General features: G+C 40.8%; 1 protein-coding gene across 1 annotated transcript; it reads right to left on the reverse strand.

The window, feature by feature from the left end:
* Positions 1-22,287: 22,287 nt before the first annotated feature.
* On the reverse strand, positions 22,288-51,062 carry LOC131247003 (uncharacterized). Its single transcript, XM_058247450.1, has 9 exons — positions 50,768-51,062; positions 48,146-48,351; positions 30,581-30,904; positions 30,074-30,412; positions 27,220-27,391; positions 27,013-27,137; positions 25,553-25,757; positions 25,048-25,301; positions 22,288-22,889 (listed from the first exon to the last, which is right to left on the reverse strand). Exons 2-9 carry the CDS (start codon positions 48,253-48,255, stop codon positions 22,721-22,723), a joined length of 1,698 nt encoding a protein of 565 aa, XP_058103433.1. The 5' UTR covers positions 48,256-48,351; positions 50,768-51,062; the 3' UTR covers positions 22,288-22,720.
* Between the last annotated feature and the right edge of the window lie 21,027 nt (positions 51,063-72,089).

Genomic DNA, 72,089 nt, shown 5'->3' on the forward strand with positions numbered 1-72,089 from the left:
AGAATCCTCTAAATTCTCCTTTCTTGACTTAGGATTTTAACAATCCTTCTTCATATATCTAGTTATACCAGAATTTCAACACTTCAACTTTCATTTGCCCTTACCTTTGGATTTAGACTTTGATCATGAAGATCCACTGTCCCGCTTAGAATTTTCTCCATCGTAACCAGTGCATCTGTAGAAGCACTCACATCACTATTTTTCTTTCTCATCGCCTTCAACTAAAGGGCTGAGATAATGGTCTCAACGCGAATAGTCGTTCTACCAGTGCACAATGAGTCTTTGAATGACTCATGCGATACTGGAAAGAGTTCAACAATATGTATGTCTGATCTTCATCTTTCATCATTTCATCCACATCCAATAGCTTGCAAACAAGCTCATTGAAGTTACTAATGTAGGTCTTAACGTCAGCCCCCTCCGCCATCTTCAAATTGAACAACTGTAGCTTCAAATACAAATAATTTTCAAGAAACTTCTTCGCATAAATGTTCTCTAACTTCACCATGCATCTGCTACAATCTTCTCTCTCATAACATTATAAAGAACCACATCTGTTAGATACAACTGTATAAATATATTAGCTTTTTTATCTAACTTATTTCATTCTTCTTCAGACATAGTTTTTGGACGCTTTCCAAGGAGAGCTTCGTCTAATCCTTTTTAAACTAGTATATCGTTCATCTTAATTTTCCATAGTCCAAAATTGTTTTTATCGGAATATTTTTTTTACATCGAACTCCATATTAGATGTCATTAATATCTTGCTTTCATATTCGATATGCTTCCCAATGTTAGCTCCAATACCACTTGTTAGAAACCATAAAAACACTTAGAGACAAATCAAGCAAAGCACACGCAATCGCACAACCAAGTCCAAACAAGAGCAATCCAAATTTTACATGGAAAAACCCTTACTAGAAAAAAGTTACAATACAAAACGACGAGTAATACACTATAAAGGTAGAAATTACAAGAGATGGAATCTTACCAATTCGAACAGGCCTCGAATCTCTTTTCACATACCCTAGCTATGCCCTTGAACCCTTATGAACGAATTAAAAATTCCTAATACACCTCTCTCTCTCTCTCTCCCAAATCCCAATTACACATGTTATATATATAGTGTTTCAACTGAAATTGGAACAACTTGCAGACCTACGCAATTCTGCACACATCTTTAATAAGATATTTGATGGCATCAACACCCCATCAAGGATCTGTTGATGGCATTAAACTCTTTCAATATCATTGAATAGCAACACTAAAATGTTCCAACAATCAACATAGATTTTTCAATTTTTTCCAATGGGATCGAGCGCATGCCGATGCTATCGACCTCCATTCGATGGCATTGAGTTATTGACACATTTAAGACATCAACAACGGTAACCGGGTGAGCAACTGGATGATATATATGGTCAGCTCTAAGAAGGTTTGGACCATGGACATTTCTATTCTAACTATGTGGTGTGTTGTGCCCACTAGAGTGCCGGATCTACGTGATTTTTAGACTCCTGTTTAATTTTGGTCATGTGAAAATGAGTGGATTTGTCACGGGCAGCTCCATGAGCTCCACGTATAGCTTCCGACCATAAGAACTTTTTCTTTGTTTTTGGGTGGTGATCAACGGCCTCAGTCTACGTTTTATTTCACAATGGCTAGTTTGTCCACACTTGTGTCAACGTAGCCTGTCATGTCAGCACTTCTGATGGTGAAACTTGGGCCCCACTTGTAGACATTGAATAGTAAAGTGTACGAATACTCGTGTCAAGCAGTATGTGGTACTACCCACTTTTCTTTCCATCCATATCGTACACCTTTTTTTTTTCTTTTTTTTTTTTGTCAAGTTGGAGTCTCTTTATTATTCCCCTATTTATTCCATTTCTATCGAAAATGCTCTTTTTTAAAAAAGAAAATTATTATTATGCGTTTTGAATTTGGTAAGGAAATGTCCCACTCATTAAAGATGCAACTTGCAAGTTTATTTTAGTACGTGAACCTTTTTCTACTAGAAACAAGTATGTGGACCTTTCATCTCAAAATGCCCCCTCATATTATCTCGCTAGAAAACTTTAATACTCTGGCAGAGTGTAATGGCTGATACGCAGGCACTTGCAAATTACTTAGAAATGCATGTGTGATTAAGTATAAATTCTCTAAATTATCTGTCTTATTATAATGTATCAAAACAAAAAATTGTGCTTATTTGATTATATGGACTGTTAAAAATGAATAATGTGTAACGATCTTATTTCAAGAAATTAACAAGTGTCTAGAATCAGAGATTAGGACTTTCTCAACTAATCAGAATTTAGGATTATAAGTTATCGATACTGGGACTTGTATCAATGTACAATTTCTGAGTGTCTGTGTATCAAGTGCCATATGCTATAGAATATTAAATAACTCCATTATTATATAATAAATGGTAGGTCATGGCCTGCTGTATCATTTCCCAAGGAGAAAAGCTCCAATAAAAAAATAATGATCCCACCTTATTTTGGTGCAAATTTCAACATATCGCCGAAATGGGTCCACCTATAATCACAATATAGGTGGGCCACCCACTTAAGTTCACACAGAAATTTAGACCACGACAAGAGAGAATTCATGACTTTTGTAGAGTAAAAACGCTGTTGTATTTGATGTTGATAATCTATACTTGGTGTCTTACAAAGAATTCTCACATGTGTGATTGATTGGGGATGTCCACACAATCAATGATTAACCCATAATAAATGACTAATATAAATGGTGTTACATAATAGGTTATAATTCTTTATGTGCCTAGGCAATTATTTTCACATCAATAAATATGATAAATGGCTACAAAGATATATTTCTAACTACTGACATAAAATTTTATAAATAAAAAGAAGATAAAAGAGTTCTGAGATCTTGTCAACCCAATATAACACAACTCTACAGTACAATACTGCTTATCTTAACTTATCTCTTAACTTAGCTATCAGTGTAATTTAGTATGTCTAATCTGGATTGGCTTCAGTTTAGAACTAGTGTAATCTGGTCGGTCTACGCTACTATGCTAGACAAATTTAATTTAACTCGTAGTATAATTTTCTTTGTCTACAACTAAGTTGTAGGATCAATTCAGAAAATCATAATTTTAGGGGCTCGCCATATACGTCGCAGTTGTTAAATCATTGATAATTTTCTTTTCATTTGTAAGTGTTTATCTTTAATAAATACATTTTCTTTTATTGTACTCTCATATTGTGTTAATCAATCAATTTCTATTATCATGGTGAGAAAAATTGCTGAAAAACAAAAAGATCTCATTAGAAAGACAAATCATGTCTTTCCTAAATCGCCCTATCTAATTTATTACAAGTGGCTAAATTGACGGCTGAATCACTAAAAGATCTGAGTCTCTCCGTCTATCCCAATACTTGGGTTAAAGGAATCCAGTTTGGATCAATCCGTAACAGGCTCTAGTACGCCCGGCATTTCACATACATATCAACAACCGAATTTAAACCAAACAATTTTGGGACTTAAGCAAACCCATGTAAAATTCATGGGCAAGAGTTCCATCCCAGCTCTTTCCCTTTGTTATTGCCCACTTTAGTTTTGGATTGTACTGAGTTATTGGTCGATAAAGTTTTCAAAGGGGACACATCTAATGGTAGACGGATTGAATGGTGTGTTTACATCACATGGATCCCACATCTAATCTGGTACACCATACGCGTACGGCAATATCGGCATACCACTAGGGGACGTCCCTTCCCAAAAATGCTCCCCACCCATATGATCGAAATTTGCCTTTTCTTTTCCCCTAGCTGGAAGAAAATGAATTCCCATTTGAGGTTCCAAAGAAATGAAATGAAGGGTGCTTGTGGAAAAGCATCCCTTTCAAAAGCGATAAGCAAACCTTGTTCCTATTCTCATCCCACTTACGCAACTTTTACGTGGAAAAGTGATATGAAACCATTGCTTCTTCCAAATCGTATTCATATTTGAAATTTGAAAACTTTGCAGATTGTGCAAAGAATCTCTCAGGCTCTTTGCATTTTTTTCCTTTTTCTTTCTTTCTTTTTTCTGATGTTTGCTGCTGACGTGTGCATCAATACACTTGGAGAGCTGTGCCACTTGGCTCCAGTAATGTGGAGCCATCTGCATTTAAATTTTCACTTTTTTCTACTCTCTAGGTAAAAGTAAAATCAGTGCAGGAGCACTTCGCGTACATGTAGTCAATCTGCACCGTCCAAATCACGGGAACCAAGTTGGATGGAACATGGCCCAAAAATCACAGTCACCCAATGATCCAAACCATCCAATTGATGAGTGTAAAATGGATGGTTGGAATGAAATTGGTACGGCTGCAGACAAAACTAATCAGAAAAATTTGATGGTTTAGATCGTCCAATGTCCAATCGGTGTGATTTTCATTAAACTAATGTCTAAAACTGGATTACATGCTGAGTGGTTGTATCTTATCTGGTGCGGTTTCCTGATTATGATAGCACCTGGACCCCTTTTATTTAGAAAACTGATGCGTACAAGCGACTGCATCGTTACGTCTCATGCAGGTTCATCTTTCCCGCCAAATTGCCACTCGTTTTGGATGTCCATGCCATGCACGAGTAGAGTTCATAATGAAAATCATCTGGTATAAAAAAAATTTAGGCCACTCGTTTCTATAAGTGGGCCACATGGTCAAAATCAAAAGAAACCAGCAATCTCATTGTTGTTGTTCAATCCAAACATGTGACTACATGTATAACAAACGACCCAATGTCACTTAAACATGTGTGATTAGATTATGTATTCGATTCGAATCAAACTGAGTGCTTGTAACCCCTGGCGTCGAAGTAGGACTAAATCTGTGTAAAGATTAGCCTCCGATTATCCGATCATGGGACGGTTAGTCCTTTTGAACGAGATTTTTTTTGCTTCAAGATAAGGATTTTTCTTTCAATGATGATAAATTGGATTATGTTTTTTAATAAAGCAATGAAATATAGACAAATTAAAAATAAAATTTAGATTATCGACTTTGTTAATCATAGTATCAAGGCAGTATAGTCGACAAGAAGAAAAGAAAATAAGTGGAAGAGATTACCTAGAGTGGTTTTTGCTAGCGAAAACCATCATGATCTTGATTGTGATGCGGACTTGGATGGACATGAGACGATCTTAGTATGAGCTCAAAAGGATATGCTAAAAAATATACCAAGTAAGAAATCAAAAATGTTTAAATCTAGCAACGAGATCATGAATATTTAAACTAACTTACTAGCTAGCATATTGTAGCAATGTACTAGATAGTAACAAAATTAAGCTAAAAACTAATAGTTTCGAACTTACGATAATATGGTGTTTGAACTAAGCTAAGAAGCTAAAGCTAAATTAATATGTATCCATGGATGACGAAAGAGATAAACAGCATAGAGCTAAAATGTTGTATATTTGTCTTACAATGCGATCGTAAGCTCATCTTTAATTATTGCTTTTATATGCTTCTAAGAGGCTTAAGATCTCGTTGCTTGCACATAAATCTTCCAATTACATTGCGGTTATAATCTACTTGAATCTAGAGTCCTTGTTAGGTTATGCCATTATGGATGATTTGCTTCTATTTTGGAATCGCTTTTAAGTATTTGCTCCAACTTTCTTGCGGTTTTTGAAAAAACTCAAATGATCTTACAAAGAATTTCCTTTCTAGTCAAAAACTTGGGATGACCATGTTGTGTATGCATTGGCCGCAGAGAAGCCCACAACAACAGGTCTTTAGAAACTTTCACTATACGATAAGGTTTGTGCATGCGTTGCATTTGTTGGTCACATGTCATATGAGAAATCACCGCCTTTTGGATTCTTGCCGTGCATTTGATTCCGAGTGTTTGGCTCTTTTAGCAGGATACGTGTCTTTGACAAATAGCCTCCCACGGTATCTTTTGCTACGAGTATATATCTCTCCTTTTTTGTATAAGTATGTCGACACGTGATCATTTTTTGTACGTTGGTTGATCGAAACTGTGCCAAGCTAAGTGTAACATTCACTAAACATACATATGTGGCCCATCTAATGAATTTATCAACATAATTTTAAGTGGGTGATCTTAACGGCTGGACGGCTGAGTGACGTGACATGATGTGACATGACTAGGATGGGATATGCCACCTTTCTTTTTGACAAACAATTTAAAAGAACTTCTTTTAGATATCACCTCCCACATTCTGATTCTATTTACTTCACCACTTTCGATCGTATATAAGTAATGGTTGTTAGGTTATTCTAAAATGATAAAATGCCCTAAAAGTAGTAACTGTGGGCAAAATTTTGGATCATTAAAAAGTATGTGGACAGTAATTTCAAGAATTTCAAGATGTTGGGTAGCAATCTAAACCATTCAACATTAGTTTGTTAGCCATTTGAATTGTCCAAAATATGGTCTCATCTGACTATCTGACCAGGGACTCACAGAGATGCCATTGACAAATCCACTCTGTCCATCAGTTTTGCAAGATCATAATTGGATCAGAACATAAAAATCAGAAAGATCCAAAACTCAGGTGGGCCACACCAAATAAGAAAGTGGGATCGGAAATGTTCACCATTGAAACCTTCCTAGAGCTGACTATGATGTTTATATGTCATCCAAACCGTTCATGGGGTAATTACTACTCAGATAAGCTGTAAGCACAGATATCATTCTGATACAAAACTTCTGTGGCCCCCACAAGGTTTCGGTGGTGGGCATTCAATCCCCACTGTTTGGTGCGATATGGCTCACATATTTGGATCTCCCTTATTTTAATTTGAGCTCCTGTCCTATTGTGGTCTTGCAAAACTGATGGACGAAGTGGATTTGTCACGGCCATCTCTGTGGCCCCACACAGCTTCCAATAACAGGGGCACAGGAATATCTCTTTGCCCACGAATTTAGCGGTTTCAATTCCAACAAACGAGTGGCTACTAATCAGCAGTCAAGACTGTTAAACCAATCTGATTTTGGGAGTATGACTTACTAACGGTGGGTCCCACAATTTAGCCGGTTCAGCATTAGTTAATCCACGTGTACAATATTTTGAGTGCCTGTCTATCAAGTGTCAAGCTCTGCCAGAGTATCAAATAATTCCTTTCGTAAAGCAAACTGTTGCGTCTATTCCTATTCCATACCAAAAAAGTCATAATTACAGTAAAAGCTGCAATTGCAGATTTCACTACGAGATTTGCTAAGCACACATGTGCGTACAAGTCATCGAATGCACGTGCCACTACACATGCGAGCGTGGAAAACAGATCCACTATCCAGCAATCCATTAGAAGGATACCACTATGTAGACTCTCTATTTCAAGAATCACATCCGATCACTAGTCATGTGGGACACAATTAATTAAACAAATGTACGTTTGTGAAAAAATCACCCTAAGTTTTATGACCGTCCACTTGTTTCTAATACCATGGCACACCTACTAAGTAAATAACCATTATTCTTTGGTATTATCTTTAACAATTTTAGGTCCACCTGATGGATGGTTTGGATATTTCATTTTTGTTGCCACCCTGGCATATACGGTGGCTTGTGTCTTAGCTGCTTTTACAGGCGTGTTGGTTTATGACAATCCTTAAAATTACGTGACTGCCGTAAACGAGCAGTACAAATGCAGCCTTTAAAAATTAAAAGAGAAAAACTTAGATACTCTGCTTTGTGTGATGGATGATACGCAGCTACTTATAAATCGAAAACGTTGTCACACAAGTATTCAAATTAAAATTTCCAAATTGTGGGCCTAAGTTTAGATGTATCACGAACCAAAAATCACAGTTATATGCTTATCTGACCATCTGGTTGGTAGATATTTATTGGACGGTTGAAAATGAAAAATATCCAATGATCTATTTCAAAAACACGTGTGAAGCAGTACACTTGCCAACCTGGCTGATGTGTGAGAAATCTGGACGAGTCATAAGGTGGCCCCACCATGAAAAGACCACTTGCAAAATCCAGTCTGGTTCCCTCTCCTGATCAGCGGACCGGCCTGATTTTGTCAATACTGTCATCATCACTGTGGGGCCCACCTTATGCCCTGCTGACATGTTCCACGTGCTTGCCAGGTTGGCACCTATGTTGCGTGTGGAGAGAGTCTCTGTGGGGTCTGCAAATCTGTGATTTAAAATGCACACAGGTATGCTTATAGCCTAGAGGCTCGTGTGGGGCCCTGTACATCCACAAACAAGCACGAGTGTGATCATGGCACACGTGTGTGAGATTTATAAGCTTTCCATCAACTGGGCCTCTGTATAGATCCCATGGCGTAGATTTCAGGTCATTTTACTCTTCACGTGGGCCATCATATGCCAGATCTTGATGGTCCAATAAATGATTATGAATGTTTTAATGGGAAGGTAATCCCTCTCAACTGTTTTATGTGGTGTGGCCCACCCAAGTCATGGATTGACTTGATTTTTAAGCCCATTACCCATCATGGAATGTAGCATCTGACTGATGGGATAGATGTTCGACGCACATCACGGTGGGGCCCAGACAGCTTGACCTCATGGGTAGTTCCCATGAGATCGACCTTCATGGTACCATTTCCCATGTATATATAGTCATATGTTTGGCACGTGTTGGGTCACCTAAGGAGAAAAAAGGCCTAAGTTTTTAGCCAAAAGATTCAATTAGTGTGGCCCACCTTAGGAGAAGCCAGGACTCTCCACACGTGTCCATGCAACCTTGTAGATGGACCGTTCAAATGATCAACACCACGAATGTACGGTTCTCGGATGGGAAGGATCCAAAACTATGGAATTTCCTTGTTTGGTACTTAATCTTTACATTGGATTTATAATTAGTTTATCCAAGCCATTGATCTGATGTCCCCCCGTGGATGAAACATTCCCGGAGAATCTCTCAAATTGCGAGATCCCAACCATTCCCGGAGAACCAGCTATGTGGGTGGGACCCTGACCTTAGGAAACACCTCCATTTATGCATTGTATATCCACACCGTTTATATGTTTTGCCAGATTATTTTAGGGTGTGGTCCCAAAAACGAAGAAGATATAAATTCCAGGTGGACCTCACCATAGGAAACAGCTGGCGTTGAACAGTACGTCTATCATTAAAACCTTCCTAGGGTCCACTGCACTGTTTGTTGACTATCCAACCTGTTGATAAGGTCAAACGGACCTGTACGAGAGGGGAAAACAAACATCACCTTGATCCAAAATTTGTGTGGCCCACAAAAGGTTTTTAATAGTTAATAACCACTATTTCCTGTGGCGTGGTCCAACAGAATTTTATATTTGCTCCATTTTTGGGAATACACCCTAAAATAATCTGTAAAAATAGATGGACAGCGTGGATTTGCAATTCATACTTCGAGGTGGGCCCTACAATCAGATTTGCACCCACATTGCTGGTTCCCATGTCACAATCCAAATGAAGAAAGTTTCAGGGCATGGTTCATCAATTATAGAGGCCTCACCCTTAGATATTAGGTACAAATAGGGAACAAGGCCTTAGAAAACCCAGGTCGAATCCTATGGGCAGGAAAAGCTTTAGATATGAATCCAACATCTGTTGTTTGTTTATTTTCCGCAATGGATTATTTCCATAGAAATATTGTTAGAAGGTTATTAGTCAAACTACTAGTGATGGAAGATTAAACACAGAAAAATGCGTCACTTTTAAAAATTTTAGGAACCAGAATACTCAAATGTGTAACTACACTGCAGCAATCTTTTTCATTGCACGGGAAACATATATAGAGTTGGAAGAAGCCCACCAGAAATGTAAATTCTTAACCATGAAAGAAAGTAAGACTATGTGTGCTATAGGATTTCTAAATTTGATAGACTAGAGTTTACAAGATAGCAGTGATTTGTTTAGGTTTAGAACCACCTATTAGACTAGCATACTTACAACTCTTAATCTCATAAGATGTATGACTCAAGTCACACATTGTGATTGATCAAGAATTCATTATCTATGCTATTGTCACACAGGATCCATTCCATTTATCAGTGATCTATCCTTACTACAACACATGGGCTATATGCAATCAATCATGTTGTTGTTGGAAACTGCCAAAACACTTATGAAAAAACCCTTGAAGGAATAAACTACGGCACAAAGTGACGAGTAATGTACTATGAAAGCAAAAATTACAAGAGACGGAGTCTTACCAATTCGAACAAGCCTCGAATCTACTTCGCAAGCCCTAGTTATGCCCTTAAACCGTTAGGAATGATTTAGAAAGTCCTAAAACACCTCTCTCATCTCCTAATCCTGATTACACCCGATATATATACTATCACAGCTGAAATAGGAAATAAATTTCGCACTTACACAATTTTACGCATATCTCTGATGGGACCTTTGATGACATCGATAACCCACCGAGGATCTATCAATGGCATCGAACTTACTTCGATGACATCGAGTAGCAACACTAAAACGTTCTAGCAACCAACATGAATTTTTTGAATTTTTTCGATGGCATTGAATGGTTTGTGTCGATGAAATTAACAGACCTTGTTATTGATAAATTTAAGACATCAACAATAATCTCTACCATGTCTTCAATCTTCATTCATCATAACTCTTTATTAATCACCATCTCTAATTTCACCTTCCATCGTAGCTCCATTATCGCTTCTCTTGCACACTCCGTCTCCCATTTATGCCTTCACCAAGCCCAAAGAAGTTATATATAACTTAAACTTTTCTGTGAGAACCACCTTAGTAAGCATTTCAGTCGAATTCACGCTTATGTGAATCTTCTCCAGAGTGATGCCTTCTTCTTCAAGCACTTGTCAGATAAAATGATGACGCACGTCATTATAGTTAGTACGTAAGTGATAAACAAAATTCTTAGCCAAATTAATTATATTTTACTGTCACAATTGATTGTCACAGCCTCCTATTGAAGCCCCATCTAATTTATCATTCCCCTTAACCAAATACCTTTCTTAAATGCTTCTATCACTGTCATATACTCAGCTTCAGTTTTGGAAAGAGTCACCATAAACTGAAGCTTCAACATTCAACTAATCACTCCATCCGCTAGCACAAATGAATAACCGGAAGTTGAACTTTTATTATCCACGCTTGCTTCGTAATCAGAATTCACATAGCCTACAAACTTATCTCCTGATTTTTCAAATGATAAGATGTAGTCCCTCATATTTCGAATATATCGAAGTAGCTATTTCACTGCCTCTCAGTGTTGATTGTCGGGGTTAGACATGTATCTGCTAACAACACCCACCAAATGTAAAATATCTTGTCTTGTATAGACCATGGCATACATCAAGCTATCAACTACGTTCGAATAAGGTACACAAGACATAAACTATTTTTCTTCATATGTTTTAGAACATTGTTCAAAAAAAGCTTAAAATGAGCCTCATGGGGAACGTTAACCGGCTTTGCCTTGTCCATTTCATACTTCTTCAATACCTTCTGAAGATATTCGGTCTAAGATTATCATATCCTGCTCATTTTCTTATATTTGTATATGTCAATGCCGAAAACCCTCTTTACAGCCCTCAAATTTTTCATCTCGAATGTCCCTAATAACTGAGTTTTCTATATGTCGATCTCAGACATACTATGACCGGTGATAAACATGTCATTAACATACAATACCAACATAATGAACTTCTCATCACTCAGTGTCTTGTAATAGATAGAATGATCATACTCACTCCTGGTAAACTTCTAACTTACCATGAAAGAAATTAAATTTTTTATATCACTGCTTAGGCAACTGTTTCAAGTCGTACAACAACCTCTTTAACCTGCAAATCTTGTTATCTACCCCTTGTATTTCGAAACATTCTAGTTGCTTCATGTAAATCTACTCTTCTAATTCTCCATACAGGAAAACAATCTTCACATTCGTCTGTTCTAACTCGAGATTGTATTAGGCAACCAGCACTAATACGAACTTGATAGATACTTGCTTTACTACTAGTGCGAATATCTCAGTGAAGTCCACACATTTTCTCTAAACATAAGCCTTCGCTACAAACATTGCCTTGTACGTATCATATTTCTTCTTGAAAATCCACTTGCACTCAATCGTTTTTCAGACGATGGGAAGCTCCACTAGCTCCCACTTCTCGTTCTTATACAAGGAGTTCATCTCATCATTTATTGTTGCTTCCACTTTTCGGCATCTACATCTTCAACAACCTCTTGAAAAGTAGACGGATCCCCCTCATCCGTAATGATGGCAAATACAACATTTGAGTATCCTTGTATCTCACCAGTAACATCTGATCCCTTGGTGAATTCATTCTCACAGGTAGCTACTTCACATACTCATGTACCTATATTTGTGTCTCAGTATCAGCCTGTATCTCATTTTTGTCTAACTAAACGTCCACAACTAATTTTTCTCATTTCTTGTGTTCATCCTTAGGGAACAAGGATCATTCATAGAATTTGACATCACAACTAAGGATGATTTTTTATATGACCCGATTATATAGACTGTTCACATTCACACCACTATAGCCGACAAATATGTACTTTTTAATCATTTGGTTCAGCTTATCTCTCTCAATTGACGGAGCATCACAACTAAATGCACGCAATCTCGAGTAGTCTACTTGCTGACCACTCCACACTTCCTCTAGAATTTTACAAACAATAATCATAAAAGGGGATCGATTTACCAAGCAACAAGTTATGTTAATGATTTCGATCCTCAATTTCTTGCCCAACACAGTATTACTGATCATACATCGGGCTCTCTCCAAGAGAGTCTGATTCCTCCGCTCAGCCACACCATTCTGCTCTGGTTTGTGGCGCAATGTGTTGTGCCTTACGATCCATTTATCTTTACATTACTGATTAAATTTCTCATAAGTAAATTCTCCACCGTTATTTGTCATCAACACTTTCACCATCGCCTTCCACTATTTGAAGTCGGTGAAAACCGAAGCCCCCATATCCAAAATCCATTCTTTATCGAAGTACTCAAATTTTGATATAGTTAACATGTCACTACCATTCGTTTCCTCACTGGATTTCGCGGTGTTGGCTTCTCTGAAAGAACTATGTGAATTATCATTTTCTCAACTTAGGATTCTAACAATCCTTCTTCATACGCCCGGTTATGCCATAATTTCAGCACTTCAACTTGCTTTTGCCCTTGCCCTTGAATTTATGCCTCGATCACGAAGATTCACTGTCTCGCTCAGAATTTCTCTCCCTTGTAACCAGTGCATATGTATAAGTACTCACATCACCATTTTTCTTTCTCATCGCCTTCGACTGAATGATTGAAATAACGATCTCAACAGTAATAGTCATTCTACCGGTGCACAACGAGTCCTTAAACGATTCATATGATGCTGTGAGAGAATTCAACAATATATATGCTTGATCTTCATCTTTCATCATCTCTTCCACATCCAACAATTTACAAATCAACCTATTGAAGTTACTAATGTGGGCATCATCGTCAACCCCCTCTGTCATCTTCATATTGAACAACTGTAGGTTCAAGCACAAACGATTCTCAAGAGATTTTTTCGCATAAATATTCTCTAATTTCGCTCGTATACTTACTGTAATTTTCTCTCTTATGACATTAAAGAGGATCTCATCCGTTAGGCACAATTAGATAGAGGTTCTAGTTTTCTTATACATCTTGTTCTATTCTTCTTTTGTTATAGATTCTGGTCACATTTCAAGGAGAACTTCATCTAATTCGTGTTGAACTAGGATATTGTTCATCTTAACTTTTTATAGTTTAAAATTATTTTTACTAGAGTATTTTTCTACATCAAAGTTTGTGTTAGATGTCATTGATACATTGCTTTCAGATTCAATCTGTTTCTCAACCTGTCTCTGATACCACTTGTTAGAAACCGCGAAAGCATCCAGAGACGAATCAAGCAAAGTACACGCAATTGTACAACCAAGTCCAAACAAGAACAATCAAAATTTTACATGAAAAAACACTTACAGGAAAAAACCATAGCACAAAGCAATAAGTAATGCACTATGAAAGCAAAAATTACAGGAGATAGAATCTTATCGATTCAAACAAGCCTCAAATCTACTTCACAACCCTAGCTATGCCCTTGAACCTTATAAATGATTTAGAAAGCCCTAAAACACATTTCTTATCCCCTAATTCCGATTACACCCGATATATATATTATCACAACCGGAATAGGAAATAAATTCCGCACTTACGCAATTCTGTATACATCTTCAATGGGACCTTCAATAGCATCGACAACCCATCAATGATCTTTCAATGGCATCAAACTTACTTCGATGACATCAAGTAGCAACATTAAAATGTTCCAACAACCAACATGAATTTAAAAATAAAAAATAATAATAATAATAATAAATCAATGGCATTGAGCACCTGTCGATGGCATCGACATCTGCTCGATGACATCAAGTGATCTGTCGATGGCATTGACAGACCTTATTATTAACAGATTTAAAACATCAAAAACAGTTTTTATGCATGAATTCTCACCATAATCATCTCAAAATCAAAATGGGCCAGGTTACATATTATATATACATGCATTTTAATATATATCATTCTTTATGCACCTACCTATACAATGGTCTACACCATACCAGAAGTGAACTAAGCATTTAATTAACCAACGTTAACCACACCACATCATGAAGGTAAATGTAATTATGTATACACATAGATCATTACGACATGATCACAACTATACATATAAAATCAAACATTATAAAATTTCAGTACATATATATATATACTAATAATGGTCTGACAGGCTGCATAAAGTCCAACAAACAGTGTCTTCGGCCACCATAGAAACGGATATTCAACACCTTTTAGGAGAAATAATGTTATTCACAAAATTTGAGAAAGCTACAATAATTGCTACTGATTTCGATCCACAGCTACTTTTTGGCAGAAAATGTAAATTTCCATGGAAACCAATATCATTTCCATGGTTTTCAACGTTCTTAAACAGCTATTATGATTGGTAATATAAGTAAGAAGAAGCTAAAAAGGTTGGTTTGACATCGAAAACAACAGACGATCTGAATTATTGGACGAATGACATTGATATGAAAATGATTTTTTTTGGGTTTATTCAATGAATGCTAGAAAGTAAGCTATGTCTTAGGTTGGCATCTATGCTTATATAGCCGCTTTGGGTAATTATAAAATAAAAAATAATAATGCATGCGCAAGCCCTATTTTTACAATCTTCTCTCTATTCAAGAGTACTAGGTATTTGATGCTCTGATTAAGTGTGATGGTTGATACCAGGCACTCAGAAATTGTACACGTGGCATCTATTGATTGAAGGACCCATCACAGGTAATCACTTGAAACTTTAATTAATTCATCTTTGATAACCTCTAATCAGTTGGGTTTTTTTTATGTTGAATTTAGGCCCTTGAATGGTTTTCATATAGACCGTCCATTTAATGTCCAGAAATTAGCCATTGAGCTGCGAACGGGGTCGTTCTCATGTCTTCCATGTGTGAAGTTTCTTAGTGTCTGCGTATCAACCGTCATACTCTGCCGGAGTATCAAAGTCTTCCTGGGTCCCCACGTCCCAACTCCCATTTGGACCTTATTAATAGGTCCTGTTCAACCAAATCTAAAGTTGGCTGTTGAGTTGGATCTCGTCACGTAGATTCCCATGGTTCAAAGATCCTAACCGTTGAAAAGATGGGCCTTATCATGGACGGAAAACGCCGTTAAGATCTCCCCTTGAAATATTGCGACACTAATATTTCTCCTTTTCTATGTTGGATGGTGACAGCTGCTTTAGTTTTTCTATCAACCATGTGCATTTAAGCAACACTATCAAGAGTTCAAATCTGGACACCTTAGGCATATCACATCCATGGTTAGGCCCATGATATCAACAGTTCAATCGTCAGACACTGGCCCACATGTGAGAAATCTAGGTTGTTAGTGGACTATTACACATTTGCTGACGAGCACACCTTATAATTTTAACACCATTTGGGTATTGCTCTCATCAGGCTGACTCCCTTCTGCCCCCTAGCATGGTGGGATTTGATTGGATAACCGGCGCTGTAAAAAATGAGAGCAATCAAACTGAACAACTTTCAAATATGCTTTTCATGGGTTCAATTTCTAAGTGGCTTGCCACCTAGGTCCTTGTAATTCAAGACCACATAACTTTATGTACAAATAGAAAATAGATTACCGATGACTGAAAGTACCTTATAGCATGCTAAGTAAACCCTTAGGGGCCGACTGTGGATGTATGTCTTATCCACACCCACTCCATCCATATGTTTTCCCAAATCATTTTAGGGCTTGAAGTATTTCCAAAGCTCAAGCGAACAACACCACAAGAAATAGTGGGAATAATGACGTATGTCGTTGAATCCTTCCTAGGGTTCACATTGATGTTTATTTGTCATCTAACATGTTCATAAGGTCACACAAACATATTTGAAGGGAAAACACAAATATCATCTTGATCAAAAACTTTTATAGGTCTTAAGAAGTTTTCCACTTCATATATTTAGGGTTTATTGTTTCCATGTTGTGGTCCACTTGAGCTTTTGATATGCTTTGATTTTTATTTAATGCTCTAAAATGAGCTAGTAAAACAGATGAACTACATAGATAAGACACATATATCATGGTAGGTCCAACAAAGTTTACTCCTAAAATGAGCTAGTAAAATGGGTGGACATCATGGATAAGACACACCATGGGGGGGTCCAACAAAGTTTACTCCATACACTATAGAACTCAATATGCAATCCACTTCCCTTGGTGACCCCTATGCAGGTAGGGATGTCAACGGGTCTGGCCTGGGGTAGGTCTCAGCCCGGAATATGAACTGTTCCAGGCTGGGCTATTGAGCTAGCTCTATTTAAAATTTTGATTGAGCCATATGCCACAGTTTATGATACAGTTCACATAAAGCACTTTTAAAATTTGTTTGGTCAAGTGCGTGTTAGACCTGGCATCATTTTTTACAACGGCATGTAGCCCAATAAGATCTTGTGACGTTTGATTATCAAGGATTTTTCTCGTGATCCAGTTGAAAGCCGGGTCACAAGGGATTTGGATGTGGCAGGATTTAGTTAGGCCACATGCTATTATTAAAGATGGGTTGGTAAAGTAACTACTGACTGAACAACTTTCAAACATGCTTTAGATGTCCTCATCTTTAATTGGTGGAGCAACTACTCAATTAAACAACTTCCAAATATGCTTTGTGCTTGCCCCATTTTTAACAAAATCACATGGTCCGATGAAATCCCAACACATAGGGTCACTAAGCAACCAATGTCACCAGCTTCGGTCTTGTGGGAGGCCTACAATGCATCCAGTTGGGTCACCCTTTATGGTTTAATTACAAAAAAGCTCCTAAACAATTTTGAGATTATATTTCAGCACCTCCATTTTATCGGCCTACTTTATTTTACAGCCTTTTCTTTTATCGAGCTAAACGACGTCTGACCTTTTTCAAAATTGACAAAAATGCCCATCCCTCCATGAAATGACGGAAATACCTTCATATTTAGCCATGCATCCAGTGGGCCAACCATCAAAATTGGTATATCTAGCTATCATCTGAAAGCTCTAGTTCACTTAATAAGGTGGGCCAGATATTATTAGTAGAAGTGGATGGCTACCACTAATTATGGGCATTTTTCTCGGCGGACCAACCATCAAAATTGGTATGTATCTATCTATCATCTCAAAGCTCTAGCCCACTTAGTAAGGTGGGCCAGATGTTATTAATAGAAATGGATGGTGACCATTAATTATAGGCATTTAGTAAGGTGGGCCAGATGTTATTAGTAGAAACGGATGGCTACCACTAATTATGGGTATTTTTGTGGGCGAGCCAACCATCAAAATTGATATATCTATCTATCATCTCAAAGCTCTAGTTCGCTTAGTAAGGTGGGCCAGATGTTATTAGTAGAAATGGATGGCTACCACTAATTATGGGCATTTTTGTCATTTTAAAACAAAAAAGAAAAGTGGACCCCCATGATCTCAGTCTGACATAATTAAGTCATAAAAGGGTGGTCGTTTCTAAAAATCCCAATAATTCCTCTAATCAAAAGGTGTTTGGATGAACACCAAATTCATGATTTGACAATTTTTAATTACTAAATTTAAGAACGAGACAAATCATAAGCTTCCCAATTAAAATAAAATAAAAATTTCCAGATTTACCCCTTCGCACATTTACACCCATCCAATGCACGTGCCACTTGGACAAGTGTTCTGAAGATGACCATACGGAAAAATCAGCCATTGTATGTTGAATTTGGACCGTTGTTGATTTTCTTTTAACGGTCCGTTGGTTTTTATAAAGGTGTGACCCAATGATCATTTGCAAACATGATTTTTAAGGGTATGGTCATCTTCAGTAGTGGGTCCACCTTATGAGCGGCTTGGATGTCCTACAAGGTTGCCAGATTGGCACATGTGGGACTAGCAAACCTGAAAATTAAAATAAAAATTGAAAAGGAAAACACGTATGAAACACGGAGGTCCTTTTTACGTTCTCTCTTTTCCACAAATTCCTCAATCATCGCTGGAATTTGGAAAAACACGGCCACAGATTGAGCGAAAAATATATAGTAGACCTCGATTGAATAAGTTGTTTCTCCCAAAAACAAGGATCAGCTTTGACTTTTTACCAGTCATCCATTTGTCTTGTGGGGCCCACCTGAGGAGTTAAACGGTTTACTTTTGACCATTTGATATCATCTGGCCCACCTGATGGAAAGCTCGGATATTGCACATGTGTGCCATTTTGTCACGTGTGGTTGCCTGAGATCTTCTCAGAGATTATGATTTTGTGGAATTAAATCCTATTTTATATTAATTTGGACCATTTGGACCAATGTACGGCTTGAGATCATGCTTGGATTGTACGTGTCTTTTTTGGGAGTTTTCAATTCTGACGAGTGGGGCTCATGGTTGGATAATCAAGACCATCAGTCTGTTGTGGCCCACGGATAGACGGTTAAGAAGAGAAATACGCTACAGTCACCTGAAAATGATCCAAAATACCTGCTTCTAGCTGCTAGGATCCTCCAATCTGGAAGATTTTTTGGAGCATGGTCCATTCACCTTGGGTTGCAACAGACCAATGGTCCAGTGACCGAACCATGGGCTAAGCCTGAGACGAGTCCCCTGCTACTTTCTGAGTCGACTCAGACACGGTCAGACCCGGTCCCGAGTTCAACTCAGCTTGAGTCAGCGAGTCACCAAGACTTAAACCCATGGTTCAAAATAGTAAAGTAACATGGTTGTTTTATCTTTTTTCTCGGATTTCGCAAGAAAGAAAAGTAAATAAATAAATAGAAAGTGCTGGTTATCATTAACATAGTGATTATGGGACCCGGCTTACCAGCAATGGCCCACCCATGTTGTCACTCTTTTTTTTTCTATTTGATAAACAATCCAACGATCCAAATGGCTTTAAAAGTTGCAATATCTGTGATTTGACTATTATTGGGGATGGGAAAAGACGCAGTTGCAACTACCGAGTGGAATCCCAGCTTTATGAAAAAGGTGTGGACAACATAAAAATGGGCATTGTCTACTATAGTATAATAAGAAGCTTCCCAAGTAAAGGAGACTTGCCATGTAAAGATGGTGGGCCACACATGGATAGCTTGTAGTATCTTAGGAATTGGGCTTTTGCTCCATTTGGGTCTTTCAAAAGTATCATCCTTGAAGGTTTTCTAGCCCCACACACGGCGCAGGTGCCAACGTGGCGAGTACATCGAACATCTGACCAGTGCTCGAGGTGGGCCCACCGTGAAGATGACCATAAGAAAGATTGGGCTAGGCCAATAATCAGGCGTTGGATTTGGCCAGTCGGGGATTTTGCTTTTGAACTTCAAATTTCTTTTTTTTTTTTTCTTTTTTTGTATAGGGGTGGTCTACTGGATGAATGGACCAGCCTGACATTTGAATGCAAACATGTTTACAGTGGGCCTCGTGGTGATTCACTCAGATGTCCCACACAAGAACCAGGTCGACGTGGCAAATGGGTCAGGAGCCTTGATCACCAGATGTATTTGCTATGCGTACTGAGGGGAAGGAACTTCATGTAATAACATCCAAATCCATTAAGGCATGTTTGGATCCCTCCATTGATCAATTTTGGGTTCGTCAATCCCCATAGTTGCTTTAAATCCCTTGTTTGGGGCCTTCAGGCATTGGATTGATGAGTCTAACCACCACCCAAAATCTACAAAAGCAGGAATTGACCACCTACCTTGAAAAGGTGTCGGTGCATTATGGGGATTTAACAATCCTCATCGGTTTCCCAACCTTAATCAAAACCCTTCGCCTCTACCCGTTGAATGACCTGAGTGGGTGGACCAGTAAGATCTGACAGTATCTACACGATCTAAAGGACCTTTGCACAAAGCTAAAGAAAAATAGTGTACATCCAATGGTCTACTTAACCACTATGAGAGCGAAAAGGATCTGGTCAAACTTCTAAGATGGTCCCCAGATTACGATTACCAATCATCTAGAGGCAAAACTGATAGACAAGAGGATGTTATTGATCAGAATCGTTTAACAAGCTAATGCAGGAGATTAAGAGGATATTGGAAAAGTTGGAAAGAGCTAAGGCTTATTCCTATCACATCTTCTCTCTCCCATATCTCAATCCTCTTTAAATTTAAATTTTGGAGAGAGTTGAAAAGGTGGTTGGAAGGAAAAACACATGGGACCCACTCACTAGTGGTTGCCCACAAGTGGGCCCCAGGGGCCAACATCCAACACGACAGCCATCTTGTTGCTGTCTGAGCATATCATTCAGCCATTGTTGAAACATGGCCCTCCACCTAACTATGCATGCCATTTTTTTATTTTTATATATTGTTTTTTGTAACTGACATCATCATCATCCAAACAATAGACCAGACAGATTTTACTATCTGTGACTCCAAACAAAAACTTGGCCTATCCAAAACCGGCCATTGGCAGGATTCGCAACTTCCCTCAGATCTGGAAGTCCCACCATCCAAACGGTCTCTTACTTGAACGCACTATCTAATTGAATTTGTGATTGTCACTCAAAAAACAGGAAATAACCAAATTGTAATTTCTCAGTATTGGTAATGCATGTGTTCAGCTTTACAAGGGATTTACGGATGCATGGAAACATCATTATAGCTTTTGCTATCTCCTAATGGTTGAACTGATTGTTCAGAATTCAATTAACTTGTCCATCCAAAAACAGCCCACTGCTTTTGTCAAACAGGATTCAGGCATGAATTACCTTGTATTTCATGAGAAACAAAAAACAATCATACCATTCAAAGCTTAATTACTAACAATAGAATACTCTATATTCCACTTAAACATCCACCATGCTTTCTTGTAGCACTATTCAACCTGTCCTCATCTCGTGCATAAGATTCACCCTATCCATGAGGTAAGCCAGCCTACTTTTGGCCCTGAGCTCAAAAATCAGGCTGATCTGAAACTCCTAAGTGAGCCACACCACAGGGCACAGTTGGAATGGGGTTACCCACCATTTAATAAACCTTCCAAATTGTGTGGGGCCTACTGTGATGTTTATATGCCATCCAATTCATTCATCTTACTTGCCCCCGCCAGGTTCAAGAGAAGCCATGCAAGTGGAGCCATTTCAAACTCATGCAGGCTGTACCTTCTGAATTTAGAGGTTTGTGCCTTGATTTTACAGTGCACCCGATGGTATGGCCCACCTGAAGTTTTGGCATCCTGAGTGAAAATGAGGCAGCGGCGCACCTGATGGATTGGGTGGATCTTATGCACGTTCTCCCCACGTGGGGCTGCGACCTAAATTGCAATTGGGCACCAAATAGGGAACAATTAGCACATCGCATCTTCCCGTTGGGCACCAAATAGTGCCCAACAAACACCATCGAACACACTGTTAAGCACCCAAATAGTGTGCCAATTAACAGCATCCACAGCACCAAATAGCTCTCAATTAAGCCCACCAACAGCCTAAAGCGCACACAACAGGCAGTTGGGCACCACCTCAAGTTGCATAAAACACACAAGAAGCCATCCATTTCCACCACGCAACATTACCATGAGCACTGGATAACGTGCAACTAATGCCATGGCCCAAGCCACAGTTCCGCTTGGCCAAACACCACTCAACCAGCCTTCATGGCCATGCAGTGCCACTCTGGCATGACAGAAGACACTGCTAAAAAAGGTTTTCAATCCAGCTCATACTAAAGTGAATAAACAAAACGAAACCCCCGGTAATTGCAAGCACACGCATGCAACGCACAACTTGTAAGCAGGTCTTACCAATCTCTCATTAAATGTAAAATTGACTAATCCTGCTTCACTAAAACAAAAGGTTAATGTGAAGAAAATGACATCGATCGAATATTTATATGCCGAGATTTCAAGAACACAACTAACCTCGTCTTTTAGCCACTGACATCTTCCCATCAAAAGACATTTAACATATTTTAAGCACTGAAGATTTGAGGGTCCGAATATCTTGCCATAGATCATGGATGAGATGATGATGATGACCTTTTCTTTTTCTTTTTCTTTTTCTTTTTAATTCCCAAAATCAGGCGACAAGCGAGGCACTGAAAGACATTGTGAGCCGACATGACGTTACGGCGCTACGGCGGTTTTTAATTTCTTTGGATAAACAAAGAAAAAAGAGATCATGACATGTAAAAATGATGAAAAATAAAAACAAGTGTCTCATTTCCAACCCAAGGCCTGCCTTATCCCAGTGTAGATGAGTCCTATAGACCTTCCAATCAAGCTAACCAGGAAGAAAGAGACGGCACTGCTGACCTTAGCAACAGCAGTTCTAACCAACGGCATTGTAATATCAGAGAGCTCCAGATATAAGCTGAAATAGTACCTCCTGCAACCACAAGCAGTCACACTCAGTCCCACTTCAGTTCCCTGCTATATAACTATGCACCTCATGTGATTAAATTATTGCAATTGAATACAACGACTACAGAACTCACAAACCAACTGATAAGTCAAAACAGATGTCACACAAACACACATATATCATGGTTCAAAGTATCAGTCGACATATATTGGTATCGGTTCCTACTGACACGATATTAAATTTGAATTGATCATAGTTAAAATTCACACTGTTAGCTGCGTACATCCAGTGCAGATATAGGACATTGCCATTGCATGTTGACATTAGTTAGTAGGACAATTTCTAACAGCCCATCTGTAAACCTTGGAAGTCCTACAAGGATCAGTGGCTAGGATCACCCAAACACCGTGATTTTTTTGCTGTGCCCTGCCTGTTGTAGGGCCCAACAGATGAATGATCAGGATCTCAAACATATGTGACACAGTGGTTGCTAACAAACTAACCAGTTCCTTTTCTCAAAATGCTAATGCATCTGAGTAAAATACTAAAGCATGTCCAATAAATTGATAGGGTTTTGCTAATGACCCCAGCTTCATGGGGATGCTAGCAATGTCCCCAAACCTTTTTGAATGACATGTGGGATGCCCAATCATCAATTTGATCCATCTGTTCTTTCATTCACTAGGACAAGGCATGGTGCAAAAAAAAAAACACCAACCAGATAATCCTAAGCATCCGGTTAATAGCATGGAAAATGCACAGTCAAGATTGAGCGAATAAATGAAATAGGTCCAACCATCATCTTGAACCATCCATACGATAGACCCTACTTTGTATTGCTTATGATTCCAAAGTAGCAGTTTGGTTTGATGATTCTAACCTTGTGATCTATGGCTTGTATAAAACAGATGGTTGTAACAAATCGGCCCCACTCATAGGATTAGGATCATCCAATAAGTGTGATTCTTACACCATGGCTTGCTCCCAATGATACTGCTGAATGAACCGTCCCAATTGATGATTGGGGGTCCCACGTGTCATTCAACCATGAAGGTGGGAACATTAGCAAAACCCATCCGTAGCAAAAAAGAAAATAATAGAGAACCTCCACAGCAGACACATATTAGCATCAGATACGGTGGCCATGGAAAATCCAACATGCTGACGTCCATACAGTCATATGCTGATATTAAAAGATGCTATATTATCTAAATACTATTTCATAAAAGTGTGAGATATAGGAAAATGTGTCACAAAGCAGACTAAAATTATAAATATTGTATAGAAATATAAACAGGATGTACAATTTCTCATGTCGACAAGAGTGTCAGGAACATGTCAAAAACAACAATATTATGAAGGGACGCGAATTGCATACTGAGTAACTCAATATGCTATAGTGCACTTAGTAAACTCTGTGGAGCCCACTGTGATGAATGTCTTATCCACGCCGTGCATCCGTTTTAACAGATCATTTTGGGGCATGAGCCCAAAATTAAAGCATATCCAATACTCAAGTGGACCACACCATAGGAAACAGTGTGAATTGAATTCCTACCATTGAAAACTTCTTGAGGCTCACAGAAGTTTGGATCAAGCTGATATTTGTGTTTTCCCTTCAACCATGTCTTTGCGACATTATGAACAAGTTGGATGACAAATAAACATCACTGTTGCCCCTAGGAATTTTCATTGGTGGACATCATTATCCCTAATGTTTCCTATGGAGTGGTCCAGTTGAGTTTTGGATATGCTTCAATTTTGGGCTCGTGCCCTAAAATAAGCTGGTAAAACAGGTGGGCGGCACGGATAAGACACATACATCACAATGGGGCCAAAGAGTTTACTCAGTATGCTATAGCGCACTGAGTTACTCAGTACGCAATCCACTTCCATTATTAAAGGGGGGGTCATTTCATAGCTTAAAGCAAGAAAAAAAAAAAAAAAAAAACAAATGAGACTCTGTCAGCATAGTCACATGGGCATGGCAACAATTCAAGAAGTGTCCTTGAAACATATCAACAAGCATATCTTCCTTTTTTGGCGGGTCTTTTTGCAGAATATCATGCAGAGAACATTAGGGAATGCAACAACCAAGGAATCATGTCTAAACTTGTATGCATCCAAGAATGTACATGAGTGTGCTTGCATGTGCAGAGATGGAGGATTCAAAGGAACATACCACCCAGTCAGGGCCCTTAGTTCCTTGGTACGTTTCACAGGCAAGGACATATGACTGATCACAACATAACATAAAGGGGAACATATTGCAGGAGGCTTCTGAAAGGTAAGCTTCTTCCACCAACGAAGTTTCTCTCTTCGGCTCTCTTTGGGGTCCTCTAGGAGTTGGGTCCGAAGAGTGCACAAGTCAAACCGATCCTCGTACATAGAAACTACAGATTCAATGTTTTGGTGCATCCATTGCTTCAATGCCACCTATTACCAAGAGATTCTGGATGAGATACTAGGTCCTTGGGTGAATATATAGACATGCTACTTCCACCAGGACGATGCATGCATGCACAAATAAAATAAATGGTGTGGGTGCAGGTGTTGACCATGTGGCATAGTGTGGCACACACCACCAAGTTGGTGTTAATTTCCATTTCTAGAAGAGCCAAACCATTTGACTGGGAGATTCCAGGCACCTAGTGGTGGACCATTCTAAAATGAAAGAAAAACTGTACCTCATTTCGTAATCTTTGAAGAGCTCTAGTCGACAAAGAACACAAACTCAAACCCAAGCTATTCATTTCACTGGACATGTTACTATCAACCGAAATAAGCTCTAGATACAAGCTCGTGATTCCATCTGCCAAAGTAATCACCAGATCTTCTAAGATGTCAACTCCATGCTCAGTAAGTATTTTACTGTCATAGTGGCAACCAATCCTGGTAAATGAAAAAAGGCAAAGAGTGGTCATGCATTAAAACAAGTGACCACACGTATGATAAGAAAAAAAGGATAAAGGTGGATGAATAACATCAATGGCTTGATCTTTAGAGAATGACATAATATATGCTAAAGAAACAGGTCTGTAGCATGGTTTAAAAGACCATCTAATGCATAATCGACTTGGTATAGATCCTAAATGAGATGATTTGGAGGCTGAATTCAGAAATGTGGTAGAGATAGCCAAATAAGGCAACCTTTTGACAGAAAGAGGGGATTAAAAGGCCAAATAAGGTGAGGCCTTTGGGACTCATTCAGACCCGGCTGAATCAGACAGGGACTCATCCATATCAAATGAGCCATGCAGTGCAACTGTTCTTGTTCGGTACTGATCGACAAGGATATAACAAAGGGGAAACCTCGGTGCGACTCAACTAGTCATATCAATTTCAGCAGTATGACTTGGACTCAGCCCCAATCAAGTCAATCGCCAAAACCTGGAGTTTAAACCACAGTCTGCAGACATGCACATGCAATCAAGCATAAAGGACTCTAAATCATGCAACATCATGGATAAGATTGCTTGTAAAATCATGATTAGCTATTACACGATGCACTAATATTCTTAATATCCCCAGTACATGGGAATATAGACAACAGTCCTATAAGATTTTTGCCACTGGAAAGCAAAGCATGCATGAAAAACCAATGGGCATGCAGCCAGAAATACACAGATACAGATTTAATATGACTGAAAGTTAATAAGGTTTACTCATGGGGATTAGCAAATTGGGTGGAGGAAAGTAGGGAGTTGTGTTGTAATAACGCTCTAGTTTTCCATCAGAAGTCATATGTCCTGAGGTTGGGCAACCCAGGAGTGGGCGCTTTTGGCCTGCAAAGTGGTCAATAGAGATTTTCTACCATTTTGAAGCAACTCCCCGCTCATACAACATTTTCTACCATTGAATCAATCATCTCTAATAGAATGGTATCTATGAACATAGCTTGCAAAGGGTTGGTTCAATGTTCCACGCAACGGGGAGCTGCATATTCCAATTTCCATGTGTTCTGCTTGCTAGTTGATCTACTTATTCAGGTGACCTGCATAAACATTTATCAGTCCTGATGACATGCACAAGTAGGAATAATGCCTAGAGCTGTCGGAATGATACATGGTCAAGATATAAAAAAAAATAAAGACCACATGACTGCATGAAGGTCAGGATAAAGAATTGCTAACTCGCAACTACTTACCTGAGGGAGCCAAATCTTAAAAAGAACAGTAGATCTGCAAAGAGGTCCTCCTTCCCCAGCCTCTTAATGTTCTGTAAAATAGTATCATCTCCTTTCAACCTTTCAAACATCTTAGTAAAAAGATCCTGAAAATAAACAGAATCACTCATTTAAACATGTGATTGCCAGACAAATAAATAACAAAATGCAATACCCCATCCAAAGTACCTTGCCTAGTTTTTTATTTTCCAGACAAAGTTCATCTTCCAGCCATGTTAGGCATAGTGGCTGAAGGGATGCTTGTATTGTTTCTGATAGAACTGCTAACCAAACATCCCGGTTAACAGCTTCATTCATTCCAGGGATGGTATTAACCTGCGAAGGAATTTCATGGAACATTTAGCCAGATGAAAGAAGAGATCCACAATGGTTAAAGAACTCAAGAGGCCGCATGAGATGCTGCCGTCAAATGCAACAAGGGAATTATGATATTCTGAGTAAGAAAGTGCTTCGATTTAAGAGAGATGGGTTGGATGAATCATGGCTTACATTTTCTTTTACTCTCTTAAAGCACTTTTTTAAATGCAAACCTTGAAAGTAGCAGTTCATTATCCAATGATACTACAACAGCATTCTATCACAGGCACTACCTTACCATGCACTCCGAAGAGTCCTAATCCGAGTTTCCAACAATCATACATTCTATCAATTGATTCTTTAGTGACCATATGCATTGACAATTTGGGGTGGCAATTTGTCAGGTTTGGCCCTGTGCCCGATGCTTAAGACGCGAGGTCCAAAGCCAGCACAGGCCTGGCACAACAGGCCCAAGCCCGAGCCGAAAAAATGGTTGGGCCTAGGACAGATCGGAAAATTAATAAAATCCTTACTTCCCACAAAAATGCTCCTAATTTATCCATTGATCAAGTGAGCGAACATGCACAAAGAAATAGACATTTTAGAGGAATGAAACCAACAGTCTATGTTCAAGATGAACTGATTGCCTAACCAAGGATTGGAATGGCTTCATGGGATATGACAAAGATATGACAAACATACATATAAAGTTGGGTCGGACCCGGATGGGCTGAGCTACAATGATTTGGGCCCAAGCCTGACCCAAAAATTGATCGAGCCATGCAGGCTAGGCCCAAGCCCGACCCACGGGCCAAGCTAATAGATCCAAGCCTCGCCCAAAGCTGGGTCGGGCTAGTCGGGTTGGATGGACTACCATCCCGTTGCCACCCTTACTGAAAATCCACCTGTACACACACCAGATGCACCTTATACTTCAATAGTTCTCTGTTCTGTAGGAGTAACTTCAATTTTCAAGAATTAGACTTAAGTTGTCCCAAGACTATAAAGGAAAAATGTTCAACTAGATGCATGATGCCTAATAATAAGCAAGTTATATCTTAGGGCATAATATTTCTTTCTCAAATTAAGAAGATACATGCATTTCATGTGATTTTCTCATAAGCAGTGGTCATCCATTCTATCTATTTAACTGGAAGTGACATCCACCTCATTACCAAACTGTTAGTAGACATCACCAGGTCTGATAAGTTTATTAATATGTAGTGACGGCAGTACAGGCAAAAGAGTTCTTAACAATTAAAGATTATACCCTCTAAGCAACTGACAGGAGAGAATTTTAAGATGTTATTTAGACATTTAGTAGGTAGTTGTGTCTTTCAGTGATGCAGTGAAGCTACTCCAACAATGACTTGACTGAAGAAACCATTATTCTTTTCTTGATGTCTGCTAGCCCTACATGCGCTTTTACATGTGACCCATATGCCAGCTCAGAACATGTGCAGGACATCCAATATGTGAACAATGTGAGCTCCACCGTGAATATTTTCTGATGAACAAATCAAGATAGCCGAATCATCAAGCGGATCATACTACAACTGAATGAAGACCAATGGCAAGTTCTTTAAATGCCCATTCTTTGCATACATTTGGTGGGCTGCCTTATGAGTGGAGTGACCTGAATTTTTTCACCAAAGCACTTGAGGCCCCCACCTTATCCACAGCTTGGATGTCCCATTCATGTGCCATTCTGGCACATATGCCTCATGAAAGAGCGTATATTTCCTGTAGCACACATTGTGGCATTGTAAGCACATCGTTTGCACACAAAGTTAGACTCCAGCTTCATCATCCTGTATAGATGTTTCATCTGCCAGGATTCCTCTTTGCAGCCAGGAGTCGATAGCTGCACTGCAATTTATGGACCTGACTCAAAATTTATTTATGCTTTAGTTCCAATAATTAACACAACTACATCACTAATTAGCACTAATTCAATGTATAAGCCCGGAGACACATTGCCACCATAAAATGCCATGGCTTTCCAAACAAATGGAAATGAAGAGTGGATATGGAAGAGAAAGGTGTATGGCTTTCCCCACAAAAATGCCATGACTTTCATAGGCAAGACTGAAACATTGAAAGGTGTATGGTTTTCCATAAAAACGCCACGGCTTTCAAAGATCACATACGATGAATCCTTCATCCCCATAATGATCGGAGCCTAGAACTTCCCCACAATAACCAAAACAAGTTAAAATTATCTAATTCCAATGTGTGACTGACATAGTTTTGAATGATAATAAACCTACGTAAGTGGCATTGCCATATCCAATTACGAGGCAGGTTGTGGTAGAGAACAAGAACATAGCAAGTGCTACTGTCAACTAGAAGAAAAGCTAAAAGAAACTAGCATAAAAATAAATAGCAGCTAAATGTTGAAACTGTACCCAAGCATTTGATATTGTCATGATTTCCAAGCATGTATTGAAACTTTAAACATTTTAAATAGAGCCCAGAAAAATAGATGCAAACTCCATACTTCTACCATTCCATTCTCCATACACAGTAAAAAAACTTCATATTCGGAATGTTGGAATAATGTTTACGACCCATGATCTAAGGTTTTCAACTTTTCAATATGGTGATGGAAGTTCTAAAATTAATTATGTAGTAATTTACATTATCAAATTGAGTTAAACACCCACAACTTAGGTTTCCAATAAACAGGCAGCTGATTCTGGCTTTAATTAAGCCTATCATCTACAACTCATAACACCAATTGTCCCAATCAAGTTCGAAAATTAATTGCCATATGAGATCTTTCATCCAAACGAATAAATATAATAAGTGAGATAGATGGGCATTAGAGACAGTGCCTGCCTCTTTCTCGAGTCGCTGCAAAGTAGCCCAGAGCAATCGTAACCTGGGACCGTCAGCGATTGCATAAAAACTTAAAGGACGCATAGCGTTGTTATTTTCGCATTCAACAACTCTGTTATCCAAGTTACCATCAGGTTCAATTGCATCCAAAGCATCAAGAAGTTTCCCTTTCACTTCATCCCAAACAAACTCCGAGTTGATCTGGTTTTTACTCATCACTGCACTGCCAATGAGAAAGTTCTACATAAATCAACTAAGAATAACAAAGTCAAATAATTAATAAATAAATATTGCATCAAATCTCAATAATATCAACCAAGTTCATCATCACTATAAAAATGATGTGTTACATGGTTTCAACGACAAGATATGTTAAGCTGCTTACCCTTACCTACCAGAAGGGGTAGAGCTAGAAGTGCCTGCATCTTGATCCAGCATGCTCTTTCTACCATTAAAAGAAACTTTATTGGATGGAATTACTCCAGCCATGTATGCAAAGGCCACAGTGGCCATCAAAAGCACCTGGTCAACAATGGGTATCCAACTTATGGAGGTCACATTCTCAGCATGTATCAGAGTACCCAAGCAACAACACCTTGATGGTAACTCCTTAAACTGCCGACTTCCTTTCCAGGTTGTGGCAAGAGAAGCACCAAGTTCACACACTTCCTGTGATGGAAATCGAACATGTCTACACTTTCCACGAAAATGCTTCCTGCAAAACATAAAAATAAAAACAAACATGTGATTCACAATGATGTTTTAGTAGCAGTGAGCCTTCTAACTGCCATAACCCAACCATCCTACCTATATAACAATAAGTCAATAACCCTTGAAAATAGGTGCCTTACTACAACCTAATATGGATACTAAAGAAATACAGAAACCCAAAATCCTTCATTTTTTAAGCCATTTAATACATGTATCCAGGGGGGTATCTTGTATGCAAATGACATTAGTTTTGATTGACAAGACAAGGGAGGGCATAAACACAGCTAAATTTATGGAGGGATGCTTTAAAATCAAAAGGACTTAAAATTAGTAAGACTAAAACAGAGTATATAGAGTGCAATTTAGTAACAATAGGAGTGAAACGAGGAATTAGTTAAAATTCCTTCTTTTTTTTTTGAGAAGCCACAATTTATATATAAAAAAGAAAAGGGATACAAGAAAGAGAGCGAGAAGCGATCGCCGAGAAAGCAATCTCAACTAGACTCCAAGAAACAGAAATCACAATCGTTTAGGCCCACAACATACACCGCCCCTTCAATCAGAAGTCTCTTGGCCTTACTAGCAATAGCCAAATCAGAATATGAGGTATCCCTGAAGCATCTGCCGTTTCTTTCTTCCCACACAGCCCACCAAATGGTGACTAAAGCCATTCTCCACAAGCGCGTCTTGTGCTTGCCCAATCTGACCCCATGCCAAGCCTTGATGAGGAGAGACACCGAATTTGGGAAGCACCACTGAATATTGAAATGGAGGAGAAATTCTGCCCAAATCCGAGAAATGAAGGGACACGAGAGGAGAAGGTGATCAACAGATTCTTCATTTTTCATGCAACAGAGGCACACATTGACTAAAGGCATCCCCCTTTTCCTAAAATTATCAACCATAAGGATTTTCTTGCTTCCAACCAACCAACCAAAGGAAGAGAATTTTGGAGGGACCGAATACCTCCAAATATGAAAGGGTGGGGAGGCTTCATTTGGAGAAGAGTCACTATCAAGGAGGGAGTAAAAGGATTTAACTGTGAACTTGCTGGACTTATCAAGCTTCCAAAATAATTTATCTTGTGAGAGGAGGTCAGGCGTGCCACTATAAATGCGTTGGAGAAGCCCCACATATTCTTCAATTTCCCAATCTTGAAGGTTTCTTTTGCAGGCGACATTCCACTCAATATTGCTAGCCGAAAGTTTGAAACAACTTGCAACATTAATGGATGGGTCGGGGCGAGGCTGAAAATATTTGGGAAGGCATCTTTCAAAGGGACATCGCCCACCCAAACATCCTCCCAAAACCGGATTTTGGCTCCATTGCCTAGGACAGCCAATGCCTTTGAGAACTTCCTTTTTCAATGATATGATTCCCTTCCAAATGGCGAAGGCCCGATAAGAAGAGGAGTCTTTGGACCACCATCCTCTAAAAGATGTGCCGTATTTGCCTTTGATGATTTTGTTCCAAAGAAAATCATCTTCCATCCCAAGTCTCCATATCCACTTTCCAAGAAGGGCCATGTTCATGGTCTTGAGACCCTTGATCCCCGCTCCACCTTTATGAAATTGCTTGCAAACCTGGGGCCACCGAACAAAATGAAATTTCCTTTTCTCTTCCCTCCCATTCCAAAGAAAATCCCGTCTTAATTTTTCAAGCTTGGACAAGACAGAAGCTGGGCATTTGAAGAGGGACATAAAGAATAGGGGCAAGTTTGAGTGGGCAGCCTTAATGAGAGTGAGACGACCACCTAAAGATAAATATATGCATTTCCATCTAACCAAGTAGCCCTCAAACCTTTTGATGACCTTGTCCCAAAGAGATTTGGGAGGTAAACCCTTGCATAGCGGAAGACCGACGAAAGAAGTCGGAAGCGAAACCGAAGAGCATCCAAAAGAGGCGGCGAAAGAGCTAACCTCCTCTTCTTTCAGATTAACCCCAAACATTTTTTATTTAGCCATGTTCACCCTTAGGCCCGACACCACATCGAAACATTGGATCGTAGTGCGCAAGTTTTCTAATTTAACTGGGTGCTAAATATGGGAGATGGGGAAGGGCAGACCTTTCACCTTGATACCACCTAAAATCCCAGCCTCCTGGCCCGTCTGAATCATTATGAAAATAGCCTCACCCACAATAAGGAAAAGGAAGGGGGACAGGGGATCGCCCTGACGAATACCACGGGAGCTCCCAAAGAAGCCGAACGGAGTCCCGTTAAGGAGAATGGAGAAATGGGCCGATCTAAGGCATTCACTTATCCACCCCCTCCACTTGATTCCAAAGCCCATCCGCCTCATCATGTACTGCAGGAATCGCCAATCGACGTGATCATAGGCCTTTTCGATGTCTAGCTTACAGAAGATGGTCTTCACTTTATCTTTGTGGGAGGAGTCCACGCATTCATTTGCAATAAGAGCGCAATCGATGATCTGTCTACCAGGGATGAACACGCTCTAATGGCCAGAAATGAGCTTCCCTATAACATTCTTCAACCTGGAAACCAGAACTTTAGCCAATATTTTGTATAGGCCCCCCAAAAGGCTGATAGGTCTGAATTCAAGGAAGGAGCTGGCACCCGGGAATTTGGGGATTAAGGCTATGAAGGATGCCCCTAGGCCTTTTGACAGGTGCCCCTATCCAAAAATTCCTTGAAGAAGCACATGATATCATCTTTTATAACATCTTAGAAACTGAAGAAAAACGAGATAGGAAAGTCGTCAGGACCCGGAGCCTTTTCGCTGGCAAGGGAGGACACCGCAAGCCGCACTTCGTCATTGCTGAAAGGGGCCTCAAGCGAAGCAGCGTCGTCAGAAGAGATGGAGCCCAGTTGAAGATGGTCTCCGTTTTATCTTCAATACAACGACCGTTAACAGTGATGCTGCTGATTCTGTTAGTCCTGGCATGCATGCTGGCTATGCTATGAAAAAAAATTGAATTTTTATCCCCCTCCTTAACCCACTTGGCCCGAGATCTTTGCTTCCAAGCAATTTCATTTTCAAAAGCCCTGGCAGACAGATCCTGGATGAGTTGAATTCTTCTGGCTAGTTGAATTCTTCTGGCTAATCTATCAAGGAAAGAGGTGCCATTTTCATCGTCGACATCAATACGTTGAAGCTCTGCCATAATTGCATCTGTCTCCGAGGCCCTTTTGAGGAGAACTTCCTATTTCCACTTCTTCATATTTTCCTTCAACGATCTGAGTTTGCTGCACAGTTTGAAACCTGCAAAACCATCAACATGGATCTCGCGCCACCAGTCAAAAACCATCTGATTAAAACCTTTGATAATTAACCAGGAAGAATCGAATCAGAAAGGTTTGGGTCCCCAGTTGTACTCGTCAGTTGCTAGCATTATCGGATTATGGTCGGAGGTGGTTCTTGGGAGAGAAGACTGAGATGCAGAGGGGAAAAGTTTCAGCCAGTCTGCAGAGACAAGGAACCTGTCCAATCTAGAAAGGGTAGGATGTGCTCATCCGTTGGTCCAGGTAAAATTGGACCCGAGAAGGGGTAAATCTACAAATTCCTAATCTTTGATCCAGCAGGAGGAGCGCATCCCTGGCGACAATTTCCTACCGTGAGATTTTTCATCCACATACCTGATGGTGTTGAAGTCACCGACAAAACAACAAGGGCCCGAGAAATCCCTCCTGGAAGCACTAAGTTCCTCCCAAAAAGCAGCTCTTTTAGCTTCCAGAGTAGGGCCATAAACTGAAAAGAGAAGGCATTTCTGATTGGAAGATATGTCCGACAGTATGACCGAGACGGAGAAGACGCCGGCCCAAGATTTCTCCAGAGACCATTTGGACGATTTCCACGAGATCAGAATGCCACCCAATCAGCATCAGAAGCCTTCCACAACGAGCCTAAGATCCTGGCATTGAACTTCAGGATCTTCATTTCCTGAAGGCAGATGACATCCGGGTTGCGAGCGTCGCAGGATGCTTTTATCATTCTTCTTTTCTACTTCGAACCCACCCCTCTGACATTTCAAGAAATAATCTTCATTTGTAAGCTAGACTGCCTCGAGGAATCCGAATGTTTGAGAAATTTAAGAGGTCGGAGAGCTCTCCCACAGCGAACGCAAGACGCTAGAGCTCTCTGTTGCTAACCGATTTGGACAAGTGATGTTTGGGGGACCTGGTGATAGGACAGGGTCTTCCACGCGCTTCGATGCACTGAAACAGCGCAATGAAATCTTCCGGGCAGTCCCTGAAAGATAAACCAACGGCCTAGCCAACGTAACTGAGAGCATCCCGAATCCATTTCTTCTTCTATATTGCATCGATGAGCTCTGCTCGATCATCTGGATCTGCCTCCAGTTCTGACAGAAAGTCAATTCGGACTAGAAGAGGTTCCGCTTTAATGATTTGATCACCGAGATCATCTTGGAAGGGGGTGAGAAGGCCCTTCTCAGAGATCGACGCCAGAGGAGGGAGGGAGGGAGGGAATCTTGGGAGGTGGGATCCTCCGAGAAGGATGACCGATAGTCGTCGCCGAAAAAATCTGCTCCTTCCTGACGATCGGCGCTAAAGTCAGGAAGACTGCAATCGATTTTTGGAGCCGACGAGCGCGGGAATAAAAAACCCTTCTCAAATAGTTGTTGGGGAGGCAATACATTCCAAGACGAGGACGCGGGAGGATCGGCAGTTGTTGTTGCAACCATTCTACGGTCGAGATTAGATTCGGCGAGAGGGGAAAGGTTAAGGTTTATAGAGGTATCCGATTCGACAAGAGAACCCGATCTGGAACGAGTGTAGGGGTTCGGGTCCAAGTTAAACCCGAGACCCGGACCCGATGGCGTAGCGCCAAATGTCGACAAGCAACCCTCCATCTCGCCACGCGTCAATCCAGAAGGGAGATTGCCCAAGAAACTTGAGATAATGGGCAAGAGAACTCAAGTGGGCACGTGCGTGGCACACAAGTCAGTCGAGCCACGCGTCGCAGGCGATTGAGGACAGAGAGGGCCCACGCTACGTGTCGCAGGAAGATCGGTACCACGCGGATGGCGATGCGGTTGAGGATTGACGAAGTCATCATGATTGGCATTAGACGTCAGACCGTGCTTCGGTAGTCCGCGGGAGCGTTGAAGGCCGTCTGTCGCACCATCTTCTTCCTTGTTGCCGAGGACGGAAGGGAAAACATCCGATTCCTTGATCTTCAAAATGTCTCCCCACCTAAGAATGGGATCGTTCGAGACCTCCCTTCGCACTGGCAGAAATAGCTGCCTATTATTCACCAACACTTCAATGTGAGGCAGATTTTCTCCCTTTCTTCTTCTTACCCTGGCTCTGATAACAGCCATCTCCTCCCCCAAGCTTGTTTTGGGATCCAGTTCAATAAACGCCCCAACCATGGACGCAGCAGAAATGAAAAAATCCTCATACCACAGTTCAAGTGGGATCGCCCAGATGAGGATCCATGCCTTCCATGCCGAAATAGGAAAACTCCTCCCACCTCTGAACTTTTAGAACCGAATCATCTGCACGTAAAACGCCAGCCATTATCAGCAGATCTGAGTTGATTTCCGGCCCTGTTTTCACCCACAACTCATTGTAGCCAATGGGTTTAATGATGTACGATGATGAGCGGATGTTGTAGCAATCGTCGATCCATCTCTGAACCTGGGAAATCGAAGTGCCCTTGCTGGTTGTAATCACAACCATATTTTCTAGATTTTTTGAGGCCCTATCAAAACATTCTTGGGCACGCTCTCCAAAACCAAATGCTTCGGCTCCTCCGACGAGAGCTTCGTCTGCCCTTTTGCTTCCTGCCTCGGTCGGTCGTTAGAACTATGCGAACCAGTGAGAGCTTCCTTGAATGAAATACCTTTAGACTGGCAGAGATTGCGCTGAACATTGGATGTTGATGTTGCGTTGGAGGTAGAGGGTTCAGCGGATATGATGCGTTTTTGTTTTCTATCAGGGCCGAATCTCGCCCTTTGAACCAGTAGAGGAAAACCACCAAAACTCTCGCCATGCAGCATCTGAACTGCTCTCGCCAGCTCTTCCTCAGATCCCATTCTAATCAAGGCGAAACCCCTGTATTGCCCCGATTTCCTATCCCTTGGCATTACCACATCCATAACAACCCCAGCCCCGTCGAATACTCTTAATAGATTTAAGGGAAACCAGCCATCTGAGAATCCCCTAACAAATAAGGTTGGGTAGCTCTCAACCGCCCTAGGTTTTCGAGCAGCTTTCTGTCCGGGGTTCCTTTGATGCCTGACCTCCTGCCATGAATGGTGGGTCTCGCCATCGATTTTTCCTGCTTCCGCTTCTAGTACAGAGCTAGAGGGGCCCTCCAGACACGGGACGAAGTTCACCGCGGCCATCGTCGTCGATGTTGTCGTCTTCGTCCGTCCATTCATCATCATCGTCGGGGTGCCATCGCCACCTCGACGACGATGGCCAGGAATTAGTTAAAATTCCTGACCAAGAAGTTTCCCAAAATGACCACTTTCAATACCTTGGATCAATAATTCATGACAGTGGAAGACTGAGAAGGATGTTGCCCATAGAATTCATGCTGGGTAGAAGAAATGGAGATATGCTTCTAAAGTTTTATGTACTTGCCGTGCATTGCTCAAACAGAAGGAAAAGTTTACAGGATAGCTATAAGACCAGCCAAGCTTTATTACTAGAATGTTGGGTAGTTAATGAACAACATGTTCATAGGAAGAGTATAGCTGATATGAGGATGTCAAGATGGTCAAGTGGCAAGGCCGGGAAGGAGTGAGCTGGAACAAATTGAAGGCTCTAAGAGGGCAAAGGGAAGGCCCAAAAGGACGTGGATGGAGGTAGTAAGAAAAGACTTCATGACCTATGGTCTAATTGAAGGTTTGGCCCTTGATAGAGTGAATTGTGAGACAGGATTCATGTAGCCAACCCCATTTAATTGGGATAAGGCTTACAATGATGATGATTTAATACAAGTACGTGTGATTCGAGACAGCCTAATCTACATAATATATGCCCCCACAAAGTTACAAATTCTGATTCATGCATGTTCCTTCAGTCAAAGTCAGATTACATAGACCTGTTTCAAATGGTGGAAGAAAGGGGGATTCGTTTGTTTCCTGTTGAGGGTCCAAAACACTCTTCAAAGTCTTCCAGGGGATGCAGGGAGTTGTTGAATCTAGGGGGTTGATCCTGAAGAGGATTTAGATGCCATTCCTCGAAGTGTCTGAAGGGTTAGAGGGGTTAGGGCAGTTTCCCCATGAATATATTTTCCTGGAATGTTTGAGGGTTAGGGTGCCCCCAAAAGCATGTCCTGGTTAAAGATATGTACAGACGTTCTAAGGCTAGCATCATTGTTCTTCAGGAATCTAAGCTTCAATCAGCTAATAGAAGCTTAGTGGAGTTAGTATGGGGTCATAACGGTGGGGACTACATGGCCTTAGATTTTATAGGCTCGTCAAGTCGTGTTCTGTTGGGTTGGAATCCTTCCTTTTGGTGCAAGGAGGATAGTTGGGTTGGCTTGTTTTTGGTCCATGTGGTTTTCCGGTAAGTGTCTTCCAGTTTTAGGTGGGTATTCTTGGGTGCATATGATCTGAATCATCTGTTGCCCAGCCCTTCGGGGAGGAGTTATCCTTTGTTTACGACAGATGGCAGCTTCACTGGTGTTTAGGGGGAGACTTTAATGCGGTTCGGTTCTTGCATGAGAAGTTGAATGGGGTTAAGGTGTCCCGTAGTATGCGGGGATTTGCAGATTGGGTACTTAAGCATCAGCTAGTTGATCTTCCAATGGGGGGTTATTAAATGGGGGGTATTAAATATTCTTGGTTGAATGGTCAGGCTCCTCCTACAATCTCTCTCTTGGATAGGTTATTACTCGGGTGCATGCAAAAGTTCCCCTAGTCCCACCAGCATGGCCTCCCAAATCCTATTTCAAACCATTGTCCCATCTTAATGGAAGTTGAGGAAGTCAACTGAGATCCCAAACCCTTCATATTCGAGTTAGTCTAGCTTGAAGTTGAGGGGTTTCGATCCTTGGTTATCGAGTGGTGGTCCTCTTTTGAAGTTCGAGGTAATGCTGGCTTCATCTTGTTCAAGAAATTGAAGCTGTTAATCTCTTCATGGAAGTGTGAAGTTTATGACCTCAGGGAGCAAAGAGATGGACTCGTTCCTGAGTGAAATTTGGATGAAGGCGGCTTTCTTTCCAAATCTAAAAAGAATCTCTAAGATAAGTTATCTTCCGATTATTCTTCTAGTGTTAAAGAGTTGGAAATCAAATGGCATCAATGCTCAAGGGCTGTTTGGCTGGCAGAGGGCAATAAACATACCAATTTTTTTAGTGGAATTGTCAACGCCCGAACTCATGCCAATTGTATTTCCTCTCTGACGGTGAATGGTAAAAGGTTTGTCAATAAAAATTCTATCCATGAGGTTGTCATTGATTTTACTCGGTGTTTTAATTAGCGATAGCATGTTGTGTAGCATTCAGCCCTTTGTGGCATGTAGCATAAGTAGCATAGCGTGTAGCGTAACACAATACTTTTATTTTTTAATTTAAAGATAGGAAAAATATGATAAATGGCAAGGAAAACTTTTATATGTGTGTGTGTGTGTGTGTGTCTAAAAGATGGTTCATTTTTTTAAGTATAAGCATGTTCTAACAAGTTATTAATTATCATTTATTAAAAGCCAATCCACATAAACCAAATCAAATCATTATCACATCAACAACTTCCTAAGCAAAACACTTTAATTAATAATGTCTAATTGAAACCACAAGTATGAAAAGAAATTAAAATCCCACAGGTTGAGAGTATTAAGTACAAAATACAAAATACTAATATCATTTATTTAAAAAACGTAGCATATCTTACAACCCCTATAGTGTATGCTACAGGGGATTTATGCAATTTGCCAACACTACGGACGCTATTCAAAACACTGATTTTAATCCACTTTCTAATTAGGGCTAGGAAAGGCCTCTGATTGATGATTTACCCTTTGATTCCATCTCTCCAAAGGAAGCCAATAGCCTCGAGATGCCTATCTGAATTGAGGAAATTGGGGATTCAGTGTGGGGATTAGGGCAGGATAAACCTCTGGAGCCTAATGGCTTCCCGATTGCTTTCTTCCAGTCCTTCTGGGATTTAGTGAATTCGGAGTTGTTGGCCTTTTCAGAGGATTTTGTAGCTTCAACAACGTTGTCTCTCGAGCTTGGGTGCACATTCCTAGCCCTCATCCCTAAGCTTGATGGTGCAGACAATCTTTAAATTTTAAATAATAAAAATTTATAATTTAAAAAAAAAAAAAAAAAAACCCATTAGCCCTTTGGGTAGCCCTTATAAGATTCTCTACATTGTTGAGCCAGCAATTGTGGGGTGTGCTATTCTGGGGTTATTTCTCCTTTTCAAAGTGCTTTCATCTCTGGAAGGAAAATCATGGACAGATTGCCTAAGAATGTTTAGATTCATGCTTCAAATCAGGTAAGGTGTAATCTATAAATTGGACATGGTAAAGGCACATGATCATGTTGACTGGTCCTTTTTGGATTACTTACTGAGATGGATGGGCCCTAAAGAATGTCTCGTAAGTAGAGAGAGAAACACGAAACCAGGGAAATTCAAAAGCGTAGCCATTGGCGAAAGTTTTTCAAGAAACAAAGGAAAATTAGCTCCAGCAAATAGCGAAGAAAGAAAGGATGACAATGACACAACCGGTTGGCAATAGGTTCAACTGAGATCGTCTCAACTAGGAAGAAGATTAAGGGGCTTATGGAATATCCAACTCTGTACATCGTTAGATTTCTAGAGGGATGGCTCCCAATCAACTTCTCATGGGTCATGGGTGTTCGACAAGGTGGAATCATATTGGATGTCAACATTCCTCAAGAAAGGGATACTTCTCATTACCGAGGCTTTGCATTTGTGTGTATGAGCTCCGACGACGAGGTCAAAAAAGCAATCAACCTATTACACGGTAAGAGTTTCAAGGGAACGAAACTTTGAGTCTAAACGGCTTGCTTCAGTCCAGAAGTGAAGGATAGAGAAAGGGAATTGATGAAAAATCACAAACATCCAACCTGTAGACAAAACAAAATGGGTACTAACTACTAAGCCAACCCAGCATCCTTCCTTTCGAAATGTCAAAATTACAAACGGAAGTAATACTTTGTTTAGGGGGTGTTTGCTTTTTCAATTACAAATGTAAATAACGGTAAGTGGTTAATAATTGCTTTTAAAGGGTGTGTGTTTAAAGTGGGAAATACATAAGTAATTACACCTTGAAAACAGCACCTAAAAGTATGAAATGGAACGAGGCTTCGGCACCATCAAAATTCTTGGGTCCCACAGTGATGCATGTATGTGATCTACACCGTCCATCCATTTTACTGTCTCATTATAGGGCATGATCCCAAAAATGAGGTAGATTGGAAGCTCAAGTGGACCACACCACAAGAAACAAGGGGTTTAGTGACATCCACAATTCAAAATCGAAACCTTTGTAGGGCCCACAAGAATGTGTCTCTATCATCCAACACGTTCATAAGATCACACTAACATGTATGAAGGGTATACACAAATATCAGCTTGATCCAAACCTTTCGTGGCCCCGAAGAAGGTTTCAACGTTAGGCATTCAATTCCCACCATTTCCTATGGTGAGGTCCACTTGAGCTTAAATTTGCCTCGTTTTTGGACTCATGCCCTAAAATGAGCTTGCAGAATAGATGGACGGTGTGGATAAGATACAAACATCATGGTGGACCTCACAATTTTTATATGTGGGACTAGTGCGAATTTAATTTTCTAGGCTAGGAAGCTTTTCAAACAAGCTCATTGTCAACATCAACCTTGAGATCGATGTCGTAATTACATAGGTAAATAATCATTGTCCATTTACCGGTAAATACATATGTAAATGAAAAAACAAAAACCCCCCTTAAAGATGCGGTAGTGGGCCAGTTATAGGGCAGAAGCAAAGACGATGGGGATGAGGCTCAAAAACAAGCTCAAACCGAGAAAGAAGGCATTGTTACCACCTTCGAGAAACTAACACCTTATATGAAATGGATCTATTTGGAAGACTCTGGCAACGGACCAGTGATCCATGAAAGGCCGGAAGTAATTGAGAAATCCTCAGAATTGTTGCAATGGTTTGTGCTGGCAGAGACCAAACCCGACGCAACTATTTTGCAAATTAATGGACAATTAGGCAATATCGGAGTCCTAGAAACTAATTTATCTATCAAACCCATTAACACGCATATGGTGTGGATCTACTTCAGGACAGATGAGGGGATAAACAAAACCCTAATGGGGGGGTTTGACATTCAAAGAGGGCCCAATCATATCCGTCAAAAGGTGGTCAAAAAACACCCACTTTAGAACGGAGACTGTCTAGTTCTTAGTTTGGGGAATCTCGATGGAACATTGGTTCCGTGATATCTTCATCGCCATAGAGTCATCTCTGAGAGTGTTGATTGCTATCAATCCGGCAACGAAGAACAAAGACGAGATCGGGGTGGCCAGACTGTGCATTAGAAAGAAAAGAAGTATCATCGACCCAGAATTTATCAAGGTGGTGGTCGCAGGGGAGCTACTTCTAAAAGTGTGAAGAGAGAGCTCTTAGGGAAATCTGAAACGGCGGAGAAGTCTGGAGAAATCGTGAAGGCAGTACGTCGTCAGCGACACCCACCTTCAACAAGGCAAAGGATGAAGGTGCACCAATTCTATCGTATGGCATTCCATGAAATATTTCAGTGGACAAGTGTAACCATCTAATTGGTGAGTTAGAGGTAGGTAAGAGCCGATCGAATGAGATTGTCGCATGTCGATGGGCAACATTAGCTATATACTCCAGCCTAAACCTACTTTTAACTCCAGGCTCGGATCTAAATTAACCTAGCTCGAACATCGTTGGCACATCCAAACAACTTGGGAACTCGGCTCAAGAGCCATGGCATGATGATATTGGTTCTAAGGTTCAATCCGAGCCTCAGACCTATTCCAAGCCTACATCGACACCCGAACCTATCAGAAGGAGAGAGAAATGCTAACTCTTCACAACACGTACGCCTTTGCTTCTAATGAGGTGTTGCCGCGTGGCAAGGGACTGGATCTCGAGCTCACGCTCATCTCTCGTGCAAGAGAAGCCTCTTTTGCGGCACATGTGCCTATTCTTCACACAAGAAACCCATTAGCTCCTCTTATTTCATTAAAGCCTGCTCCTCTTGAAGATTTCTCCTCCTGCAAATCCGGAGACTTCTAAAGTTGAGATGGCTCTCTGTTGGTGCAAGGCAAGACCTGATCTTGAAGATACTTTGGGTAATTCAAGCAAAGAAGCTCCTTCACTAGAGTCCAACCAAATTAATGACGCAAGAAACTGAGATGACTATTGGGACAACTTTTTAGGCTCCGACAATGAGTCTAACGTTGACGACATGCTAGAAGAAAAGGCACCTCTAGCTGTGGAAGCCGCTAATCCTTAGAGATGCTTGCTTAAAGAGGCCCCGATTGTAACTCCGTTTTGCACAACGAAAGTATCGAAAAGGAACACGGCAAATTCTCTTTCCAAGATTCCAATGAATCTTACCGGTATCATTGAGCCCCTAAAAGAGGCGCAGATCAACTGATCTAAGGACATGCTTCAGACGGTGGGAGGAATGATCGATATGTCGTTTGGCGTCAAAAAAGATGTATACAATTTCATTCAGTTTGTCAAAGGGAAAGGAGCTCAAAGGATCGACAAAGAACAGTTGTCGAAGGTGAGAAGATCTCCTAAGGGCTGGAGAGAGCTTCTGAGCTTGAAGTGTTCAATTAATTACAATGCTTCCAGTAAATCTGGTGGAAGCAAGTGGGCTAGAATGAGTAGAGTTGGTGATCAATGTTAATTCTCTCTCTTGGAATGTGAGGGGCTAGGTCGCAATCTGAAGAGAGCCCAAATCAGAAAGATTTGTAAGAAATCAAAGGTTGATATCATCGCGTTACAAGAGACCAGGCTCTAGTCATTCGATAGAGGTATGTTAAATTCCATTTGGGGATTTCCCAACTCTGATTGGGTGGCTTTAGATGCATGCGGTTCTGCAAGGGGAATTGTCATTGCTTGGAAAATAGAAGTTTGGAAACTAGTGGAGAGTTTTTTAGGCTCTTTTTGTGTCTGTGGTTTTTCAAAGTTGCTCCTCCGATTTCCTTAGGGTTTTCATTGCAGTATATGGCCCTTGCTCTCGTTCTATTCAAGACCAATTATGGGTTGAACTTTCCTCTGTCGGACAGATTCGGGGCTTTCATTGTTTTCTAGGTGGTGATTTCAACACTAAGATTTTCTTATGAAAAGTTTAACGAGGGTCCATTAACCAGTACCATGCGGAGATTTTCTGAGTGGGTGGTACATCACGACCTAATGAACCTGCCATTAGGGGGTATAAAATTCACGTGGACCAACAATTAGTCGAACCTGATCCTCTCAAGGTTGGATAGGTTTCTGGATTCTGAAGATTGGATCAAGAAATTCCTTTTAGCAATTCACACAAGTCTCCCGAGCTTGATATCCGATCATAGGTCGATTATCCTAGAAGTGAAATATGAAAATCAGGGACCAAGACCTTTTAGATTTGAGTCAACATGGCTGGAAATGGATTCAAGGAGTTAATTTCGGAATGGTGAATTGCACTCAAAGTTGAGGGATACACAAGGTTCATATTAAGCCACAGGCTCAAGATGTTAAAAGAAAAGATTAAAGCCTGGAAAAAGGAGGTTTTGGGTGCTAGAGAGGCGGGTCAGCTTTCAGAAGAGGAAAAGATTAAAGCTATCAACTAAATACTCCTCTTTCTCTAAAGAAGAGGAACTCAAATGGCGCCATCGATCTAGAGCTTTATGGTTGAAAGAAGAGGATAAGAATACCCGGTTCTTCTATAGTATAATTAGTGCCCGAGCCCGAGTTAACAAAATCAACAATTTAGTTGTTGATAGTGTTCGAGCTACAAAAGAAGCCCGGATATGTGATTCCATTGTCCGATTCTATAGAAGTTGGCTTTCCTGCAATAGTTGGAGGAGACAGAGGTTAGATAATCTTACCTTCCCCCACTTATCTTTAGAAGATGCAGATTATCTTGAGAAACCTTTTACAGAAGAAGAGGTTAAATTTTCTCTCAGCACTATGTGCGGAGACAAGGCCCCCGATCGCGATGGTTTCCCGATGTTGTTATATCATGGACTTTATGTTTGAATTTTTCGACAGAAATCGCCGTCTCTCTAAGGACCTTGGAGCCACATTGATTGCCCTTATCCTTAAGATCGAAGGGGCGGATGTGTTAAAAGATTTCACACCAATTAGCCTTATTGGAAGTCTGTATAAGATCCTAGCAAAAGTTCTCACCATAAGATTTAGAAACATTCTTCCAAAAATCATCTCAAAAAATCAAGGCACCTTTATAGTAGGCAAGTGGATTCTAAATACCACCCTAATAGCCCCATGAGTGTATCAACTGCAGACATAAAGAAGGAAAGAGCAGCTTAGCGCACAAGCTCGACATTTAGAAGGCATATAACCACGTTGATTGGGAATTCCTAAACTATATGCTTCAGAGGTTGGGATGCTGCCACAAGTGGAGAGGTTGCATTCAAGCTTGCATTAAATCTTCATCTTTCTCCGTCCTCATTAATGGGTCAGCTATCGGTTTCTTTCGGCCTTCTCGCAACATACGACAAGACGATCCTCTATCTCCATACCTCTTTGATGGGGACATCACGCGCGCGCACGCCGCCCCCTACACACGTACGCAGGGAGAGGGAGGGTCCCACCATCAATGACTCGATGACGACATCCAAGGAGGGCCTCCTGGTTAGAAGACGGAGTTTTGATTCAAAGAGTGGGCCTAATAGTCAAGAAGAGCCCATCATGGGATCTCATGATCGTGGCCCACTAGTCGGATTAAGTTCATACTTTAGGTTTTGCTTATTTATATTGTTTAGAACATCATGAACGCTTTAGATTTCTTTGATTGGTTTTTATTTTAATTTACTCCATCGCCAAGTAATAGGTTGCACACATTGTGCAAGTTTTGGAATATAGGGTTTTCTTATAAATAGGCACCCCTTGTAACTCTTTTGATTCATTGAAGATTAATAAAAATTCTGCGTTTTCCTACTCTCCGAGTTGTGAAGCCTAATTGGGTGCGAAGCCCTCCCTTCATCGAAGGACTAACTACCGTGGTGCGAAGCCATATATATCCTGATCCGCCCCTATCTTCTATCATTCATACTTCCCACCTTCTTTCATTCATATTTCTATTCTCCTACAATCATATACGCTTCAAATCCATCTTCTATTGCAGCTGTTTTTTTCTCTATAGCAGAATTCCAGATTCTAGCCCTGCAGGAGGGCTGAAACTTCAGCGGAGCACCACGCACAAACCATGCATCGGATCAAGCTGAGATTTGGGAGTTTTATAGCCCATCTCTGGCCGACCAGGGCCAAGGTGGCCTTTTTCTGAATAGTGGGCCTCACACATGTGCGGCTGTGATCACACGCACGTGCGTCTAGGCCATTGTTGTTGTCCGCGCGCAGGAACTGTCTTCCGGTTCAGGTTTTCTTCTTATTTTACCCTCTCATACCAGTTTTTCATAACCCTAACCCTTGATTGCATTATCCTTAATTTATTTGCCCATTTTCTCACCCTAGGGTTCCTTGAACTGAAATTAGTGAATCCCTTGGATTAGAGACTGATTACTGTGCATGTGTGAATGATTATTTCTTATCTTTGAGTATTGTTTGGTTCATAATTTTTATTGATCCAGCCCTAACATGTGTAAACCTAGACCCACATAGATTCCCCTTAATTGAATGTTTGGATTTTTGTGTGGGATATGGAATTTGTGTAATTGTTTCTAAACTAACGTGATCTTAAGCCTGAAATCTTGCACATCATATCTGAATTTCATGTCCTACATCACTCTGTTAGTCAGAGAAGCTTTTAATAGGATACTCCACAAAGCCGAGGAAAATGGCCTAATCAGTGGTTTCAAGGTAGCGAAGGCAGGGGTACGGATTAGTAATCTTCAATACATGGATGCTACAATCCTCTTTTAGATGCGAATATGATGCGGTCAACAACCTTTGAAAATTTATAATTTGCTTCAAACAAAGCAGTCTCGAGTCTAACTGTTAATACTTCTAAATGTGAAATGTTGGGAATCCATATCAATTAAGAAGATCTTATTTATATGGTGAAGGTCTTTGGGTGCAAAAGAGGCTCCTTCCCCTCCATCTATCTTGGTTTGCCCATTTGTATTAGTAAACCGGCAAAGCATATTTGGGACAAGGTTATCGAAAGAATCGAGAGGAATTTATCTAGTTGGAAGCGCTGATATCTCTCATTGGGTGGCTAGCTAACTCTTATCAAAATAGCCTTCTGCAATATGCCAGTATATTTTTTGTCCCTCTTCAAATGCTCAAAATAAATGATAGATATGCTTGATAAGATGAGAAGAGATTTTCTGCGGAAAGGGAACAAGGACAGAGAAAAGTTTCATTTGCTCAAATGGGACAAAGTCTGCAAACCAATTAGCGTAGGAGGAGCCAAGCTGAAATGTTTACAGCTTATGAGCATGCTCTCCTTGGGAAGTGGCACTAGACATTTGGATCTAAAGTAGGCAACCTTTGGAGGGAGATTCTCATTTCCAAATACGACACTCAGAAAGGTGTGACAGGAGCATACTTCCTCTGGAGCATAAAAACTTCATCTCTTTATCACGCCTCAAATGTTTGTAAAACCTATCATGTCTATTGAGCTCTTGTTTAGCAAAGGAATTTCCTTTTGTCTTGGAAAGTGGAATCGTATTCAATTTTGGGAAGATATTTGATGTGGCGATAGTCCTCTGCAGGATCTCTTTCCAAATTTGGCTTCTCTTGCTCTAGACCCATTCATAACGATGGATTGTTATTTCTCTCTAGTTGGTGGGACAATTGTCCGCAGATGGAGACTTACATTGCTAGCTATTATGTGGTTGATTTGGTTAAAAATGAATAATCATACCTATTAGAATCTTAATAGTTCAACAATGGTTATTCATAATCGGGTCCGTTTCTATATAATTGGTTGCCATGAGGTTGTTTCAAGCAGGGTCTGTGGTGGGGTTGTATTTTCCTTTTTGTTGTATTAGTTTTTCTTTTGTTTTGTTTGTTGTCAATTTTCGCTCTGGCCTTAATAGTATTGCTATATCTTTCAAAAATATATATATCATTAAGAACAAAAGAAATAATGGAAAGTTCAAGGGGAAAAACAATAGCATACCTATCAAGTATCTTGAAATACACATTGTGGGGCATGAAATCACTAGCTTTAAAGCAACTTCTTTGCAAGTGCAGTTGGGCACATGATGGCACCGCAGCCCATTCCGCCATTTGAAAAAAAAAAAATGCACGTCCCTTTGCCAACTAATGCATTCTCTTAATGGTATAGTTACCAACAACTCCCAATTACATGTACATAATCAACTCCTGCACTGAGGCGAATAAATAAATTAATTTTGTAACATCAATGAAAATTTAGAAACTACAAAAGCACAATATGATATTAAATAGTCTAGAGTTTGCATATTATAAATAAGATCTAGGTCACAAAAGCTAAAAAGAATAATGAATACAAAATTGATGTTAACTAAATAACCCACCGCCTACTTTTCTGTTTTGAATCATGCAATCAAGATTATGGATCATGTGCAATCCAGATTGCTATTTTTACCGGTCTGAAATCATATTTTTAAACTCTTAGTTTTGATTAAGGTCATGTAAATTTATATTTAGAACGTTGAAATTTATGCTTTGGTTTATGCATTAACATGCACATATTACAATACTTTGCATGCAAAATCTAAAAAAATAGCATTTATCGCATATCAATTCATATACGAACCTATATTGCATATGCTTATGTCATGTTTGCATACTGATACACCTAAAAATGAGTTCATTTTAATTAACGGGAGTATGACATATGCGACACACATGAATATAGAAGGTATGAAGAGAAAAGAGGGGACAAAGATTTGAGGGGAAGGGGTGCGGCACTGAAGACGCTTGCATGCCTAGCATAGGTACCCACCAGGTCACTTCTCTAAAGCGGGTGGAACTGCGTAACGTGCATGAAATCCACCCCATCCACTAGGAGCATCACCCATTGTTTGGCCTTAATCAAGTTGATTCAACACTCATGCAGCGCCACTATAAAATTATACCTAAGAATCTCTAAATTCACCCGGTATGACCCACCTGAGTTTGGGAATACCGTGACTTTTGGGTAATTCTTTCAATCCTGGTGAGGCAGATCAAATGAATGGATTAGATGCCATGTGAACTCCATGGTTGGCCCCACACAAAACCAATGGTAGGCATCACATCCCAACTTTTTCCGAATGTGCGGCCTACTTTACTTTTTGACGGTCATGATTTTTTATTTCCAACAATAACATAAGGCAGCAAACATGGTGGGTGAGTTGGATCTTATGAAAGTTCTACCCCAGGAGAGAGATTCGGAGGGAAGTTGTGAGCTACACGTCGAGAGAAAGAAAGACAGCTCAAAAAGGGTTTTCAATGGTGGGTGACTCTTCCTCACTTTTTCCATTGCTTTGACCTACTCAAATTTTAGACTTGCCTTTTTTGGGTTGACATCCTAACATGATATGGTTAATTAGATGTATGGAGTAGATGTCACACAGCCATCAGGGTGGGCCCCACAAAGGTTTTGTTCCTCAGCGTCTCTGATGCTACACATTCATTGCAGGCCACATGCAAACAGAAAGCAAAGTCCAAATGGGCTACTTGCAAAAAAGTGGAAGCGGCTGGAATCCAAGTTGTTGAGATTAAGGAGGGAAATCTGGATTGTCCCTTGCCAAAGGGCTACATTTTCTAAATGATAACTTTGCCCTCGTTGTGAAGAGTAAATCCCTTTCTTGTCCTCCCATAAACAAACCTCCAGAGGCACCCTAAAACAAATATGAAGGGCAAAACTGTCCAAGGCTGCTTGCGTTATACATAGTAAACATTATAGATAAGAGATATTGATCTCTAATAAATGATGTGTTCGTGTTAACAGTAATTGTTATTAGAGATCAAGATCACTTAGCTATCATTACTGCTAACAACAATAAGATTAACTCATTTTCAGGCGTCTACCAAGTGGCGCCCTAGTGTATATACGGGAGCAACCGACATGATAATGCCCAAGAATACCACTTATTGGAGCTGCATACCATTTCCATACCATATACAGGAGTAACCTATGATTCGAGTAACCTAATAAAACTAGCGTCCTGAAAGAGGCTAATACCATCCATTTTTAATACACCAAAATAGGCTTCAGCATGCGACACAAAAGTTGAGTTGATGAAATCAACTCAGCAGGAGAAACGTGTGGTCGATCCAAACCATCCAAATTGTAGGCCCCATTTCTATAGTGATTGCCTAAAAAAATACACCCAGCCAGCTCAACGAAGCCAGCCCCAGCTGGACCAGAGTTCAGCAACAGGCAATCAAATCAAATCCAGGATTCCTTCATCTCTTTCTGACAGGAGATCATATGATCGCGTCCATGCACACGTTCACCATCTATGTGGCATGCGTGCCTACTCAATCAAGACCATACATACTGTAGGTGCATTGATTCAACCTGATCAGACGATCCTAACTAACCATTACGCCGAGCATGGCACGGTCTAAATTAGTTCCCACAGATTCTTCAGAATCATCGTACCGAACGAAAATCGTAGAATAGAAAACAACGGGACAATCCACATCAGAAGAACGTCATTCTCATCTCGATGCAAATGAACATGAATCGAAACCGCGATTCAGAACGATGGAATTCAATGTCCAGATAAAGAAACAAGAACCCTAAATCTGTTATCAATGAACTTACGATGAAACGAAGAAAATCCACCAAATGCCGGAGAGATGCGGAGATGCGACTTCTTCTGGTGAGTGGACAGATGCTGAAGGAAGGGAAGCCCTGAATCTTTTGAATTTTCTGAGAGAGATTTGGGGAAAGGAGGGGAGAGAGAAGAATGCGGAGGAGAAAGAGACAGGAGAGGTATGAGATTTATTAGGGTTTTGGAAAGAAGGGGATTGGATTTGTGCGTACCAGGTTTTTCATTGTTTCAGGGCCCGCTCGTACTCTTTCATTTCTTCGTGTGCTTCTGAAAGAAATGCAAGGCGGTTGCGGTTTGGCGAGCGACCCCAACACCGGCCAGCTAGTTAGCGACAAAGCGCTATGGGCCCACCATGTTGTATGTGTTCTATCCACGCCGTCCATCCATTTTTTCAGATAACTTTCGGGCATGAGCACAAAATTGAGGTAGGTCCAAATCTAAGGTGGACCACGCAATATGAAAACAGTGTAGACTGAGCGCCCATCAATAAAAACTTCCTAGGCCTACTGTAATGTTTATTTGGTATCCAACCTGTTGGTAAGGTCACACAGTCCTGGACGAAGGGAAAACCCAAATATCACTTGATCCAAAACTTCTATGGCCCCAAAAGTTTACAACTTTAAGAGTTCAATCCCCGCTGCTGTTTCGACTGGTGTGGTCCACCTTAGATTTTTATCTACAGCATTTTTGGGCTTATGGAATAAAATGATATAGAAAAATAGATAAACAGTGATCTAGAAAAATAGATAAAAAGTGTGGATAAAACACATGGATGCATGGTGGGTCCTACGGTGCTTTGGCAGCAGCTAGCTGGCTGGTGTTGGGGTCACTACCCAAACCGCGTCCACGGCCAGAGGCCTTTCAGATAGGGTGGCAATGAGCCAGATTTGAGCGGGGCCAGTTTACTTCCGGACCGTCCAAGACTATAAAACCCAACGCCCCAGTATGACGTGGACCTAGCAAACGGGGCAAGACCTAGCCTAGTGAATTGGTTAGACATTAGTTGGGTGTGCGGCCAAGGTGATTTATATATGCCATCCCAATCAGTACATTCTGAAAGTCAGGTGGACCACACCATTGGGAATGATGGGGATGTGATACCAACCATAGGTTTTTATGTGGGGTTTGTATCATTCATCGAGTATATAAAAGTCGGACTGAACCTAAATTCAAACGGCCTATATGCTGCCAACTAAAAAGGTTTTAGTAAAAGAATTTATAAATTTACCTATGTGTGGGCCTGATAGGAGGCTCTTATCAAGTAGATATTCTGTATGTGCGGTTAAAATGATGCTTCTCGCCTGATGGATGGAGTGAATTTACAGATAAAACATGACGGCCCCATAGAGGTCGGCTGTTTTTGGGAGCTGCATAAATAGGCATGGTAGAGGATTCCATTCCCTGGGCGCTTTCAAGCGATAACAGCAGCTACTATCTTTCGTAGTCACCGGGCGCGGATTCAGTCAGGTTCAGTTACGATGTGGCAGTGGGCCCATTGATGTATGGGTTGCATACCCTTGCCATTCATCCATTTGAATCCAAAAATAAGACAGATCTAAATCTCAGGTAGATCACACCACATAAACCGTGATGATTGAACGCCTAAACTTTATAAGTCCACCGTAATGTTTATTTGCCATCCAACCTATTGTTAAGGTCAAGCGGACTTAGATGAAAGGAAAATACAAATATCAGTATAATCTAAAACTTTTCTAGCCCATAATAAGTTTTCAACAGTCAATTGTTTCCTGTGTTGTTCCTATGTCTATGCTTAACCTTAGATTTGGATTTGTCTTATATTTTACTCATGCCCTAAGCTAAGCTAGAAAAATATATGTGCCATTTGAGTATACAACACATACATCAAGGTGGTACCCATGGTATGACCAGACCGAATCCGGCTCTGTAGTTAGCATGACTTTCACTTGTATAGAGCGAACTATCTCACAATTGTGAAAATTGAGATAAGGACACCCAATGTTAAAATCGTCCATTTTGCGTGGGGTACTGTATATGACATCAATAGATTTTCCTAAGACGGCCTCGTACATGAATTGACCTCGACATTCCAAAACTCAAGTCGGCTAATAATGTGAAAAATGAATCAAGACATTCCAACACTCATACAGTTCAAAACAGTGTTAAATGTTAATTCAGAGGCTATGATTTTACACTATTATTTTGTTGCTAACCTTATGGTTATGGACTAGCTTTTAGGGCTTGTTTCAATTTTTAAATTTTCAATTCTCGGAGAGCCCGGGTAAATAAATGGCTGATCTCATGTACATAATAAATAAATAGATAAAAAGGCTAGGCATCTCTAGAGTACCATAAATGTACATGTGTGCATACGCACGTGTATGTAACCTAAACGTGCCTAATTGAGAAGTGCGTTTGCACCAGGTCCCTCACATGCCTCTCAGATATTAGCAGGAAGTCTTACAAAAATTATAAGGTTTAACTGTAATTAAACTGTAATTAGGCAATGACTATGGCCCTTCCAAAAAACGATGATGGTTATAATTATATTATAATTATAGGTGTTTGACTATAAGAGTGTAAAGGCAACTCTCTTCCCATCTGGTGGCCAATTTCTAATATTGGAAAAGACAAAAAAGCAAACAAATTACGGATGCCGATTAGCTACTTACTGGTTGAGTAGCGGGAGTCACTGCTGAAGTAACGTCGGCAGGTTTTGTGGCGCACCATGATGTATGTTTCGTATCCACATCATCCATCCATTTGGAGAGATCATATTAGGGCATGAGCCAATGAATTAGTCAGATCCAAATCTTGGGTGGACCCCGCTACAGAAAACAGTAGAAGAGCGACACTCACCATTAAAAACTTTTAAGAGCCACGAAGGTTTTCAATCAAGCTGATATTTGTGTTTTTTTCGTGTCTGCGTTAACACATGAATAGCTTGGATCTCAAATAAACATAATGGTGGACCTTAGGAAGGTTTCAACAATTGCTTGCCGTCACTCTTCCCACTGTTTTTTATGGTAGGGTTCACTCAATCTTTGGATCTGCCTCAATCTTTGGATCATGTCCTAAAATGCTCTCTTCAAATTGACAAACGGTGTGGATACAACACATACATTTATGGTAGGGCTTACATTACCTATCAGTAGCTAATCCGCTTCCACAAACTACATCCTCAGTGGGAGGACATGGATGCAAATTCAATTGCATGTATGCTTGCAAGCTCTTAGAGGAACGAGCAATAGTAAATTATTGGTAGAGTAATTAATATTAAAAAGAGAGTGTTATGGGTAAAAATGGGCTGATCAGGATTACTCAAGATGGGATGATGGCTTCCATCAAAAAGCCTGCTAAGTCATGACTGGCTCGACTTCAAAGTTGAACTGGGTCCAAACAACGTCAACTACAACATCAAGTTCAGCCTGACCGACCTCGAGCTTAAGATCATCTTCGGTCCACCAAAGTTAGATGACAAGTTCAGCCCAAGTTGGCCTTACACCTCGGCTTAGTTGGCTGACCATTGCCTAAAATCTACTAGAAAATTCAGAAGAGATCACCCTAACCGCTATGATGGGAGGCCTAAGGGAAGGTCAGTTCCTCTTTTAGCTTTGCAAAACCCTCCAACGACAATGGTTGACCTCCTCAACTGCGCCCAGAAATACTACAACGTCGAAGAGCTCTTCAGCTACGGAAGGTCGCTCGGAACAAAGGAGGCTCGACTAGAGAGAAACGAACTAAGGAGGAACCGTCCACAACTAACAACAATAAAAGGAAGAAAGACGACGAGCCAACCAGTGGTCAGCACCCTAGCAGGCAACCCGAGAGTAGGTTCAGCTCGTACACCCCCTCAACCGCACACCCGAGCAAGTTCTCATGGAGGTCCGGGACAAACGAATCCTCGAATAACCTGACAAAATAAAATCCGACGCCAACAAGTAAGACGAGAGAAAGTACTGCCACTTCCACCGCGACCACAGCCATTCAACCAATGATTACTTCAATATAAAAGAATAGATCGAGGCCCTCATCCGCAATGGACATTTGCGAGAATATGTCAACAGGAGGGAATAACGAACAGATTCGAAAGATGATAGGATCATCAACAATGAACCTACCGAGGAAATCCGAACCATCTTTGGTGGGCCCGCCAGGGGAGGAGACTCGAACCAAGCTTGGAGAGCTCACACCCGAAGTATCAATCACTACAGCTCGGAGCATCAAATCAACATTACTAGTCAACCATTGAATGAACAAAAAGTGACATCTTGCAACCCAACCTTCACTAAAGAATACGCCCGAGGTGTCCACCATCCCCATGACGACGCGCTAGTGGTGACAATGACTATAGCTAACCGCAAAGTATTTCGGATATTGGTGGATATTGGCGGTTCGGCAGACATCATTTTCGCCGAAGCCTTCGACAAATGGGAGTCGGAAGGTCTCGACTCCGACCTGTCGAGACGCCTCTGCTTGGGTTTGCAGGAGATAAAGTCACCTCGAAAGGGTTTATTCAACTCTTAGTAATGGCAGGGGAATGGTCTAACCAGACAACAACTATGATCGACTTCCTGGTGGTCGATTGCCCCTCCGTTTACAACATCATCCTCGAACAGCCTTCCTTCAATACCCTCCGAGCAGTAGTATTGACATACCACCTCACGATGAAGTTCACAACTAAGCACAGTACCGGACTAGTCAAGGGAAACCAACAATAAGCTTGACAACGATATTCCATGGCATTAAGAACACAACATCAATCAATGGCCATCACCACCCTCGATCCCCAAGAAGACTTAGTCGAAAGAGAAACCCCAGTCGAGGACCTCATAATCGTACCCCTCGCTGACTCCGACCCGACCCAAACGGTCCAGGTCGGTTCGTCACTTGCGCCAACTCCATCTTGATCCAAAACTTCTGTGGCCCAAAAGTTTTCAACGTTAAGAGCTCAATCCCCGCTGCTGTTTCGACTTGTGTGGTCCACCTTAGATTTTTATCTACAACATTTTTGGGCTCATGGAATAAAATGATCTAAAAAAATAGATAAAAAGTGATCTAGAAAGTAGATAAACAGTGTGGATAAAACACGTGGATGCATGGTGGGTCCTACAGTGCTTTGGCACCAGCTAGCTGGCTGGTGTTGGGTCACTACCCAAACCGCGTCCACGGCCAGAGGCCTTTCAGATAGGGTGGCAATGAGCCGGATTTGAGCGGGGCCAGTTTACTTCCGGACCGTCCGAGACTATAAAACCCAAGGCCCCAGTATGACGTGGACCTAGTAAACGGGGCAAGACCTAGCCTAGTGAATTGGTTAGATATTAGTTGGGTGTGGGGCCAAGGTGGTTTATATATGCCATCCCAATCAGTGGACAACACCATTGGGAATAATGGGGATGTGATACCAACCATAGGTTTTTATGTGGGGTGTGTATCATTCATCGAGTATATAAAAGCCGGACTGAACCTAAATTCAGACGGCCCATATGCTGTCAACTTAAAAGGTTTTAGTAAAAGAATTTATAGATTTACCTATGTGTGGGCCTGATAGGAGGTTCTTATCAAGTAGATATTCCGTACGTGCGGTTAAAATGATGCTTCTCACCTGATGGATGGAGTGAATTTACATATAAACCATGATGGCCCCATAGAGGTTGGCTGTTTTTTGGAGCTGCATAAATAGGCATGGTAGAGGATTCCATTCCCTGGGCGCTTTCCATGCGATAACAGCTGCTACTATCTTTCGTAGTCACCGGGCACGGATTCAGTCAGGTTCAGTTACGATGTGGCAGTGGGCCCATTGATGTATGGGTTGTATATCCTTGCCATTCATCCATTTGAATCCAAAAATAAGACAGATCTAAATCTGAGGTGGATCACGCCACATAAACGGTGATGATTGAACACCTAAACTTCATAAGTCCACTGTAATGTTTATTTGCCATCCAACCTATTGTTAAGGTCAAACGGACTTGGATGAAGGGAAAATACAAATATTAGTATAATCTAAAACTTTTCTAGCCCACAATAAGTATTTAACAGCCAATTGTTTCCTGTGTTGTTCCTATGTCTATGCTCAACCTTAGATTTGGATTTGTCTTATACTTTACTCATGCCTTAAACTAAGCTAGAAAAATATATGTGCTATTTGAGTATCCAACACATACATCAAGGTGGGCCCCATGGGTATGACCAAACCGAATCCGGCGCCGTAGTCACTAATAGCTTGACTTTCACTTGTATAGAGGGAACTATCTCACAATTGCGAAAATTGAGATAAGGACACCCAATGTTAAAATCGTCCATTTTGCGTGGCGTACTGTATATGACGTCAATAGATTTTCCTAAGATGGCCTCGTACATGAATTGACCTCGACATTCCAAAACTCAAGTCGGCTAATAATGTGAAAAATGAATCTAGACATTCCAACACTCATACAGTTCAAAACAATGCTAAATGTTAATTCAGAGGCTATGATTTTACACTATTATTTTGTTGCTAACCTTATGGTTATGGACTAGCTTTTAGGGCTTGTTTCAATTTTTTAATTTTCAATTCTCGGATAGCCTGGGTAAATAAATGGCTGATCTCATGTACATAGAAAATAAATAAATAAAAAGGCTAGCCATCTCTAGAGTACCATAAATGTACATGTGTGCATGCGCACGTGTATGTAACCTAAACGTGCCTAATTGAGAAGTGCGTTTGCACCAGGTCCCTCACATGCCTCTCAGATATTAGCAGGAAGTCTTACAAAAATTATAAGGTTTAACTGTAATTAAACTGTAATTAGGCAATGACTATGGCCCTTCCAAAAAACGATGATGGCTATAATTATATTATAATTATAGGTGTTTGACTATAAGAGTGTAAAGGCAACTCTTTTCCCATCCGGTGGCCAATTTCTAACATTGGAAAAGACAAAAAAGCAAACAAATTACGGACGCCGATTAGCTACTTACTGGTTGAGTAGCGGGAGTCGCTGCTGAAGTAACGTAAGCAAGTTTTGTAGCACACCATGATGTATGTTTCGTATCCACATCATCCATCCATTTGGAGAGATCATATTAGGGCATGAGCCAATGAATGAGTCAGATCCAAATCTTGGGTGGACCCCACTACAGAAAACAGTAGAAGAGTGACGCTCACCATTAAAAACTTTTAAGGGCCACGAAGGTTTTCAATCAACCTGATATTTGTGTTTTTTTGTGTCTGCGTTAGCACATGAATAGCTTGGATCTCAAATAAACATAATGGTGGACCTTAGGAAGGTTTCAACGGTTGCTTGCCATCGCTCTTCCCACTGTTTTTTATGGTGGGGTTCACTCAATCTTTAGATTTGCCTCAATCTTTGAATCATGTCCTAAAATGCTCTCTTCAAATTCATAGACGGTGTGGATACAACACATACATTTATGGTGGGGCTTACATTACCTGTCGGTAGCTAATCCGCTTCCACAAACTACATCCTCAATGGGAGGACATGGATGCAAATTCAATTGCATGTATGCATGCAAGCTCTTAGAGTAATGAGCAATAGTATAGAGTAATTAATATTAAAAGGAGAGTGTTATGGGTAAAAATGGGCTGATCAGGATTACTCAAGATGGGATGATGGCTTCCATCAAAAAGCCTACTAAGCCATGACTGGCTCGACCTCAAAGTTGAACCGGGTCCAAACAGCGTCAACTACAACATTGAGTTCAGCTTGACCGACCTCGAGCTTAAGATCATCTTCGGTCCACCTAAGTTAGATGACAAGTTCAGCCCAAGTCAGCCTTACACCTCGGCCTGGTTGGCCGACCATCGCCTAGAATCTACTAAAAAATTCAGAAGAGATCACCCTAACCGCTATGATGGGAGGCCTAAGGGAAGGTCGGTTCCTCTTTTCACCTGGCAAGACCCTCCAATGACAGTGGTTGACCTCCTCAACTGCGCCCAGAAATACTACAATGCCGAAGAGCTCTTCAGCCTACAGAAGGTCACTCGGAACAAAGGAGGCTCGACCAGAGAGAAATGAACTAAGGAGGAACCGTCCACAACTAACAACAATAAAAGGAAGAAAGACGAGGAGCCAACCAATGGTCAGCACCCTAGCAGGCGACCCAAGAGTAGGTTTAGCTCGTACACCCCCTCAACCGCACACCCGAGCAAGTTCTCATGGAGGTTTGGGACAAACGAATCCTCGAATAGCCTGACAAAATGAAATCTGATGCCAACAGGTGAGATGAGAGGAAGTACTGCCACTTCCACCACGACCACGGCCATTCGACCAGTGATTACTTCGATATAAAAGAATAGATCGAGGCCCTCATCTGCAATGGACATTTGCGAGAATATGTCAACAGGAGGGAATAACGAACAGATTCGAAAGACGATAGGATCATCAACAATGAACCTACCGAGGAAATCCAAACCATCTTTGGCGGGCCCGCCAGGGGAGGAGACTCGAACTGAGCTCGGAGAGCTCACACCCGAAGTACCAGTCACTACAGCTTGGAGCATCAAATCAACATCACTAGCCGACCATTAAATGAACAAAAAGTGACATCTTGCGACCTTACCTTCACTGAAGAATACGCCCGAGGTGTCCACCATCCCCATGACAACGCGTTAGTGGTGACAGTGACTATAGCTAACCGCAAAGTATTTCAGATATTGGTGGATATTGGCAGTTCGGCGGACATCCTTTTCACCGAAGCCTTCAACAAATGGGAGTCGGAAGGCCTCGACTCTATGACCTGTCGAGACGCCTCTGCTTGGGTTCGCAGGAGATAAAGTCACCTCGAAAGGGTCTATTCAGCTCTCAGTAACGGCAGGAGAATGGTCTAACCAGACAACAACTATAATCGACTTCTTGGTAGTTGATTGCCCCTCCGTTTACAACATCATCCTCGAACGACCTTCCTTCAATACCCTCCGAGCAGTAGTATCGACATACCACTTCACGATGAAGTTCACAACTGAGCACAGTACCGGACTAGTCAAGGGACACCAATAATAAGCTTGACAACGATATTCCATGGCATTAAGAACACAGCATCAGTCAATGGCCATCACCTCCCTCGATCCCCAGGAAGACTCAAGAACCCCAGTCGAGGACCTCATAATCGTACCCCTTGCCGACTTCGACCCAACCCAAACGGTCCAGGTCGGTTCGTCACTTGCGCCAACTCCATGGAACTAGCCGATGAACCTCCTTCGACGATATGTCGATGTGTTTACATGGTCTCATCGGGACATACTCGGCATCGACCCAAAGATCATGGTCCACATGCTAAATATAAATCCTGACCACCGACCAGTAAGGCAAAAACGGCAAGCGTTCGAAGCGAAACGATACACTGTCATCGGAGATGAGGTCAATAAACTCCTCGAGGCAGGTTTCATCAAAGAAATCTATTACCCAGTCTGGATTGTCAACATCGTCTTAATGAAGAAGTCCAATGAGAAGTGTCGGGTCTGTGTTGACTACATCGACCTAAACAAAGTCTGCCCTAAGGACAACTCCCCCCTTCCACGGATCAATCAACTGGTCGATAGTACAACCGGACACGAGCTCCTAAGTTCCATGGACGTATACTCAGGCTATAATTGGATCGCTATGCACCCCCACGACAAGTAGAAAATGACCTCTGTCACTGACAAAGGGCTTTATCGCTATAAGGTTATGCCCTTTGGGCTGAAGAACACTAGAGCCACGTGCCAGCAGCTCGTCAACAAAATGTTCGCCCAACAGATTGAACATTCCATGGAAGTCTACATTGACGATATGCTCGTCAAAAGTGTTAGGTCAGCAGACCATATTACCGACCTCGGAGAAATGTTCACAATACTACGAAAATATCGAATGAAGTTAAATTTAAGTAAATGCGCCTTTGGGCTCAGCTCGAAAAATTTCATTGAATTCCTGGTTAGTCAAAGAGGGATAAAAGCAAACCCTGACAAGATCCAAGCTTTGCTCGACATGACCTCGTCTGGAATGATGAAGGAAATTTAATGCCTCGTTGGAAGGGTTGCTGCACTTAAGCGTTTCGTCTCTAGGGCCACCAATAAATGTCTTCCTTTTTTAAAACAATTTAAAGGGAAATAAAAGGATTGATTGGACAGAAGAGTGCGAGCTCGCCTTTAAAAAATGCAAGCAGTATATGAGCTCCCCGCCCCTACTCTTAAAACCTAAGCAAGGAGAGTCACTCCTGCTATACTTAGCAGTCTCTACAACTGCAGTCAGTTCGGCCCTCATTCGAGAGCAGGAAGGGAAGCAACTACCAGTGTATTACGTTAGCAAAGCCTTAGTCCCAGCAGAGACCATATACCCAGACACCGAGAAACTCGCCCTGACCCTATTTGTCTCATCCCACCATATGCGAATGTAAATGCAAAATTTCCTTTATGTTTGATTTGTCAATCTTCCGCTAAAGTGTTAACTCTGAAAAAAGAAAAGGAAGAAAAATATACATATCTAAATTTAGCTACTTTTAAAGGTTAACACTTGGGTTTTTAGAAAACGAGTCATATACTCGGGTTTCGAAAACCTAGGGCGTTACATACGTCCACAAAGCTCGAGAACTCGTAAGCAAATTCTCGAGATGCAACATCAGCCTAATCCCCAAATTAGAAAACTCCAAAGCAAACACGTTGGCAAAACTGGCTACAACAACCAAATATGATATCTCAAAATCAATCCCAATAGAGTTTTTAGCTGAGCTGAGCATCAAAGAGCCTAATTTGAGCACAATCCCTCCAATATATCTAAAGATGAGATGGATGGACCTAATAATTGACTACCTTCAAGAAGGCAAGCTACTTAAAGACTGATTGCAGGTGCAAACTTCGTTTTAGATCAGCTTGTTATATCATGATTGAAGGCATTTTATACAAAAAGGGATTCTCCCTCGCATACATCGGGTGCCTCCAACCTGACGATGCCGAGTACGTGCTAAAAGAAATTCACGAAGGTATCTGTGGCAACCACTTCAATGGTCATGCTCTCGCTCACAAAGTCATCCGGTAGGGATATTTTTGGCCAACCATCCAAGCAGACGCTAGGTAATACACTTGAAAATGCGACGAATATTAGTAAATTACGGATGTACCCCATCAACTACTTGAACATCTAACCCCATGATTGGACCATGGCCATTCGCTCAATGGGGGATCGACATCATCAATCCTCTGCCAACTGGAAAAGGGCAGACCAAGTTCACGGTCATCGCAGTCGATTACTTCATTAAATGGGCTGAGGCCGAGCCTCTAGCCAAAATCACCTCGCAAAATATTACCAACTTCATTTGTAAGAGTATTATATGTCGGTACGGAATCCCCTCACGCCATCATCTCGGACAACGGGAAGCAATTCGAAAACGACCGATTATGAGGTATGTACGGGAACCTCATAATTCAGAACGTCTATTCATCACCTCGGCACCCCCAGTCTAGCGAGCAAGTCGAAGCAGTCAACAAGATCATTAAGAACCACCTCCAAACCAAGCTCAAGAAAGCTAAAGATGCTTGGCCAAGAGAGCTTCCCCACGTCCTCTTGGCATACAGGACCACTACCCAAATAGCCACAGGAGAAACTCATTTCTCCTTGGCCTTCGGTGCAGAAGCCGTCATCCCAGTCGAAATCAAACTCCCAACTGCTTGGAACTACTCTTACGACGAACAACAAAACACCAAGCAGATGACACTAGAGCTCAACCTGGTTAAAGAAAGAAGAAAGCAAGCCCAATTCAGAACTACAACCCAGCAGCAGCAGGTTGCCCGCTTTTACAACTATAGAGTAAAAACAAGGAAATTTCGAGCTAGAGACCTAGTCATACACAGAACATTCCAAAACACAAAGGAGCTCGGCTCAGGAACCCTAGGGCCGAACTGGGAAGGACCCTACAAGATGACAAGCATGAGCTGACCAGGGACCTACCGACTCGAGAACATGGAGGAAAAACCTCGCTGTAGTCTCCGTAGGCATATCTCCAAGTATCCTTATAACTCAAAAGAGAATAAACTTTGAGTTTTAGATTCTCATTTTCAATTCTGAGTTTTTCTAACTCCGAGGTTTTGAAATTCAAGTCTAGTTTTGTTTTTTTAAAACAATCTGAAAAATGAAATTTTTCTAAAACGTCATTTCCAAGTTTTTCTTTTAACTTAAGATATTTTTCTCTTTAAATTTTTAGTTCGACAACAATTTTGCAACTTTCCCTGTACAAGGCATTGTAGGCATCTTAAAGATCATCTTCATTCTCATTTTCAGGGTCACTCCTAAGATTTTTATAATCAGATAAGTTACAGCTATCTGAAGAAGTGACTCTGGCTATAGTCATTAGAGCCTTTACATCAATTGCATTTTCTTGTTCTGATTCATCAGACTCAAGAGAACTTTCAGAGCCGGATGATTCATCCCAAGTAGCTAACATACCCTTTTATTTTTACTTATCTATTTTTAGACATTTATTCGCCAAGTGCTCATATTCATGGTAGTTGAAACATTGACTGTCCTTTACAGATTTCCAAGATTTAGTTTTTCCTTTTCTTTTATCAGATGGTTTTTGAAAATCTAATCTTTTCTTGTTTTTGAAAATTCTGTAAAATTTCTTAGCAAGTAAAGTTATATCATCTTATGTATCTTCAATATCAGAATTAGCACAATTTTCTTTTGAAACAGATTCAGCGATTTAAGAGCAATAGACTTACCTTTAGGAGCTTTAAAATTTAACTCATACGTTTGGAGAGAACCAACTAACTCTTCAACCTCCATTTGATCATGATCTCTTAATTCTTGAATGGTGGTTACTTTAGAATTGAATCTCTCGGGAAGAGATCGCAGTATTTTTACACGGACCTTGCTTTTTGGGATTCCATCTCCTAGACCCTACATGGAATTTACTATATCATTTAGTTTCGTATAGAAGTCCATGAAAGTTTCATTTTCTTCTATACGAATTGCCTCAAATCTTGTAGTGAGGATTTGAACTTTTGATTTCTTGACTATAGAAGTTCCTTTACATGTCATTTTAAGAATATATCAGGCTTGTTTGACCATATCACATAAAATAATTCTCTTGAATTCATCAGGTGATAGAGCACAAGTTATGACATTTAGGCCTTAGCATTTGCACTACTTTCGCTTTTTTTAGGTGTAGTCCATAAATATAATGCAGTTTCTTTCATAAATTCAGTTCCATCACTGCCTAAAACTTCAGATATAGGAGGTTTTCATTCGGTTACAGTGGCTTGCCACATGCTTTCGTCTAAAAATTTTAGAAAAATCTTCATTCTGGCTTTTCATTATGCATAGTTAGAGCCATCAAAAGGTAGTGGCCTGGTAATAGATAAGCTATCAAAATTTTACATAATAAAAGCTCTAGATCTTTAACTTAGAAAATTAATCCAAAAAAGAGCAACTTATCTCTGATACCACTTAAAAAATGCGAGCTTAACAGTCCTAGAGAGGGGGATGGGTGAGTAGGACTGTCAAATAAAAAATGAACTTATTAAAATAATAAATAAATCAAAAATCTCAATAACACTAGTATTGAAAAATTGATTCAAACTTAGTTCGTAGGACAACCTTCACAAAAAATAAAGTTTTAGGTAGGACAACCTTATTGCACGAACGTTTGTAAGGATCAAGATCTCAAACAAGCAAGAGATAATAAAGATATCTATTACAAGCATTCACCACATTGGCATAAATAAAATTACAACCATTTTCCACATATGCAAAAAGTAAATATTCACCACAACACCAAAAATTATAGTGGTTCGGTGTGTACACCAACTGTTCTCAAACAGTCACACCTACTCCAATCTCAATAATCACAATCCACGTGATATTGACTTTCATTAAAAACAAGGTTTTCACAGGGTCACCTTAAAACCCGATATAGTTGTGATTTTAAAAGGCTATTACAAACAAACACCCCACACTGAGATTTTCTGACTATCTTAGAAAAACCAACAAATGAGCTTTTCTAGCTATCTCATAAAAAATCAAATATAAAAAGTAAAATGATACTTATCTTTCACCAAAGATGAAGTTGTAGTTGTAGATCGCTTTTCTTGAATGACGAATGTTCAATGTTCAATCCAATAGAAAGGGTCCAGGGTTCTAATTGATTTTAATTAGTTTTAAACCCAAAGACTACTTGCATTAATTCCCTCGAATCTCAATAAGAGTAAACACTCTTTTTGATAAATCATAATGACAGGGCTTTGAGATAAATGAATTAATGAAAAAACTATAAAATAAAATTATAATATACCGCTTGAAAGCTTAACAATAAATGATGCTTCTCTCTCTCTTGAATTAGGGTTTTGATAGGCTTAAGTTGTATTTTCGGATTGAAAAAGGACCTCAATTTATAGTCGCAAAATCCGTTCCTTCGACTGGTCGAAGCACCAGATTCAGTTCCAATAAATTTTCAAATTTGAGCGGGATAAGTTCCAACAGATCTTCGACTGGTCGAGGGTGACCTTCGACTGGTCGAACAGTCTGGTCGACTGATCGAGCAAGCTGAATCCGATTAGATTATCGTTGCTGGACTTCGAGTCAATGAACCTTCGACTAGTCGAAAGGGGTCCTTTGACTGGTCGAGGACTCCACTCAACTGGTCAAAGATGCAACAAAAATTTTGTTACACTTCAGCTGTTCCCTGGACTAGTCGAGGAATTTCTTAGATTGGTCGAAGCAAAAGTTAAACAAGTCAAAATTCAATCAATTATATGTATAAAAGCTCAAATTAAATATGTTTTGAAGGCCCCTAAATCTAAGGTCTTTCTAGGGTTTAAATTACCTATATGGATTGAACTTCGTAGAAACTTGAAGTTCTCAAAGGAGTTTTTGATCTTCTACTTAGAAGATTCATTAGTAGGAGTTGAACTTGCATTTAGAGCTTGATCTTCTATTAACATTTTTAGTAAAACTTGAACTTGAACTTGAGACTTGATCTTTCACTCAGAGCTTGATCTTCTACTAGCAATTTTAGTAGAACTTGATCTTGAAGGTGAACTTTCCATCTTGATCCACGTGACTTGAACTTTAGCTTGACTTCAATTTGAATATAAGCTAGACTTCAACTTGAACATGAGCTTGTCTTTAACTTGAAGAACACTATGTTAATTTTAACAAGATGAAATTTGATAAACCAGGTGTAACATGTGCGTTAAACATAATAGCACTTACAAAACTATACAAGGAAAGAAGAGTCAAAGGACAGTTCAGGGACTTGCCTTCAGAAGGGAGATGGTGACCTCTTGCAACACATCCATTGGATGGAGGGCCGACAAGGCAGTGATGTTCCTCTCATCCACATGGCGAGATGGCCATTCAGCGAGCTTTGCTAAAGGGCCCAGCTCGGAAGTCAACCCACTACCCTCCGCCTCATGGGCAGGAGCCCTAGCGTTAAGGGCAGAGCGAGCTCCTCCCTTTATCTCGTGAACAACATGAGGTGCTCTCTCAACCCTATGGGCAGAAGACCCCTCATCACGGATGTGCTCTAGTTCGGCGGCAGCGGCAACAGCAGCAGAGGGCACCTCACCCAAGACAACCATGGGTTGCTCAATGGGAGTTGGGATCCCGGGCGGAGGGTTTACCACAATCCTAGCCGGCACTTTACCTCGATAAGGAGCCCCCTCTTTCACCACTTTCCTAAGCCGCTCCATCTCGGCTAAGAAAGGAAGTTTCATCTTCTTCGAGTGACAAGGATTACTAGACATATCTGTAAGAACCGAACCAAAAAGTAGAAAATAAAAGGAAGAACTCGAAAAATGATGGGTAAACCCGACCAAGCATGTCATACCTAATGGCCTAGGAGCGACCTGGGATATACCGGCCTAGAAGAGAGATCGAGAGGTGATTAACTTCCTCCAAATCCTCTGAGCAGGCTTCAACAATATCGCACGAGCAGTACGCTAAAGCTGCGATGAGGAAAGCTCGGACTGTACGGGAGGAAAGCCCGCTACAAAAATAAAAAATAAAAAATCAACATAAGTCCAAGCTATGCTTGACCTACTTCAATTCAACAATTCCCACCTGCAGTCGTAAATTCGGTAGGAACACCAATCGTCGAGTCTGCCCACTCCCCATACATGAATAACTATTTATCTTTCTGTCGTTTATTGGATGAAGGGTTACCGGTTATGAGAGTCTGGCCTCGGTTGGCCTGAGCAGGAAAATAGTACCATCCCAGGTTCATGGAGTTAATTGTTACCCTGTACAAATACAGGAACTCATCTATAGACAACTCAGGATGACCGAGCTGTGGCCAGAGAACACAAGTCTCAATCAATGCCCTCTAGGCATTTGGGATCAACTGACCCAGGGCTAACCTCAAGGCGGTGACAACTCTCTAGACCACGAGATGCAAGGGTAAATGGAGATCACACTGCAGAGCTACAACGTAAACAGCCAACTCGCCCTCGCGAGGCTGACACAATACCTCCCCTACTTTGAGCACTCTAAGTACCATCGACTCAGGGATTTAATTATCCCTCCTTACTCGGGCCAGGTTAGCACCCGTCATGGTGGACCCGAAGGTACCGACCTCCCTAGGCTCAACAGAGGGACCTCCTGACCCTAACCGAATGCCCTCCTCGCTGACTCCCTGAAATTCCATCTCCTCGCCTCCCGGCTCTGAGGAGGAAGGGACAGGCCTATTCATCCGGATGTCCTCGAGGGAATGGTATGAATCATTATGAAAAGCTCCCGACACCGACCAATTGCCAAACATGTCCGACATCCCAACCAAAGTCAACAAGAAAAGAAATGCTATGAAAGCCGACAAAGGGGAAAATACAGGCTGGAGAAGGGAATATTGCCGGGAAGAGGGAAAGAAAAAGGATTTTTGACTTACCAGAAATTGCCTAGTCCAGTGGAGAGCAAGACAACAGAATGAAAATAAGGGGTTGGACATTCCTCCCCCTCTTTATATCGATACCCAGCCCAGCGCATTCATGACTTGTAATTAATTCCCCAGCACGAGAAGCTGTAATGTTGCACGTAAACACCCTCCCTAGGGACCACATGGCAAGCACTCAACTTAACAGCGAGCTCGAGCACTGATCCATGGACAGCTGGTGCCCAATCATATGCTCGACAACCAAACGACGCCGTCACTCGTGCCACTCCTAAGATACGCAGTCATTATTAAAGAATCCACTTCGATCCATGCTCTCGCTGCCTCTCCCCCATGTGTCATAACATCAGAATGACATGATCTCTCGATCTCTCGACCTACTCGACATCAAGCAGAAGTCGGTCCACAATAACTTGCTCCCCGAGGACCTGAAAATCGCTTGAGAGCAAGGGGGACCACTGTTGTGGGTAAAAATGGGCTGGCCAGGATGACTCAAGATGGGAGGACGACTTCCATAAAAAAACCTACTAAGCCATAACTCGCTCGACCTTAAAGTCGAACAGGGTCCAACCAGCGTTAACTACAACATCAAGCTCAGCCTGATCGACCTCGAGCTTAAGATCATCTTCAGTCCACCTAAGCTAGATGATAAGTTCGGTCCAAGCCTAAAGTCGAGCTTGGCCTTACACGTCGGCCTGGTTGGCCTACCACTGCCTAGAATCTACTGGAAAATTCTCCCTTAGATTTTCTCCAGGAGTATCGGAGAAATAATCGCGCTTCCTTGAAATCAACTTCCTAATACGACACAATATCGTATGGTAGATTCATTGCCATACCCGACACTGCCTCCAAGGGGCCTATATATACATGCCCCTTCCATAAAGAAAGGTATACAAAATTCTAAGCCTTTAACCCAATCTTCGACTGGACCCAGATTCCTTGGCCTAACTTTGCATCGGAGGGTCCCCTGTTTAAGCCAGGGTCTTCTTTGTCCATTTCTTGTGCAGGCACTTAAAGGTCTAGGAAAGGCTAACCAATTTTCTGCATCAACAGAGAGCATGTGATTCAGTTGGTATATTTTTATCCTTAGTGCCATATTAATTTATTAAATACAATTTCTACCCATATTCATTTATAACTTTTTTTTTAAAATTTTAACTTGAATTATTTTATATAATCCCCTGTCTTTAGAGTCATCTACAAAAACACACCCACTTTAAAATATTTAAAGTAACCAACCTAACTTTTGTGTTGTTATTCAACACATACCTAGCATTGTATGCCATTTCGATTGTACGGAGTTTTTATAACTATGTTTTGTGATCGAGAACTGAGTGCGGCTGAGCAGTTGAGAGATTTGGAGAGCTGCCAATATTTGCAAAGTCAATTAAGAGGCAAGACGCTACCAATTGAGAAGCATCCAAAAGCAACACGGTCGAGAGACATTCAAAAAAGGAACAGTAAAAAGACACGTGCTAAAGGGACAAAAATATCTAGATGGCAACTCTTCGACTACCGTAACAGAAAAAATAAATAGAAGAAACGTTTGAAAAATAACTACATAATAAATCTATAAATAATAGAAATAACGAGACAACAACACACAAACAAATACAACAAACAAATTAACTCTATCAATTTATCTTAGCTCAGTCTATCTTAGGAGTAGTGATAATCCAGTAGTAATAATTTCTTAGTTATAATTCAAGTTTATACTTATACACTGAACTTGATCCTTATCCAATACAAGTAGTTATTTCAAGAGACTCATTCTTGCAATTGTCCTCAGTTACCGACTGTAAGTTTTTCCTTTCGTTTGATTGCCTTTGTAAAAGGCTAAAATGCCATTGGGTTAAAGCTTACCATGGTAAAATCGGACCCACCACCTTCCCCTTCTATCATTGGCCATGTTAAAATCAGCACCACCTCACAAACACTCTTCATCACTAAATTCCAACCGGAATGGCAGTCCATCTCCACTTGCGTGGACCATTCCCTAACCACCAACCCACTCTTTGAACCCGTCTCCTAACTCTACGTCTTTCGATTTCACCAGCCATAAGAAATTCACCTCTGGTTGCTTCAACTCAATTGTGATCCATTATTGGAGCAGATCTATAACAATTGGTATCTCATATTCATTTACCACCATTATGAAAATGGTGGTGATTCATTTTCTCCACCTCAGCACCATATATAAAACTATCCAGACCATATAAATTGTGGGACCCTTTCTGATGGTTCATATTTCTAAAATTATGCCCCAATCAAGAGATCATAACCATCCATGTGCAAGGTGAAAGAGGTCTGAAACTAATAAGGGAGCCTACCCAGCTCACACAGGTCAGGGTGGAGTGGGAAGGTGGCTTTGTTGCATGTGTGGGGCATTGTGATGTATGTGTTTTTATTCAAGTCGTCCATACGATTTTCCAACTCATTTTAAGGCATGAGCCAAAAATCAAAGCATATCCAAAGCTCAAGTGAACCACACCGCGTAAAACAGTGGGGGTGATGACGTCCACCTATGAAACCTTCCCAAGGCCTAGGATGATGTTTATTTTTCTTCCAACCTATTCATACGGTCAAGCAGACTGGATGGAGGGAAAATACAAATATCAACTTGATCCAAAACTTATACGGCCCCTTGGAAGTTTTGAACGCTAAGCATTCAATTCCAAATTTTTTTTAGTGTGGCCCACTTGAGTTTTGTACTTACCTGATCTTTGGGTCCACCTCTAAAATGATACGGTGAAAATAGTGAATGAGGTGAATCTCTCAAAAAAATATTCATGATGTTCACTAAGTATTTTAACCTTTGAACAGTCCCTGTTTGGATATACCACATTTTTTGACTTGTCGCATTTTTTGATCCACCCCCTAACATGAACTAAAGAGCACATATGACCAGGTGGATTTTTTTAAAAAAATGATGGTGGGCCCCGCAAATGGTTAAACGATAGATATTTAACAACCAATGTTTCTTGTCATGTGGCCCACTTGAGTTTTATAACTGCCTGATTTTTTTTTGTCTCACCACCTAAAGTGAACTAGCAAAATGGTGGACGGGGTGAATTTCTCAAGAACATTATGGTGGGCCCTAGGATCTTGTGAATCATCGCACAATTTCCAAGACAACTACAGGTGTCTAACGCACGCATTCCCCAAACATTGGTAGATTAGGTGCAGCCTGGACCTCACCCAGGCCTGATTGTGGGCCCATCTCGATGCATGTATTGTATATCCACACCGTCCATCCATTTTGCTAACTCACTTTATGGCGTGAGCCTAGAAATTAAACAAATTTGAACCACAAGTGGACCGCACCATGCGAAACAGTGGGAATTATGTTGCTTACCATTAAAAACTTTATATATGTGTTTGATTGATACTGCCCACTCATTTTAGGCCACAAGAGAGAGAGAGAGAGAGAGAGAGAGAGAGAGAGAGATTGCAATAGCGGGTGAGTTGACCAAATGAAACCGCGGGGATAATGATGCCTATGGTTGAAACCTTCATAGGGCCCACCATGATGTTTATTTGCCATCGAACACATTCAGAAGATTATATAAACATGGATGAATGAAAAACACAAATATCAACTTCATCCAAAACTTATGTGGCCACCAAGAAGTATTCAACAATAAGTGTTCAATTGCCATTGTTTCTAGTGGTGGTGCGGTCAACCTACAATTCAGATATGTGTCATTTTTGTGCTCGTGGCCTAAAATGAACTTGCATAATGGATGGACAACGCCGATCACATATACATCTGTAACGCCCTGAAAATCGGGGGTTGTGTAAATGCCCAACCTCCGAGTTCTAACACATCACTTATGCAACATAATTGATGGTGATTGAATGTTGTATATGTTAGTACGTGTAAACATGAATGAGATCATACCAAAACAGTAATTCATACTCCAAAACAGTTAAGTTACGCAAGCAGAAGACTAAAAGAGGTGTATAAGCATAGATAAAACGTATAGACCGTTTCCGATCTTCAGAGTATGAATACATTGCCAGGTCAAATAAATATAAGTATCGTTCAAAATACAAAATGTCAAAAGAGTGGTAGTCCTCTACAAAACATGAACCTTGAAGCCCCGTCGATTTAGAACGGTCTACATAAAACCGCCGGAATACTACATATATGAGAATGCCTCCTCATCATTCTCAAAGTCTGGCTCTACCTCGCCGGTTAAACAGGGTCTGGTTGGTATTTAAAACACCGTCCCATAACGTGGGAGTGAGTGATCAACTCAGTGGAACAATAGAGCAAATGTTAACATGTTATCAATCCAGTCAAACAGTAATGATAAAGCAATATAATCACACATCCCTAAGTACTCTAATTAATGCAAGAATGGTATGTATAAATGATGCATGCCGTCGCCTGCACTCCCTCTGCGATCTTTATCTCACGGTCGCACATGTCAGTCACTTCCTCAGTGCTCTACCCAATACTAAACGGCACAT

This window comes from Magnolia sinica, chromosome 5 (assembly GCF_029962835.1).
Source record: "Magnolia sinica isolate HGM2019 chromosome 5, MsV1, whole genome shotgun sequence".
NCBI classification, from domain to species: domain Eukaryota; kingdom Viridiplantae; phylum Streptophyta; class Magnoliopsida; order Magnoliales; family Magnoliaceae; genus Magnolia; species Magnolia sinica.

Bases quoted from the DNA above. Each gene is read 5' to 3' on its own strand.
- LOC131247003 (XM_058247450.1), bottom strand. From the start codon at position 48,255: ATGGCGGAATGGGCTGCGGTGCCATCATGTGCCCAACTGCACTTGCAA. The intron at 30,413-30,580 runs GTAAGGGTAAGC...TCTCATTGGCAG, and splicing joins AGCTCTACCCCTTCTGGTAG to TGCAGTGATGAGTAAAAACC. The intron at 27,138-27,219 runs GTACTTTGGATG...GTTTATTTTCAG, and splicing joins AAAATAAAAAACTAGGCAAG to GATCTTTTTACTAAGATGTT.